General features: G+C 40.1%; 3 protein-coding genes across 3 annotated transcripts; 1 reads left to right on the top strand and 2 right to left on the bottom strand.

Moving 5' to 3' along the window:
• Positions 1-21,200: 21,200 nt before the first annotated feature.
• LOC144716419 (heavy metal-associated isoprenylated plant protein 19-like) lies at positions 21,201-23,412 on the bottom strand. Its single transcript, XM_078591524.1, has 3 exons — positions 23,212-23,412; positions 23,025-23,112; positions 21,201-21,496 (listed from the first exon to the last, which is right to left on the bottom strand). The coding sequence occupies exons 1-3, from the start codon at positions 23,410-23,412 to the stop codon at positions 21,201-21,203; spliced, it is 585 nt and encodes a 194-aa protein (XP_078447650.1).
• Positions 23,413-23,555: 143 nt separating this feature from the next.
• ABCB1 (ATP binding cassette subfamily B1) lies at positions 23,556-28,291 on the bottom strand. Its single transcript, XM_078571475.1, has 8 exons — positions 27,910-28,291; positions 27,775-27,829; positions 27,529-27,704; positions 27,261-27,461; positions 26,940-27,199; positions 26,528-26,844; positions 26,224-26,447; positions 23,556-25,880 (listed from the first exon to the last, which is right to left on the bottom strand). The coding sequence occupies exons 1-8, from the start codon at positions 28,210-28,212 to the stop codon at positions 23,646-23,648; spliced, it is 3,771 nt and encodes a 1,256-aa protein (XP_078427601.1). The 5' UTR covers positions 28,213-28,291; the 3' UTR covers positions 23,556-23,645.
• Positions 28,292-32,461: 4,170 nt separating this feature from the next.
• Positions 32,462-35,332, top strand: LOC144700081 (lactoylglutathione lyase family protein / glyoxalase I family protein). Its single transcript, XM_078571476.1, has 7 exons — positions 32,462-32,858; positions 33,100-33,161; positions 34,258-34,318; positions 34,399-34,478; positions 34,843-34,913; positions 34,988-35,077; positions 35,232-35,332. Exons 1-7 carry the CDS (start codon positions 32,682-32,684, stop codon positions 35,330-35,332), a joined length of 642 nt encoding a protein of 213 aa, XP_078427602.1. The 5' UTR covers positions 32,462-32,681.
• Positions 35,333-60,948: the final 25,616 nt, after the last annotated feature.

The raw sequence follows: 60,948 nt of genomic DNA, 5'->3' as shown, positions 1-60,948 counted from the left end.
TGGACGTCGGAAGATATGCTTAAGTTTTAGGGGTTTTCTGAAAAATACCCACTTAGTATAAATAGGGGAAGGCCCTGAACAAAATTCACCCACACCAAAATTGTTCAGGGGCCTTTCCCCTTCTTCTCCCTTCTCCCACACCCCTTCTCCTTGCTTGATGCGATCAAAATGACATAACGACAATGGTGGAGGTAGAACGGGGCTTGTCAACGAGAAGGAGGAGATTCAACTTGCCAAGGATCGCATTGATATATCTAGAGACTGCATACTTGAGCAGCTTGACTCGTCTCACTCCAGGATCCAAGAAATCACAGATGTGATCCGTGCAAAGGTGCTTCGTTTCAATAATTTTATCGATGCCATTTTGATTCTGTTATGTGTCTACCACTGCATGGAATCCTTGTTTTCATCCATGTCAAGGCCTCGAGAACCCAACATAAGGTTTATATGAAATCAAAGTATAAACTTAAAGTCTAAGTTTTAAGTAAAATACATATTATAAAATGATAATTAGTCTTGTCTAAATGCTCATGCAAGTTTTCAAGGACACTCCCTCCTCATATTCTCTTATTGTGCACCCTCTCCTTCATCGAGAGAGTGGAATGGTGAAGAAGTATTCATGGATTTCTTGTAGCACTGTTTGAGAAGACAGCAAGGAGATTCAACGCAGTGAATTGGGCTAAATGTGAACTGAAAATATGTGATAATGTAAGAGAATGTATAATGATATCAAGATGAGAGCAACATGAGAAGCAATATGGATGAGTGAAATGTGAGATGTGGAAGAGAGGTTGATGATGGTAAGGTTGAAACATTGAAGAGGAAGTGGGAACAAGAAAAGGACGAACACAGTATTAAAGAAATATAGAGAGGGCTGAAAGGGTTTGTTCATTGTAGAAGATAAGTAACCATTGTTGATACCGCTATGGTCACCTCTATTTCCATTTTTTCGTAGTATCAATCTTCTTCATGGGTAAAACAAAGCCGTTACAAAAAAATACAGATTTTGATGGTTAATACGGAGTGGCGGATAAAGGCACAAGACTAATAGGGTAAGTCAAAATGAGTGTGGATCCTGGGATGATTTGGAAGAGAGAGATTTTTGGTAGAGAAAGAAGAGTCAAATATAATGGTTGTAGTGGGAGAGAAAAATAAAGAAGAAAATAGATATAAAAGAATGATAGATTTGTCAAAGACATCAGTTATTGAGAGAATGAAAGCGCATACTGAGAAATAAGAGTAAGTGGAAGAAAAAAATTCAAGCATGGTGGCTGAGTGACCTTTAGAAAATACATTGAAAAAAGAGAGGGAGAAAAAGAACAAAGCTGAAGAGAAAATTGTCAACGAAAATAGTAAAAATTGGCCTCTAGCATTTCCCATCATAAGGTGTCGTTTAATATTACTTGGAATTATTTAAAAAACTGGAGAAAATAAAGTCCAAAACAAGTGGCCTGAAAACCTGGATGGTGACCAACAAAAAGAATATATTTTTAAAATCCCAAAATATAAATGAAACATGAGGCAGCCCCCATAAATCAATCAATCGAATTAAAAGGTTTTACAGTTGAAATATATTATGGTTCCAATTTTATGTATCATGATGATTCTTACATAATTTACATGACTCAGAATCAAATGGGGGAAGGGAAATCTATGGAAGTGCTTGATGAAGAAGATATAGATGCTAAAGGGGAGGCAATTCCGTCATTGTAACCACCATGACAAGTTCAATAATATAAAATTTAAAATGAGCTTAGTAATTATACAACCATAAATGTCATGAAAATTTTCACATCCCAAAAATCCTCTTTCTGGTTTTCAAGTCCTTAAAAGGGATGAGGTAATGACACAAAATTTTAAAAAATGTGTTATGGTACTAATGGACAGAAGATTAACTGGGAAGCAACAAACATAAAAATTATGGAGAGCGGTATAGAGGAAGTGGGTGGTGTCATACACTTTTCTCATTATAGGATAGTCGCGACCATCTGAAAAAGACATTAGTGAGGGTTTAGGAAAACAAGATAGGTGGGTAAACCGGGTGGATGTACATAGAATCTTTTTTTGCCATTTAGCAACAAGTGTTGAGAAGTAAATAGATATAGGGTTAACAATGACATCTCAATTAAAGCTATGCCACACACTGAGTATGGACGGATGGATCACGACCAAGTAAAAAAATTTCCATCTTAGTCTCCCCTCTTTGTTGTTGCTCCAATGATGGATCTCGATGATATGATTGATATAGAACCATCTCAGTTAGAAGTTCCACTCTTCAATGGATCTAGATAATACTCTTTCAATATAGAAGTTCCACTCTTCAATGAGAAAATATGTTTACATAACTTTGATACTGAAGGAGATACTACACTAGTAGACAAAAATTTGGGCTCTCACATCCACGATAGTCCTTGCCAGAAAAATGTTGCATAGGAGAAACAATAGAAAAAGGAAATAGTCTTCATCATCCAAGAGACCACAACTTCATCCTGAATGGACCGATATAAAGACTTGATATCTAGACAATTTCATGAAATGCTATGATTTAGAAAAAAATGGTCAAATACATAGATAATGATGAAAATGAAGAAGTAGATTAAATGAATGGAGATGATGGAGATATCATAGATCTAGGTTGCTCAGGTAATAATTCACTGACTTCAGCCCAAAGCTCCTTTTCCTAAGCTTGGATAATTATATTTTTCCAAGATCAGATATTTTTCTCTGTACAAAAGGAAGAGTGATAAGCCTAAAAATGCACGTAAAGATACGTGATTTTGGATTTAGACTTATACAATAAAATTTATAATTTTCCTTAATCACTAAATATAGAATACAGAGCAAGTAAGGGGTTGAACCACAGGGAGGCAACAAATGAGAATTTTTATCCAATTTCAATGAATTAACTCAAAGATGGTTTAATTTTGCAATTAATATTCTTTGATTAATCAAAATTACGTAAAACTTAATTTTGATTTTTAATATTTGGGTCAGAAAATTCAAGATATGAATATTTTAATTTTAATATCATATTAATTGAGATTATTAATTTCCCAATTATTAAAAAAAATTTAAAACAATTTTTATGAATTAAAATTGGGAATTAAATAATCAAGAAAGGGATTTTTAATTTGAACTTCAAGATAGATGAATTTTCGATTCAAATTTTATTTTGAGGTTTTTTATATATTAAATTAAATTCCTAAACAATAAAAATCAAAATCTAGAGAGAGAAACTAAACAAATTAACCTAGAGAGAGAAAGTGAAGAATTCAGGGAAAAGATGAAATCCAACCCTAAATAAAAAATCTAATGATGCAGAAATGTTCTAAATTAATTTAGAATTAAGTATCAAAAATCAGATCTTGAATCAGAATCAAAATGAAGTGCTAATTTCATTCAAAACAAACTTCTAGGCATGAACATTTTGCCCATGCTGTGGCGTTTTAGAATCGTTCAAGAAGATGATTGAAATACAAATCAGAGACTTACAAATTTAAGTTCAGAAGCAATATCTGTCGACTTCAAGAATCCCTCCTGTGTCCTTCCTGGCCAATTGCTTGGGTAGAGCCTCCAAAAGTGATTTTCGCCCATTTCCAGACCTCCATTTAAAGATCCAACCATCTGGATTGTAGAGGGAGAAAAGATGAACCTACCCTCAAAATTTCAGCCCAATCGGACGTCTAGATCTCAAGATATCAAGGTTTTAGTGAGGATTAATCTAGGCCGTTAGATTTATTTCTCTCTCCTCCAAGAAGTTTGGAAGTGGCATTTTTCTATTGGTCGCCATATTTTTTTCTCGTTTTCCGCCATCTCAGATCGCGCTCTTACACGTCATTTTGCGCGTCCGCCGCCCGCAATGATTGGAGAATATTCTCCCATTTAAGTGCTTAAAAGGACACCACGTCACCCTGTCTAAAAAAAAGTATAAAGATATAAATATATTTTTTCGTCAGCCGCAATGTTTGACTTATTCTTCTCTCTCTCTTCTTTTTTTTTTCACGTGTGTCGGTGGCCGCAATTTTTGACTTGTCCTATAATAAAAAAAAGGGTCGGTGAGCATACCATTTTAATTTTTTTATTGTTTACGGCATCGATTTCCACGTGTACGCAGAAAATCGACGCCGTAAAGCGTTGAATTCTAAAAAAATGTCAGTTGCCGCGTGCGTTAGATGCACGTGGCAACTGACGCCACATGCACGCGCTGCGCGCGTGCATGTCGGTGGCGTATCAAAAAAAATCTCTTTCCTCATTATTTATCAATAATCATCCAATCATTCGCCCGAATTTCGGGCGAATGATGTGGATGCCCTTAAGTATATATAAAAATGCCCAATAAATTAAATATGTATTATTTAAATATATAAAAATCATTTCTTGGCTATATATAGGTCGAAAAATTACATAAAAATATGAAAAAAATCCAGAAAAATTTGAATAGCCCTTACCAACCTTTAGCCAAATATTTAAGGCCCTGAAAAAAATATTTCTTCACTGAAATGAGGTTAAAGTCCATGTAAAAAATGATAAAAAATCAGAAATAATAGTAAAATGAAAGTGTAAGTGATTTATCTTTATTTTAATATTTTAACATGCAAATATAGTCGTCAAAACACATTAATATAATGCAATTGTCATTAATTAATCATGTTAATTTTCAGGTTATCAAAGAGCTAAGGATTATCAATGATAATTGATTGGTCAAGATGGGATTCTCTATCCGCGGTAAGAAGAGATTGAATCAAGGAAGATGATGCCATTAAATTCCTACCCACGGTAGTGAGGATATTGGAGAACACATTCTCCAATGATCCCCGTTATGCATTAGTACTAAACGAATGAATGATTAGGGTTTGACAATCAACCACAACATAAGTTATTTGGAAGTCTCGTACGAATGAAGGATTATACTTATATGATAACCGGTGATGATAAAGGTTCTATGAGAGAATTTAAACACTACTCAGTTTCTTCTAGAGCATGAGGTTAAATCTTCTACTCAGTATCTTCTAGAGCGTGAGGTTAAATCTTGTACTCGGTATCTTCTAGAGCATGAGGTTAAATCTTTTACTCGGTATCTTCTAGAGCATGAGGTTAAATCTTCTACTTGGTATCTTCTAGAGCTTGGCACCCCCACATATTGGACACTTAACCTCTAAACTGGGGTAAATCTATCATTAATTACATAATATATATGTTTATATGGTTAAGAATTGTTATTTGGCCACTAAAGTTATTAACCAGATTAATATATGGGTTTAGAGGGACACATGCATAATATCATTGGGGCCCAGATGAATATATTTTACCTAATGGGTTTTTATGAAAATCTTATATAAACTATAAACTGAAAAGGGGCACCCATTATAGGCACCTAGGATGTCCATCCCCTTCTTCCTTCTGATTTTTTTTTCCACTCATCCAAAAATAGATCATTCATGGTGAGGACTACAAGGATTTCGTGAAGAGTTGGAGAATAGAGAAGGTTGTGCGGTGCAGTATGAATTTTTGCACCGCCCGTGCAAATTTTTGATCGCACGAAAGGCTTCGTGATGTGCGGTGCAAATTGATGCCAAAATTTGCACCTCAAATCGCAGGAATTCACACAAATTTGAAAATACACCTGCAACGCCCTTAAATTTTTTTTGCGTTTTTACGCCTACAACGCCCCCAACTGGAAGCTGTTTTAAGGGCATATATGCAAGAAAAATTTAAGAAATGTCCCTCCGAATTTTGTAATGGTGTGAAAATCCTATTTTGCTTATATTTGTTCCCATTTTTTTCATGTATTTTTCTATGTAAAAAAATCATTTATTCCTCCAAGAAATTCCCAAAAAATTGATAAAATCCATAAAATTCTTAACTTCATCTCCATATTAATTACTATTATTAAACTAAGTATTTAAACCTGCCAGTTTTTTAAAACAGATTTATTACATGCTTAAATTAATTTTATAAAAGTTGTGAATTAACAGGAAATAGGGCAAAATCAGGCATTCACTTGGAATAATAATTGAAATGTAAATATATAAATACCCTATTTTAAACTATTGAAATGTATAAAACGTGGTAATTGTATAAAATAACAATAGACTATAACTTTATCAATTCCAGGTTTATTAAAAAAATTTGCTTGTTTATGATTCCATGACTAAAATATTTATTATTCTACAGTAAATTACAGTGAAGAATCTCTTCATCAATAATCATCTACTTCTGAAATAACTTCTGAAGAATAACTTAGATCCAAATTATCAATATCTTCACAGAAAATAGTCAATTGAGCAGGTTATTTTTGTCCAGGAGAATCATAAAAAGCTTCAATCTTTATTAATTTCATTGTCAATATCATAGACTTCTAAAAATCCAAATGTGGGATAGATCAAGAAAATGAAGATTCATTTGTCTGCTTGTGTAGTCAAGCCTGAGCTTGTTCATGCATCCTTGAGCTTTCATTATCAAGGAATAGAGAATTTATGTGTGGTTACAATTACTTACACTCTCAATGAGCTTATGATGTCACAGCAGTTGGATTTTTAGCTCATGTATATCATCTTATAATAAGACAGTATGGGGTTGATCAACCGGAGGAAGTATGTATAGAAGATTTAGTCCCATCTGTTTTCTAGGTTCAAAGGAGTGCAGATTTTGAAAAATGTGAATCCTATGTTAATGATTCCATGACTAAAATATTTATTATTATACAGTAAATATTTAATGGTTTAATTGCCCTCAATACTCTCATATTGTTATACATTAAATATTTAATGTTCAATGGAAATTAATTTATAACTATGAAATTGTCAAACTGAAAGTAGTTTATTAGGTACCTACTCAATAATTATTCAAAATAAAGGACTTCACCGTCCCCTCACCATGGCCATCTCTCAGGGAGAGAGACATGGACTGTCACAGGATGGCCCGAGCATGAAAGGAGAGAGAGATATGGTAAGGGACACATAAGGCATGAGAGAGAGATGGATAAAGGGAGGAGTTCACCATATCATCACTAAGCCATTTCCCAGGTAGAGAAATGGACATGCACAGGACGTCTTGAGCATGAAAGGAGAGATTGATACCAACGGATATTTAAAGAGTGAGAGAGATGGATGCAGGAAGGGCTTCAACATATCTTCACCATGGCCATCTCTCAGGGAGAAAGAAATGGAGTGGCATTGGAAGGCCTGATATTTAATAGAGAGAGAGATAGAAGCTAACAGATATATAATGCATGAGAGAGAGATGGATGCAGGAAGTACTTCTGCATGTCCATCTCTCAGGAAGAGAGAAATGGACTGGCACCGGAAGGCCTGAGCATGAATATATATATAGATATATATAGAGATAGAGAGAAACAGATACATAAAACATGAGGGAGAGATGGATGCAGGAAAGACTTACGCATGGCCATCTCTCAGGGAGAGATAAATGGACTGGCACAAAATGGTCAGATCATGGAAGAACAAAGATAGATGCTGACAGAGACTAAGAGAATGAGAGAGAGACGGATGCAAGAAAGAGATCAGCATATGTTCACCATGACCATCTCTCAGGGACAGAGAAAGAAAGAGGTGGAGAAAAATGAACTGCCACAGGACGGTCTAAGCATGAAAGAATAGAGATAGATGCAGATGGTGGGAAGAAGAAAAGAAGAAGAAGAGGACGAAGAAGAGGAAGAAGAAGAATAAAAAGAGAAAGAAGAAGAGGAAGAATAAGATGAAGAAGAAGGAGAAGAAGAAGAGGAAGAATAAGATGAAGAAGAAGGAGAAGAAGAAGAGGAAGAATAAGATGAAGAAGAAGGAGAAGAAGAAGAGGAAGAATAAGATGAAGAAGAAGGAGAAGAAGAAGAGGAAGAATGAGAGTAAGAATAAGGAGAAGAAGAAGAGGAAGAATAAGAGGAAGAAGAAGAATAAGTAGAGGAAGAAGAAGAAGAAAAAGATAGAGAAGAAAAGGAAGATGAAGAAGAAAAAAAATAGAAAGAAGAAGTGGTGTCAACTTTAAAATGTAAGATCAGGTCTAAGGGATGCAAGTGAACTGAATATTAGTGGAATCAACTCAAAATCAGTAGACCAAACCCTCCAGTTTAACAAATTGAGCATGCCGACCCACTTGCACTTAAAGTTGGTGGAAGTTGCAAGCAATCGTGTATGGCAAGTGATATAATTGGGCAGTTGTGTGCAATGGATGAAAATGTTGTACACTTTTTATGCAAGTTTTTGGGCATTCTTGGAGCGGTTAGAAAACTTTGGATCAAGGCTGTTCACATAGACAATAAACGGGCATAAAGAAAGAATTCATCTGAATGGAAAAGGCGGAATACCACACAAACCTTTGTTGAGGTGGCCCCTTGATAAGAATTTGGAGGTGGTCCCTTGATAAATTGTTACATCACAAGAAGAGGAAGAATAAAAGGAAGAAGAATGAGAGGGACAAGAAGAAGAACAAGAGGAAGAAAAAGAAGAAAAAGAAGAAGAGGAAGTACAAGAAGAAGAAGAAAAGGAGAAAGAAGAAGAAGAGTTCACTGATGTAACAATTGATAAACCATTGACCTTACTCCCCCTGTCCTGAAATATATTTGTCCATGTAACAATTGATAAACCAATTTATGCTGATGAAGATCTTGCATTTATTAATCTATGATGCTATAGAGGCAAATTCCATATAAGTCGAATAAACTGATTGGATTGTTAGATTGAGAGAAAGAGAACAGCCCTATAATAACTGACCGCAAACTGATACTCCACGATCGTGTCAATCATGCTTGATTAAATGTTATCAATAGGATTATATTATAAACCCATTAAGAGATCCGCCCTACAAATATCAGCTAAGAAGCTCAATAAACAATGTAAATTGCTAATTACCTTCACCTTCAGACTTGGCAGTGTCTTCTTCGAAGGAGAGTAGACTACAATCACTGCACAAATGCACAATACATCGTCTTCTTCAAAGGGGAGGGAAAGACAGAGAACAAGAGACAGAGAGCAAGAGAGACAGGAAGGGGGGACAGAAAATGAACAATACAATGACAGGGAGAGAGGAAGACGAGCAGAAAAGCAAGCTCTTGGAGTCACAGAGTCAGCAACTGTCGATCGAGACTCCAAGAGCGAGTGAGGAGGAGGGAGGGAGCCTTCATGAAAATTTCACATTCGCACTGATTCGCACTGCACAGAGGTCTGTGCGGTGTGCGGTGTGCTGTATGAATATGTTATGCGGTGCGGTGTGCAAAATTTGCACCCCACCACACAAACGCACAAAAAAAATTCGTTTGCACATTTAGACCTTCCCTATTGGAAAAGAGGAAATGGAGATCCATGAGCAACTTGACCCTGTTGACAATTCTAGAAGCTGGACACGTGGATGGCTTCAGAACAATTGGCACATGAGCAAGTCAAGGGTGGAACAAGTTCTCCACAGAATACATGTGATGTATTATTTTTTTTGAGATCGATTTGTAATCTCTAATTGCCTGCGTTCCGTAGAAAATATTTTCTATCATTCAATCAAATTACTGAAACCCAGCATAAACTTCATTGATTAGATGAAATAAATTATATATGACTTCACCTAATACAGGTTTTATTATTTTACGACATTCTATACTCTAGGATTTCGTCTTAAACTTGAATCTCTAACTGAATTTGAATTCGCCTAAAGATGAACTATGTGGATTTTTGTTATGGGACAAGGTTATGTAATATTATACATAGACCACCCAATCAACAGGTTATATGCGTTAAGATGTGAAATAATAACAAGGTTATTAATGAGTAAATGTTATAAACTAGCCCAACCTAGATAACGAATGGTCACCACAATTTCCACTTATGCGCTGGAAGAACCTGAATTTTTTTGAGTTTCTCTAGGTGTGGAACTTGGCCTACAATTCCACTTATGCGCTGGAGGAACCATTAATATTTTTTCAATGTGTTGGCCTTGATCTTTTTCACAATGTCAAGTGGCCTTCAGTGTCACAATGGAAGTTTTTTAGTAGATATGAAGTAGTTTTGGGGTCATCCTCGGAAGTAGAACATTATATTATATGTCCAATATAGTGCGGTCATGCTCATTGACATGTCGACGTTTCCATGTATTGTCCCTGAGCCTAACATCAGTTTGGGCTAGAATACACCACCATGTATCTCTCTACGTTTCTGATACAACTTTAAATCATGGCTTTTATTTATTTATTTTATTTTTTATTATAAAATTTCTCTTCAATGTATGGCTACCTAGTGATGAGTAAGGATAGTTTCCAAAGGGAACTTTGATTACGAATTTAATACGCTTTATATAGAGAATCAAGAGGTAAGGTTGGGTATAAAATACGAAGTAGTGCAATGAAAAAAATATTGAGGTAGGAATATGATACAAAATATATTACGAATATTAATTTGTGAAATAAAAAGTAGAAAATAGTGGTGTGGAGAGGGAGTACTGATTTTCTCTTCCTGATACTACCATTACCTCTTATCCCTAAAAAATAGGGATATGAGAGAAATGATGCAACAATGATGAGAGAGTGACGTGACAATGATGATATACAGAAATAGATAGCAATAGTACATCTTGGTCCATGTCACACTACAGTATCAATTTTGTTTTATTTATTACATCAAAAAATACAATAAGTGGTGATTATGGCACCAGGGTTTGTGGTGCCATAACCTTGGTTTGTCCCTCTTAGAGTGAACCAAATAGAGACACAGGGAAGGATGGAAAGCAATATTGAAAACCACAAAATAAATTATTATTCATAAAATTTTAGTAAATTATTTTCCAACTTAAAAAAAATATTCAAAATAATTTAATTTCAGAAAATTCTAAAAAATATACCCAGACTTATAAATTTATTTTAATTAATAATAAAAATGTTAGAAAATCTATAAATGCCCAGAAATTAATGTCTCTCTGAAAATAAATTTAATCATTTTATGATTCATATGCTTGCATCATGATTTTAATGAAAATAAATTTAGAAAAATTATGATATTAATCTAATAAGTTAGTGAATTATTAGTTAGCTTCCTTCAATGCATGGCTTCAGTAGTGATTCCACTACTTTTTACCCATAGCACTTGCACACCCATGGTTGATCACATTGTGGTACACAATGCGCTTGCAGATATTTCACACAGAATGCTGTTAACACGGTAAATATTTGGTTAAGAACATGAAAATTACATTTTTATATGCATTAAAGTAATTATATTTTGATTTCATTAAACCTGATATTAATGATTATTTTTTATAGCAATATTCTGACTTTTAAGGATTTATTGGTATTTTTATGACATGATATCCTGATAAAGTTGATTTTCCGAGTTGTTATATATTTTTATGTATTGTTTTACATTACATTAGTGGATGATATCCTTTCAAAAGACCTACAAGTGCAAGTCTTTTGCATAGAATGCTGTTAACATGCTAAAGTTAAGAGCATGAAAATTATAATTTTATAAGCATTAAAATAATTATATTTTGATTTCATTAAACCTGAAATTAGTGATTCTCTTTTATAGTGATGTTCTGACTTTTAAGGATTTATTGTATTTTTATGGAATTTTTATGACATGATATCTTGTGAAAATTACTTTCCTGAGTTATTATATGTTTTGTATGTATTGTTTTACACTAGATTAGTGGATGTATTATTTTCTAAGTCATAATCTATATATTTTATATTTAATGACTTAAATTTTGTGTTCTCCAATTTTTCTAAGATTTTGTATGGGTCTTCTTTCTTGACGCGCCACATGTTGTCATTTAACTTGCTAGAATGTTGACCTATGACCACTCTCCCTAATGGGTATGGAAACAAATAATTATGAAAGTATATCTTTATGGCATCAAAAATCATGATGTTATAACGGTCAATGATTAATTGTCAGAGTTTTATTTATTTAATCAGCAAGGTGATGTGGCCAAATAGAAAAATGACCAGATGAAAATCACAATAAATTTGGTCATAGAAAATGAAATTGGAAATTATTTTATGCATTAATCAATGATTGAAGAGCCAAAATAATGGTGCTCTATGTGGCATCAGTTGTGTATGAGAAGAAAAATGTGTAGATGTAGCATCGATCAGCTCATGTAGATGGTCATGTCACACATGTATTAATTCAATATTTGTAATGCTTTCTCTTTCAATCGACAGTGACATGGGCGTAATTGCATAATGTGTTGATGTGATGCACATTGACTCATTACCATGTCATGCATCCAATCCTTATTTTAAATTATTATGTCTTATTATAATGCAAGGCCATGCATTCAGCGTGATTTGAGAATGCAGGTAAGCTCATCCTCTTCTGTAATACCTGTCCTCAAACAATTAGGACATCAACAACATGCGTAGTGGATCTCTAAAACTTACTATCTTTGAAAACAATCTGTATCATCACATCATGTCCTTAATCTTTCTATCACATATTATGCCTTTCATATCTCCGTGCCCTCATCATCTTACCATCATACCCCCATACATAAATATTTCTGTCATCATATAATTATCTCTCTATTTATCTTCTTATATCATTATCATCACTTTATCTCTCTTTCTCATCATCTCGCTCTTATAACCGTCTCAATTATCTCCATAACCCATCATCAAACCCTAACCCATCATTTGATTAGTACTGATGCGTAGCGAGATCATTGGAGAACTCCTCCAATTATCCTCACTATTCTGGCCAGATATTTTTCTGCATCGTCTTCCTTGAGTAAATCTCCTCTTGTACCAATGGCAGAAAATCCTATCTTGACCACTCAATTATCTCCGTAAGCTTCTTACTACATTCGATCTATAACTTATTTGAATCCCATGATTAGAGGCTCGTAATTCATAATCAAAATGCAGTAGTCCACTCACGAGATGTCCTTGGTGTATCAGGTCAATGGATCACTTATACAACCGTGACTTGAATCAACCTGATTGACTTTTAGGTACAATACCATTCAGGGATTCGTACTGATCAATTCAATGAAATCTTTCTCCAAAGAGCACCCACTATCTGTCCTTAGTGTCGCCACACTAATAGCTACAAGAACAGCTATAATTATCATATAAGTAGGATCAGCTAGTGTTATTCTTTCTGGATAATTTGATGTTCGTCTCGACTATCCATCGAATAGGAATATTTAGAATGCATGTTTCAAGAATAGTGATAACTGTATTATGATCCCATCATAACTCACTAAGTCATCGCACGTATTCATGGACTTCATTATAAACATCATACGGAATAATAATGAAAGCAAATATTTTATTCAATGAACTTAAATAAACATGGTAGTGTGATTGGCTTGATGTCCACATAATATCCATGAAAAACATGATTCAGGTTGAGTTGGAGGTTGAGAATATTGTGGCCTTGGCTGGAAGGAAGGTCTAATTCCACGGATGTAATTAGAGCTACCTTGATTTCCCCTTATGTTCCACTGGTTTTGCCTTGGTTGAAGTCCATGACATTCAATTCTTCCATTGCTTGGCACTCTCCCTGAAAATGGTCATCACTAAATCAAACAGGGCAAGAAGAATTCTACATATTAGACTTGTTAGTTTGAAGTAAATTCTTTTCTAACATTTTTGTTATCTTTGCCAACTGTTTACCAAGTTCTCTATTTTCCCTATTTCTAACATCATTCTGAATTTCCTTTTCCATACCCATCACATTCAACACTCCTCGTTTAGGACCAGAAACCCTGTCCTTTCTTATAAGTCCAATGTTATGCATAGCATATTCAGCCAAATTTTCTATTGTTTCAAATAATTGGGTATCATATGTATCCAAAAACGTACCCCCAACAATCATGTCAAGTTTATTTCTAGAATGCTCATTTAAACCTCCATAAAATGTTTGAGCAAACTGATCATCTCCATATCCGTGATGAGGGCACTTTCTCAGTGAATCTTTGAATCATTCCCAATCTTTGCTAAATGACTCATCACCCTCCATAAAGTCAAGAATGGCTCCTTTCAAAGTATGGGTTTTGGAAATAGAATATAATTTCTTCAATTTTTTTTTTCAATTTCATCCCATGATTCAAATGTGACACCCAAATTCCTGAACCATTCTTTTGCTCTATCCTTCAAGGTTAGTGGAAAATATTTTTTCATCATAACTTCACTTGAAATCCCAAGAAGTAGATATAAAGAACACCATTCAAAAAATTCATCTAAATAAGCATATGAGTCTTTTGAAGGTAAACCATGAAAATCTTTTAAGGAATTTAGAAATGCATTATCCAGATTAAATACTACATTATCCCCTAAGGGTGCATGCACTGAAGTTATTTTTTTGGTTTCTAATTGGCTCATAGTGCTCTTTTAATCATCTATTCCTTTGAGGAAATTCCCATTCCTCCTGCCCCCTCATTTCACTCATAACTTACTGAGTTTGCTTCTTAAAAAAAATTTTGTTTTTTTAACTCGAGAAGTCAATTCAGGCTTTTTAGATCTTGTACCGTTCATAAACAACAAAAAAATAAAGGTAAACTGACAGTAAATATGAATACCTATGAATTCAACCTCTGATTTCAGTTCTTCAGTTAATCAATTGTCATAAAATATTTTAATTGAAAAATAAATTTACTACCTCAATGACATCTGCTCCTTGGCAACGACGGCAGTTGATAACCCAGAATTTGGATTAAATTATTCATTTAAGGCTCTGATTTATGCAACAATATTTATAATTTTTTCATACTTAGAATAGGGTAGGTAAGGGTCGAATCCTCAATGATCAGGTAATCAGAGAGTAAATTGTAATTTAAATATATTTTGAAATAAATTTCTTTGGTAATTTTATATATTTTTGGATTTTTAACAATTTTCTAGAGAGAAAATCAACTAAATGATAGAAAACTAGTCAAAACTATTTTGAATAAATAAAATGAGTATTTATTTTGTTCATTATAAGTTCTGATGCACTAGACCTCCAACAACAACTTGGAGCAGAAATCCAAGATGAGATACAATGAGAGGGAAGCAGAGAATGAATAGAAGTACCTAACTCTCCGAGCCATTGGATTAAATTCCAAGAGATTGGAGGGCTAAGATTTCTTGATTTCCAACCTAGACCCACATGCCCTCCTCAGATTTCAAAATACTCCATTCAAATTCAAATTGTAGGTTAGTTCCACTATTCTTGGTTTTGGTTGACCTGGTCTTTAAGGAGGTTTGAAAGGACTTCTAGAATTGGCTTCTTGTGTATTGGGCCTCCTCTCATTATCAATTTGATTCATAATTTCCTCCCATTTGTATCTTAAATTCACCATTATATTTACCGAAGTCCTGTCTATCAAATAAAATTCCAAGAAGATGTGAGAAATCCACTTGACTCTTTAGAGTCAAGTGGACTTAGTCACAAAAATCAATAAAACATATACAAATAGAGCTGAGGAAAATAAATCATAAATCCCTCATTTTATCCTTAATTGTTGAATAACGCTAGTGAAAATCTAAAAATATGAGGTAAAAATTATGTATAAAACCATTGTTTTTACTGATCTAATTTGGTGTTATCAATTACTCATTAACAATAATATATATTTAAGTGACTAAAGGTATATATACAATTTATAGATTGAACTCGAAAGCCAACAAGGACATAAATTAATAACTAAGTTTCAAGTCTAATATGTGTTGCATATAGAGGTTGGTCTACTACGCACATGTCCACTATGTGTGCAACGAAATGTGGGCCACTCCTGCCTTTAAGAGCCCATGCAGAACTGCTGCTCCTTGTAGATTGGTAGGGAGAAGAAGTCCCTATATGTAGGATGCTACATGGGGTGCATGATGGGGAACCATCCAACTTCAAAGACCTCATTGAACTAGTTCATCGAGCGAGGGTTCACGCACGAGACCTAGCCTTCGGAGTACAAGGCCAAGTCAAAGGGTGATAAGCCTAAAATAGGGGTGAAAATTACGCAAATTTTTTAGCCCTTGTCGTTGTGAATTTTTGGCTTATGCAATAAAATTTATAAAACTCTACTTAATATGTATAGTGATAAGTATGAGTGTCGTCCAAGGGAGGCAAGTAGGAATTTCAATTTGATTTTATTTTTGGTGTTTTAGATCCTAATTAGAGTGAATTTGATCTTCAATGAGGATCAAGTCACCCTAATTAGGTGAGAATTTAGAGAGGGGGATAGAAGAGATGAGAAGACTAGAAAAATTAAGGGCTCTAAATTTCCTTCTTTGATCCTAATTAAAGGATCCAAGAAGTCATTTAGAGAGGTTGAAAGAGGGTTCTTAAAAATGAGTTGGGTTGAGTTTTGCAGATTGATAATTCAGAACTAAAATGGGGAAATTGAGAATTCTAAGAATTAAAACTAATTTTTTTAGAATTTTCTTTTGTAATGCAATTGAATGCCCAGGTAAAATTTCTCAATTTCTCCTCTCAATCCTAATCAGGGCTTGTACATGCCGCTCAAGCCAAGCGATTTAGAAGTTCAGACTAGAATGGAGATGAAGAAACAAACAACTTAACCTATTTCATTCAAAATGCACAAAAGTTTGAATACAATGAAAGAAAAAAAATACCAAAACTGTTGATCTAGGCTGGGACTCCTCTCTGTCTTGCAGCTGTGATGAAGCACCCTCCAGAATGAGCTCCCCCTCTCGAAATTTAGCTTTTATACTTAGGTTATATGGTAAAAATCACCATTTTACCCCCGTTTAGTACTTAATATTTATCTATCAATGTAGGCTAGATCTGAATGATCCAACCGTATATATATAAAGAGGGGATCAAGACAAACAAATCCATAAAAAATCATCTCAATCGGACTTCAAGATCAAAAGTTATTAATAAATCAATTTTAAACCAATTTAATCCATTGGATTTAAAATTGATTTATTTATTAGTTTCGTTTTTAAACACGCAATGACGTGTCGCTCTCTCATTGGCTGGCGCATTTTGAATCCTCCTTTTTGCAGAAAAGTCCTTAAAAATCCTGGAATTGCTTTTGGACGCCGCCCAAAAGTAATTACGTATATGCCCCTGGCGCACTCTCTCTCCTCCGATTTCTCCTAAAACATTAAAAATATATATTAAAAATTGCAAGAAAACCCTGTAAAATTTTAAATTGGATCTTTACGCCTGCAGTGGCGACCGAGAGCTGTTTTCAGGGTCTTTTTGCAACGAAAGTTTGCAAAAAGGCCCTTGAAAGTTTGAAAATAATAAAAATACTTCTTTTTCTATTATAAATATGCCCTTTTTTAATAGAATAAATGCATTTCTTCTTGAAATAAATCCCAAAAAATTCCTAAAAAATTGTAAAAAATTCTTGAAAATTCTAGAAAATTCCCTGATTCATTCCCATGTTGATAAATGTCGAAATAAAATTTTTAATGTGCCATTTTCATCCAAAAATAATTATTTCGAGCTTCAAAAAATCCTTACAAATTCATATAATTAACAGAAAATTAGGGAAAAATCAGAAATTACTTGAAAGCATTATTTTCGTGTAAATATATGATAACAACCCAATTTTAAGTCTTTTAAATGCATAAATCATGCTAATAACATGAAATAAAGACCGAAATTAGGGTGTTATCAAAGGGCAACAAAGGTTTGACATTATCTTTCCTTACATTATTCTTGTATAGTATGCCATGTATATCGGTGGCGAATGTGTTTGTTTTTGTTTGTTCGCATGTGTTTGGACCAGTGTATAGACCTACACCTTTGCGCGTATGTGAGCCCATGTGTGGGTGTGTTAATGGTCTCTCTCTCCTTTTAAGGGGCCCTAATTACTTCAATTGGGCCTTCTCCCCTTTATTTCTAAGGGGACGGCCCATATTTGCCCCAATAAAAGGTGGGGCCGCCCATAGGAGAGAAGAAGAGAATAAAGACTGAAAACAATGAGTTTTAAGGATTTTTATCTTGATTTTTTAGTTTTCATAGTATCTACAAAAATGCCACTTGAAAAATAGAGAGAGAAAGAGAAAACCCTTGTTTCGCCAGAAACCGTCATTGCTGCCACGCCGTCGCTCGTGGACTATCCATGGCTACCCGCGTTGACATCAGGCTTCCCATACTGTCGCGGCTGCCGCAGCAGCCCATGGCCGCCACAACAGCCGCCCGTGGTGAGTGGCTGCTACCGTGCCTCTCTACTGTGCCGCGCCGCCGCACCTTGTCACCTCTGCGACATAGTGCTGCTGCAACCTGCTATTGCTGCACCATTACTATGCACATTGCTGCGTCCATTGTTACGCCCACCGTTGTGTCTACTCGCACAAGCGCACCTACTCACACCGCTTCATCTACCTGCGCCGTCAATAGGCCTACATGTGGTTCACCATCCATTGCTATCAAAATAGACATCGCCCTGCTGCTGCTACTGGTACGCTTATAACTTCCTCCTGACATTATATTATTTTTTCAGTGCCTCTTAATGTTTCTCCACTTCTAGAGTTAGATTAGTGATAGATAAGATTCACATTCTAACGATTGGGATTTCAATTGGTATGTCCTTGGTTGAGACTGTTTGATGACGTACGTCGTCCGATGGGTAATTCTCTAAAGAAATGTAACTACATGATGACGTGAATTCCTAGATAGATGTACATGCATGCCCCGACTCATGAGGAGATTTGCCGGGCTCGGAGGTTCGAGTGGACGGTCGATGACAATGACGGTGACCCTCTAAACTTTGACAGAGAGATGAATGTGACTACGGTGTCAAACGAAATACTTTCCATTAGCGCTCGCACGTAACAAACACTCTCGACTTGTACCCAAGAATTCACTCAATTCGTAATTTTTTCCTCGATAAATTTTCTCTCACCTAATCTTGCCCGAGTGTGGTTGAGTAGTGTCAAAAATATACTGAAGACGGTAATATAACGGGCGAGCAAGGGGACGGCATACCTCGTCGGTGGCATCCCCCGTCGTTGGGATCTTCGTTGGTGCAACAAGTGGCACGAGCAGATGTGGTGGTGAGGTTGTACCGGAGGGACACGGCAAGGCTCGGCAGACAGTGGGCATGGCACTAGAGCGTAGTGCTAGAGTAGATGAGAGCGAGGAGATGAGAGAAGTGCAATGGTGAAGCGGCTTGACGGACGACTAAGCTCGATGAACACGTACAAATGGTGGCTCGATGAGGGCGACAACAACCCACGGGGTAAGCAGAGATCAGCGACATGAACTCGGGGTGCATGTTAGTATACCATAAGGTGGCTGCATGACGGAGCAATGGCACAACTGAGCCGCAACGTTACGGCTCCAGAAAAATGCATGATCATACACGCGACGCATGTGGGCAGCTAGTCAACTATGGATGTGATAGGGACGTTGCAGAGCTTGGCGGTCAGCGGCCATTTCGTAGATGGTGAATGCACCGCTCGTGCATTAGGGTGGCAACCCTGAACTCGTTCTATTAGCACCGGAGGGGTTGTCGTCAATTGTTGAATCTGCTGGTCGGGGCATGCGGGGTCAAATGCTGGCGTGAGCCGCGTTGATCCGGCAGAAAATATCGCGGTGTAATTTTCATTTGCGTCACGCGATAGTGAATGCAAGCAGAACGTGCTCAATCAGGAATAGTCAACACTCGGCCTACTGGATCAGGAAAATCGGGCACCGTCGGAGCGCTGGCTGGGACGCGGACTTCGGTTAATCTTCGAACACGCGTACCTCACCGCGGCTGTCACTGCACTGATCAACCTTGGGGTCACATTGTCTTGGGATCGCGATGTTGCGCTCGACTAGCCAAGGTGCGCAGTTCGGCCAATGGGAACAAACGATATGATATCAACTTTGGCGAGTTGACTTGCATGCAATATCACCTAGGAGGGTGAGATGAAGAACCCGTGGTGCGAGAGCACGACTCCACCGACTCGAACATGGCGGTGTATCTTCGCACGCGGGGGTGGGGAACGTGGAAGTCGACTGCACCATACAAGCAACCGACGACAAGTTTTTTTTCTTCCTCTCTTTCTCCTTCCCCATCTTCTTCTTCCTCTCTTCTTCTTCTGCCCTCTTCTCCTCTCCTTTCTTCTTCCTCTCATGAGATCTAAACACAAAAAATAACTTCCACAAACTGCAAATTCCAGATCTGTCTCTGAACGTGCCCATCATGGCCTTACATAGGGCTAAAATGGGCCCATTACAAAGTTTACATAAGGGGCCCAATAAGGGATCCCTTTTACAACACTTAAAAATGAAAACATAGGGAAAAAACTTAAAACGATTCAAAATAAAATGACGGATAAAACACGATGATACGGACGCGTCACGACGAGTACGGTGGACTCGTCGTGATGAACACGAAACATAAAATTAGACGAACAAAAACATACAATTAAAACGTGAATACGTGCACGGATGTGCTCTATTCGGGGTATTCAAACCTGGGCATCTTCCCGGATGCTTTGTCGTGCAGGTCAGGCTGGACACGGACTGGTGATGATGCTGATGACGCCGAGGATGGCTCTGATGACGTTTCATCGATGTCGTTTGGGCGTGCTCCATCATTGTCGAGGGCGTGCGCAAAAGCTGCAATAGCCAAGATCACAATGTTGGCCTTCGACCCGACGTCCAGATCATTGGGAGCTTAGTGCCATTCCCAGGTCACGCTTATCGTAGCTGAATGATCGTTGGTGTACGTCGATGCCAAATTTATACTTCTCAGTGATTTCATCGTTGCGTCATCACTTGCATTATTTGCACATCAGTCATCTCCCCTACATGACATGACTGCCCTCACCCTCCCTGTATGTAACACAATCCATTCTATCCTGGCGTTCATCGTGTTACATCAGTGCACCTGGATGGCACCTTATTACCATGTTTAGCACTATCAAGATGTGCACCTACACATGCCCTGAGCCCCCTAGCAGCTGCAACACTGAGGTTGGGTTGGGCACAATTGTCATGGTGGAAAGCCTACAGACTAAGGGCCTCGCATCGAATGTTAGAAGCTCAACGCTTTATCATAGTGTGCCTATCCTTTAACAAGACTAGCTTCTCCTTGATTTGGGAAAACTACATGAGGAGTGCAATTTGCCTTTTGGCTGTAAGATAGAATAAACAAACTATTCTGATTTGAAACGTGGAAGTGAATTTATCCATCCAAGATTTTTGGTCATTTCTATCATTAAAATTTTCCATTATTCATCAAATTTATTTTGTTTGGATGTGAAAAGGATCACTTCCTACAATTATCCAAAATGCCAATTTCTACAAATTTTAGAAGACAGCACAAGAGTTAGGGTTCTCATCGCTGAATATTATGGGAGGTTGGACCAGCTCTATGGGGCACGCGTGTATCTGGCTCTTGTCACCATCACTAGGAAACTCTATCCGATCCATCAGGTTGATGATTTCATTGTCTTCCACCTCTTCATCATCGTCTTTGGCCTTGCTTGCAATGTCTACTTTGCGCCTCATCTTTCTCTTGAGCATGTTCAAAAGGGAGTCCACGTCCATGGTACCGTTGACTGTAACCTGCTCCTCACTCCAGTCAAAGGAAATTGATTCAACTCCTGCATAAGAAGTTTTTGACTTCAAATGTAGGCCCAACTATCATTCATGGACTTCAGCTATGCCAAATTAGTGTGTTTGGTCATCATTGACACTAAATTTTACTCAAAAACCAACAAAATTGATGAAGATATCAGTACCATTGACATTTTTCTGTCAAATCTAGGATAATGGAGATTAAGGGCTATGCTGAAGGGAAACTGTTATTGCCATAACTTTTAGTATAAATACTAATAATTAAGATTCATCTAGAGGCATCCATCCCATCATTGGACAGAATGATCTCAAATTTCGAAAGAAAAATAGGAAGCATCCAGATCCTGATAACTAAATCAGTGCAACTTCTATCACTATATCAGACATACCTCTAGATTAGTCTTCTCCCTTCCTGATCTCGATATCAGAAGACAATATCAGGACATATGCTGTACCAGATGTCAGAAATGGGAAGTCCAATATTTGTCTTTACCAAAATCCAAATATCGGTTACTACAACACATGTATCCGGTAATGTCATCCGTCCTGATATAGGCATCCATATTCGTCTCAAGGGTCGGATGATGATATCGGCTGTCAGCGTCAGTATTATTTTTCCCATATCTGACGTATAAATGTAAATATAATTTCAACATGAAGTTAGTCAAACTTGTCTTCACCATATTATTTATACACATAACAAAAATATACATAATAATATTACTAAATGATGAAATAATGTATTAGGTCGTTTCATGAAACTTCACAGCCTTATGGACAGACACACCCTTTTCTTGAACCGGATATCTGATGCCTCTCATCGGATATTGGTGTTAAAAAAATAGTTTGATTATAGGACTCGTTACAGTCAACATTAGCGATTAAACACACCAATCGAGAAAACAGAAATGTGATTAGAAAATTATCTTAGAATTTTTTTTTACTATTTGTGCAACTACGGATCAAGAAGCATCAGTATGAGCTGATCCTAAAACATGAAGACTATCCTGATTCTTAAAAATGAATCTGGAAGTGGCTTTTCGGTGTGACATTTTGCGCCAATCGGTTTGTCCCATAAAAAAAAACGCTTCGAATCATACATTAAAGCCAGGGTTCTCAACGAATAGTCGTCACCTAAAACTCAGCATCATCCGTAGGCTTGCTCGTTATGATGATTTCATCATCGCCATGCTTAAGGTTATGGGGACCAATGATGGGAGACCTACTTAAATGAACAGAAAACGACGAAGTCGCAATTTGATAACCACCACGATGGAGGAAGGTTATAAACTCGGAGTACATTAAAATGTACAGCGTCTATGACGATGAAAAGGAATATTGCGATGACGATTTCAAATCGTCATCGTCATCGCGTAAGCGACAGGTGCCGATACTTCGATTCGTCATCGTCATCTGTGACCCACAACCACTACGCCGGGTTACATGAAAATTAGGGACCGGAGTAAAACCGACGGCGATTGCAAGGAGTCAATTCGATTGATCAGCGGAGGAATTCGGACTACCGATGCAAAGACCAGTACAACGGAAGCTCACCTTCAATCTTAGCGATGCATCTCCTGATTCGGAGGACGCAGCCTCGGCAATGTAGTTGAATCTTGAGAACTACGGTCGACATAGCCGCCTGCACAAAATCCCGGAGGAATCAATTGAATCAACGAATTCCAGTTTGCTGCGAAAACGAAATTCTGGTGCGTATCGCCATCTTTGCAGCCTCATCGACCTTCGCATCGCGGTTAATTTGCTCCGCCGACGAACTGCTCACGCAGAGATCGTGGCAAACTAGACTAACCTTCCTGCAAGCCTCACTCTCCGCACGCAGTTGGAGCTCAAAGGGATCGATCTTTCCCGCCACGTTCAGCACATCGTCGAAGAACTCGTTCATCACGGCTTCCACGCCTGCCGCCATAAACGTCGATTCCATCGCTAAATCAAAGCCGGTAGAACACACGATCTGAGCAGAGGCGACAAACCGCGATCAAAGAGCAGATCGATCGAATCCCTGGACGGAGCGTTTGAATTCCACGGGCTCTCGAGCTTAAAAACAGAAAAAGGCGCGCAACGGAATGGGCAATTCGGTCTTTTTCGTAACTTGTGTTTAATACAGAATTTGTACGATTTAAAAAAAGGACTGGAAATAGAATTTGGGCCATTTTTTTAATCGGATTGGGGAGGCTGCTGGAGGCGGACCATGCGAGCGTAACGGCCGTCGGGGGAGTGGGAGAGGAGGTGGGCGTGGGAGCCCTTCTCCACGACGCGGCCGTCCTCGAGCACGGCGACGGAGTCGGCGGCGCGGGCGGCGGAGATGCGGTGCGCCGCCATGATGATGGTCCGCGTGCCGGCGCCGAGCCCGGCCAGGACCCGCCGCTCGGACTCGGGGTCCAGCGCGCCGGTCGCCTCGTCGAGCAGCAGAACCGCCGGGGCCCGGACCAGGGCTCGCGCGATGGCGAGCCGCTGTCGCTGCCCGCCGGACAACTGCACCCCTCTCTCGCCCACCACCGTCGCGTAGCCGCGCGGCAGCGCGGCGATGAACTTGTGGGCGTCGGCTCGCGCGGCGGCCTCCGCCACCTCCGCCGCGGTCGCGCCGTCGCGGCCGTACGCGATGTTGTCGAAGATGCTGGCGGCGAAGAGGCAGGGCTCCTGCGGCACCAGCCCCAGCCCGCGCCGGGCCGCGCTCAGGTTCAGGCTCCGGAGGTCCCTCCCGTCGAGCAGCACCCGGCCCGAGGAGGGGTCGTAGAAGCGGAGGATAAGGGCGAGGACCGAGCTCTTGCCGCAGCCGCTCGGCCCGACCAGCGCCAGGGTCCGGCCGGGGGGAGCCCGCAGGCTCAGGCCCCTCAGCACCGGCGCGTCCGGGCGGGCCGGGTACGCGAACTCCACGCGCCTGAGCTCCACCTCCCCGCGCAGCGGCGGCCCCGCGCCGGGCGGCTCGTCGGGGTCGATCTCCGTGCCGCGGTCCAGCAGCCGGAACACCGACCGCGCGGCGGCGCCCCCCTTGACCAGGTCCGGCGCCAGCGCCACCGTCTCCGCCGCGCCGTTGGCGGACACCATCAGCACCATGAACACGCGGATGCTCTCGGAGAAGTCGGAGAGCCCGCGCTGCACCAGCCACGCCGCGTACCACAGCCCGAGCGCATACGCCGCGTGGAGCAGCAGCTGCGCCGCGCCGAACCCGCCGCCGGCCATCTGCCCGCGCCAGAAGCTCCGCCGCAGCGGCGCCCGCAGGCTGGCGGCAAACAGCGCCGCGACCTGCGCCTCGGCGTTGAACGCCGCGACGGTGCGCACGTTGCCCGCGGCCTCCGCCGCGATCTGCGTGGCCCGCGCGTGGGCCTCCTCCAAGTCCCCCGCGAACCCCTGCATGAACATCTTCTGCAGCACCGAGGCGGCGACGACGACGGGGAGAACCGCGACCAGGACCAGCGCCAGCCGCCACTGCAGCAGGAGCCCGGCCGCGCAGGAGACGACCATGAGGGACGCGTTCTGGACGACGACGGAGACGCGGTCGCCGATCGCGGACCGGACGTTGTGCGCGTCCAGGGAGAGCCGGGCGGCGACGCGCGCGCTGCTGTTCTCCGCCATGTCGAACCAGGCGGGCTCGTTGCGGAGGACCGCGGCCAGCATCGCCTCCCGCACCCGCTTGGTCAGGTTCTCGCCCGCCGCGTCCCAGAAGGAGTGCTGCACCGCGTTGAAGAGGAGCGCGGCGGAGGAGACGCCGAGGAGGAGATAGCAGTACTTGGCGATCTCTCTCTTCATGAGGGCGCGGTCGTCGGCGTAGTAGGCGCTGAGGACGGCGCTGAGGACGTAGGCGAAGATGGCGCTCAGCGAGCCGCAGGCCACGGACCCGACCGAGCCGGCCAGGGCGAAGGCCCACTCGGGGGAGCTCATCTTGGCTAGCCGCCAGAAGGAGCTCGCCTGGTCACGTAACGCCACCTTCTCCGCCCGCGCCGACGCCGCCGGCCCGTCGTGGCCCGCGTCGGAGGCGAACCAGTCGGAGAGGCGGCGCGAGCGCGGGGACGAGTCCCGGCCCACGACCGGCGAGCTGGCCGAGTCCCTGGGTTCGTGGGTGGCCGCCTGCGTGCCGACGAGCTCGGCGTAGGCGCCGCCGTCGGCCCGGGCCATGAGCTCGTCATGGCTTCCGAGCTCGGAGACGGCGCCACGCTGGATGACGGCCACGAGATCGGCCTGGCGGACGGCCGACGGGCGGTGCGCGATGACGAGCGCGGTCCGGCCGACGGCGAACCGGTCGAGCGCCTCCTGAACCAGCTTCTCGGACTCGGCGTCGAGCGCGCTCGTCGCCTCGTCCAGGATAAGTATTGCCGGGTTCTTCAGCATCGCCCTCGCGATCGCTATCCTCTGTTTCTGCCCCCCGGAGAGCTGCAGCCCCCGCTCCCCCACCTGCGCGGTGACGGACGACGGATGACTGAACGGTGAACGAGTTAACGGGATGATAAACGTGAGGAACTAATCAAAGGGGAAGATTAAAAAAAAAAGGGGGGCCAGCGTTCCATGTGCGCATGGAAAGTCTGCGTGGGCAGAAGGAGACAGTCTCGTCCTACTCTAATGCTTGGCCCGCAAATAGTTAATGTGCACCGTCATCTGGCAGAATTTTGTCCCCCACCATCCCTGTGCGTTTGACCCGGAGAACGGATCCCCAGATGGGTTCGATCGTAGAGATTTTTTCTTAAATTTTTTTTTTTGGGTTTTGACTATTGAATCGAGAAAAGAACTGGAGATTTACCTGCGTGTCGTAGCCATTCGGAAGCTTGGCGATGAAGGAGTGGGCATTGGCCACTCTTGCGGCCTCTTCGATCTGCACCTGGGTAGCCTCCGGTCTGCCCAGAAGCAAATTCTCCTTAATGGAGGTGGCGAAGAGGACCGGTTCCTGGCTCACCAATCCAATCTGCTGCCTCAGCCACCTCAATTTCAGCCTTCTAATGTCATGCCCATCCAGCAATATCTGTCCTGCGATGGAAGAAGACCGGGCGGATTTAAATCCTCCGCTGTAAAGAACTGTCTTATTCATCTTCCTTGTTCTTTATTACCTGAGGTGGGGTCGTAGAACCTCTCCAATAGCGAGATGACGGTGCTCTTGCCAGAGCCGCTGCTACCCACCAAAGCCACAGTCTTTCCAGCGGCGACGCTAAGGGAGAAACGGCGAAGTACCGGGACGTCCGGCCTTGATGGGTACACGAAATCCACGTCCTTTAGCTCGATATGACCCGTGACGCGATCCAGCTCCTTTCCGGAATCCGCGCCGCTATCCAATCCTGGCGTGTGATCGATCGTACTGTAGATCTTCGATGCGGCAATCCTGGCCTTCGAAAAGGCCGCCAGGCTCGGCGCCGACTGCCCGAGGGCCCTTCAAAACAAGCAAGAACTGGTCATCTCCACTTCAAAAAAACCAAAAAAAAAAACAAAAAAAAAGACTGTGATGTTATCATGATAAGCGCTTACAGGCCGCCGATCATGACGGAGAAGATGGTGGCGATGGCGAGACCGCCGTTGGTCTGGCGGTGGCCGACGAGGTGGCCGCCGTACCAGAGTAAGAGCGCGTAGCAGCAGAAAACGGTGAAGTAAGTGGCGCCGAGGCCGACCCCCTTGGCGAGTCCGATCTTGTATCCGATCCGCTGGACCACGTTAAGCGCCGCCGAGTAAGCCTTCAGCGCGCGCTCCTCGCCGACGTATGACTGCACGGTCCTTATCTGGGCCAGCGTCTGTCGGTCGCCCGATATCAGAACAGCGAAGAAAGACCAGCAGAGTTGAGATTCAACCCACCTGCTCGGCCACGTTGCCCGCCTCGGCGAGCGCCGCTTGGCTTCTCGCGCTCAGCTTCGCCGTTGACGTCGTGTGGATGACGCCGATGACGGCTATCAGCGGCGCCGCCGCCAGCGTGACGAGAGCCATCTGCCATACCGCGGTGAACCCGACGACGAACCCGGCCACTAACGTCGCCATGTAATGAATGAAATTCCCGAGCTGCGAACGAATTCCCAAGGTTGAGGAAATAACCCATGATAGACGAAGGTTTGATGAAGAAATAAACCTTCTCGCTGATCGCTTCCTGGATTAGAATGGATTCCGCGTTAATGGCGTGAACAACGTCGGAGGTTCTTAGCTCGGTGTCGTAGTAGCGCACGTCTAGACTTAGAACAGATTTCAAATACTCGATCCTCATCTGGGTCGATTGCCGCTCCCCAGTCCACATCCAGCATGAAATCTCTAACACCCAAGAAACCATAACACTAATTGATTTCCAACAGGAAATTGATTTGATTGAGGTTTTGCTCACCCGCCCAAGACGAGGCCCAGATCGCCGCCCCCACCACCAGGAAGTAGAACGAGTACTGCAAGAGAAGAAGGCAAATTGCAAAACAACTTCAGATTAAACTAGAACAGAACAGGGGAGAGTTAGTATAAATGCTACCTTCGTGACTTGATGGACCATGAGCTGTGGATTATCAGCGTTGGATCCGAAGGAATTGACGAGATCAGCGAAGAAACGGAGGAAAATAGGGAGAGAGCAACCATGAACAACAGCTCCCAGCGTGCCCATCGACATGAGAGTGTAGTCCAAAGCGTCAGCGAATCGAAATAGCTCCCAAAATGCCAGAGGAGGAAGGGAAGAAATCTGCTTATCGACATTCCCTCTTCTCGTTCTTCCCAATTCTCCTCCATTCTCCGTCATCGTTCCTCTCTTTGCTTCTCTTTCAAGAGCTTCATCCTCCATTTATCAGACTGGTCCCTCTCGTTTCTAATCTGGAATTTCCCAGAGAAGAGGTCAGGGAGAAAAGGACACGAGGTAATAAGAAGATTTACCAGTCCTTTCGGGATACTGTCCCCACATTGCTGGTTCATCGTCTCTCCTTGTTCTGGGAAAACAAATAGTGAACGTAAATGGCAGAAGAACAGAAAGGTAGTAGCCTCAGATCAGCATCGAACGATGGTCGAAACTGTTTACTGATGAACTTACTTCTTGTCTCAAAGGAGACGCAAAAGTTAAAGAGTGACAGATCGGAGACGTCCATAGCCTACAGTGCCGCGTAAACCTAGGGCTTGAATAATCTCCTCGGGCGACAGTCAAGATCTTCGTCGAAATTTGAAAGGTAATGCAGAGCCGCACGGAGACAAGAGAATATAAGAACATTATTTTTTTGCCCTTTCCGCAGAATGACGCATTGTTTTTGCCGTTGTTCTTCCTCTTTCGCCTCTGCCGACGACGCAATAGTTAAACAATCCGGCGGAACAGTAAATTGTCATTGACGATGCGGAAATCCGAGGGTGAGGCAAGCAAACAATCATAAAATAAGGGCAGAATCAGAGGCGATTCGGTACGAGAATGACTTCCGAATAAACAAATCCGAGCAAATCTTAGAACCATGTCGCGAGATCCAGCGCGCAATTACTCCGTCGAACATCCGCTGTAGGCTGAAATTTTAGCTTGAATTGATGCGGGCATCCTCTTCTTGATGAATCCCTAACGGTTTAGCGCCATAATCACGAAAAAGAAAACACATCACGAATCAAATGCTTTCTCAACGCGAAGTTGAGGAATTTGAAATTTTCTAAGAGACAGGAGATCGCTAGTATGTGGAAGAACAAGGGCCATCATTAGCAATCGGACGGTCAGGATACTATCAAAATTTCCCCGCTGACACTCATCGCTACATGCTAAGATTAATGTAACGATAAACGTCCAATCATTGATGTGACCGCTAACGTTGACTTTGGATGCATAACACGTGTACGTGAATTAGTTAAAGAATTTAGTTTCTTTCGCGAAAATGTAGCACAAATTTTAAATTTAAATAAAACAAATTGGAAAGAGGACCACCCCACTGCCCATTTTATTCTATTTTATAGAAAAAATTGCCGTCAATTCGTTTTAAATCCTCGTCAGAGTAATCGAGAAGACCAAAGGACGATAACGATGACGTCTAGGATGACGAGTTGACGAAGTCAGAATTTTTTTTTACTTTATCAATAGCTGTCCGTGCACTGCGGCGGCAGGCAGTAGCGACGGTGGTAAACAGGAAGAGAGAGAGAGGGGGGAAGAAATGGAGAGAGAAAGAGATTGGAAGAAAGGGAGAGAGACAGATAGAGAGAGAGAGCCTGAAGAGAGAGAGCGAGAAAGAGAGAGATGGGAAGAAAGGGAGAGGTAAAGAGAGAGTGATGGGAAGAAAGGGAGAGAGAAAGAGAGAGAGAGTGAGAAAGAGAGAGATAGGAAGAAAGGGAGAGATAGAGATAGAGAGAGCAAGAAGAAAGAGAGAGATATGGAGAGAGGAATAAAGGGAGAGAGAAAGAGAGGGAGAGGGGGAGAGAGAGAAGAGAGAGAGGGGTAAAAAGAGATAGAGAGGGAGAGAGTGAGAAAGAGAGCGATAGGAAGAAAGGGAGAGATAAAGAGAGAGAGAGCGAGAAGAAAAATAAAGAGGGGATTAAAGGGAGAGAGAAAGAGAGAGAGGGATAAAAAGAGATATAGAAGTAGAGAGAGAGAGAGAGAACGGAGAGAGAGATATATATAAAGAGAGAGAGAAAGAGAGAGTCAGAGAGGGAAATTAGAGGGAGAGAGATAGAGAAACAGAGGGAGAAAAAAATAGAGAGAGAAAGAGAGAGGGAGGAAGAGAGGAAGAGAGAGGGAGAAAGAGACATAGAGAAAGAGAGAGGGAGAGAGACAGAGAAAGAGAGAGGGAGAAAGAGACAGAGAAAGAGACAGAGAAAGAGAGAGGGAGAAAGGGACATAGAGAAAGAGAGAGGGAGAAAGAGACAGAGAAAGAGAGAGGGAGAAAGGGACATAGAGAAAGAGAGAGGGAGAAAGAGACAGAGAAAGAGAGAGGGAGAAAGGGACATAGAGAAAGAGAGAAAGAGAAAGAGACATGGAGAAAGAGAGAGAGAGAGGGAGAAAGAGAGAGAGAAAAAAGAGAGATAGAGAGGGAGAAAGAGAGAGAGAAGTTTGAGCCCCTCGTCCCCCACAAAGCATGGTCATGTCATCAGCGTCCTCCTAATAAAGGTCAGTGGACGGATAACAAAGGGAATGAGACTGAAAAAAATTAAGTCTTATTTTCAATTGGCCTAACGTGTTCATTTTTTCCGATACACTGTCTGGGAAGAGGAAGACGCACTCAGATGACGATATCAGAACTCTAGCTCATATCAGGTATCTGGGTAGATACCAGAACTCCGGTCAATTTTGAATATGATATCATCATCATGAGGACAGTGCAGATATTATTATCCAAGAACTATACTGGCATATTTGGATCTGATACCCTAATATTGGATTCAAATGTCTGGACATCAGTAAGTTAATTAGCGTGTCCCTCAGACTTCAAGAAAGCTTTTTTGAAAAGAAATATGTCTGTATACTTTAGTGGCAGTTGGCTGGGCAAAAAATGCAACAGTGCTTTAAAAAAAAGGGAAATCGGAAAATTATTGGTACATTTCCTTTAAAAAAAACTCGTTTTGTCACCCACTCTACAATAATGGGGAAAAGACCTCATTTAAAAACCAACTACTTCTATTTATTAGATATATACTTAAAAATCTTACATCCCATTACTATTAGCACGTCATCGCTTGTTTAATCATGTAACATCGTTACAATCTGCTATTACATTTATTTATCTCACTTACATGAAAATGTTTTTAAAATATACAGAAAATAATATTTCGAATGTCAGAATATCGTATAGACAAAGTCATATGCTGCCGTTGGGATATTGGTGATAGAATTCGATGCCTCTGACTCAATAAGGAAGAGAGAAGTAGATTAAGGAGGAAACTGAAACAATATGAAATAGAAGGGAAAGGGCCAAAATGGCTTGCTGTGTTTTCGATACATCGAGAGTCTTTTATAGACTCTTTAGGTGAACGTTGGGTGTGTCCTTTATTAACGATATTTAACTTGTTGGCTGCGTCCACGACGTGTCGCCATGATCTTGAGAGATCTTCTGGCGGTGTGCGTGGCTCGAGGTGGCGGCGGTAGACTGTGGTGACTTCACTTGAGTCGTTCTAGAAGCTTCTGCTGACGTCGTCTGCTCCAGCTGTCTGGCGAGTGTGTCCTCGTCCTTAACAATTGGTTTCCCCTTTTCGGCATCCCCTACGGTTTCCAGAGTCTGTTCCGTCCAACCTCGTGGAAGGAAACAGAACGAGAAACCATAAGATGGATGACTGAAAGGAAGTCTGTTCAGTCCCATTCCGTCCATGCCTACTGTTGTCCATCGTCAACTACTCAGCATTGGATGACGACAACGATGCCGAAGATTAGCGACGGGGATGATTTTGTCATCGTCGTCAACATCCTACTAAGAAGGCAAGAACAGACATTAACTTCGTCATCATTATCTCATTATCGTCATCTGGACAGTGATCAGTGATTAGGGAATGGCACGTCCAGGACGTGAGGGGATGGATGAAGATCCGCGATGGACGGTGACTTGACGAAAGTTTCCTCATGTCACCGTCCCGTCACATGTCCGAGGATTTCAGAAAAATTCATCACGTCCGTGTCACTGTCATGGTTTGCGGCGTCCCCGTCACCGGACGGCGTCACCGTCACATGCGAGGGGAAAAATAACCATGCGGAGGAGAGAGAATTAGAGGGGCATATCTCCAATTATCTTTGGACGGCATCCTTCTGCGCCCACGAATTAATGCATGGACTTTTCTGCAAAATGCCAAGAAATTTAGTTAGCAACGCCGCGCGGCAAAATTTCGGCCGTCAAAAAGCTTAAATCTAATGATTTTTACGCTTTTTTGGTCATTTTTAAAAATTCGTCACGGTCGTCATCAGTGACGGCTGTCCCATCAAGTCACTCGTCTGAGGCACCTATCACCATCACGTCACCGTCACGCCCAGTTCGTCCTCCATCACCGTCACAGTCACGGGCCCCTAATTTCTTCACCGTCACCGTCACGTCATCCGTCACCGTGACGTGTGACATGATGGATGATGGCTGCCGTTCTTATTCTGGGCCATTGGTTTGAAGATCCTTGAGGAATCCGGCCCATATTATCAAAGCTCGATCCAAGAATCTTGGTTAATGACCAGTAGTCATCCATGGCCGCCGTTCACTTGAGCTCGGCATTCGCAGCCGGGATCTACACTCGGCTCTCGCGGAACGCATACTCTTCCAATTACTTCGCCGCTGGCGGTTTTTCCTGCGTTGGAAAGGTTCTTTCCGTGCTCAAAGTTCTAATTTGATGTTAGATGTCGCCGGGGTTAATTTAGATGTTTTTTTTGTTTTGAAGTTTCGCCTTCTCAGTTCTTCATCCTCCCCTCCGATGGCGTCTTTGGAGCCCAAGGAATCCCTTTCTAACAACCCTGGTCTTCACCCGGAGGCAGATGAGGCCACCAAGAGATACTTTTTACAGCAAACGGTCGGCCCTCTTCCTTTGAAGAACTAATGAATGATAAAATAGATTTGTGTTTTGATTTATCTCGGAACTTAGGTCCGACGGAATTAGTTTATGGAACAGGAAATCCTGACATTTTGGTGTTATTAATGAATTGAATGGATCACTGAAAATTTATCGAATTTGAATCGGAGTATTCACAATGCATTAACTGAAATTGTAATTCGGAATCGGATGCATGGGATTGACCAGTGTTCTTCTCCAGATGTTCCGGGTTAAAGATCCGAAAGTCAGCCTCGACTTCTACTCCCGGGTGTTAGGCATGAGGTAAATTAAAAATGGGGTCTTCTTGCGCTGTTCTGACTTCTCATATCTGTAATGCAACCTTCTTTATCCACGAAAATGTTGGAAATTCGGAAATACTTTCAAAATTGCTTAATTCGTGAATGTGCTTCCTCACCTTCGTATGCGTGCCGCCACTGAATGTACTCATATTTATGCTGCTGGAAAATTATTGATATTGGCATTGGATAGGCATATGAGAATTTATTTGAAGGAAAATCAGTGTTGATGAATTTTCATGCGTGGAGGACGAATCGCCCTCTTAAGATGAAATTTTGTGCATGATATGACCAAGGAATTTTCAAAAATAATTTAGCACAAAGCACTGGTTCCCTGAAACACACCTTCTTTTTATGGGGTTGTGAGGTACTCTCTTTACTTGCTTGTTCCTTGTGCAGTATAGTTCGTCCACATCTTCGTAGCAGATCCCTACTACGATAGCCGATTGGCTTTGATGAGAATAGAAGTTATACATGGAAAATTTTCATGATTACACTTGTTTTCCCTAAGACTTAGCTCAATTCGGATACAAAAAGACAATCCAAGAAGTCATTTTTTCTATCCCACCTTTACGATTCAACCCTATCATCTACTTTTTTTTCAAAGATAAAACCTATCATCTATCTAGAACTGACTTTTCTCTCTGACACCGTAAGGAGTGCCATATGACCAAACTCAAACTCATCTTCATTTCTTGTTCCATCACTTCAGCTCAATTATTTGACCCAATTATTTGCACCTCTTATCTAGAGATATCCAGATAAAGCTGATTTCTCGAGTTCCATTGTATTGTTTTGACTAATGCTGATTCGATTTTGTTAGAACCAAATATTCAGATGATCAACTTCTTTCATGGTGCTGAAATGGCCGTTACTTTTGATAACATGACCTTGACTTCACATAATTTATTTGTACTTGCATTTCTAGGAGTTTCTTTATCACCAATGATGCGCGCACCTATCCTTGTTATTTTATTGTAATTACCTTCGTAGTGAAATGCATTTGAATTTTGGCCCCCTATTCAAGTTTGGACAGACTTGACTAATTAAATACTTTTGTGATTTGACTGGCAATTTTCTAGGTTGTTAAAGAGGCTGGATTTCCCTGAAATGAAATTTAGCTTGTACTTTCTGGGATATGGGGTACTATAGACCATCACTTTCAGTTATATTGTATGATTATTCGAATATATGACTCACTTATTATATTTCTAATCTTCTAGGATCCTTCATCAGCTCCCGCTGATCCAACGGAGCGTACTGTTTGGACATTCAGTCAGCAGGCAACACTGGAGCTTACACAGTAAGAGTTTCAATGTTGTGTCGGGTTGGACATCTAGTTATAATCTTCTGATTTGTAGCCCAATCTTCTGTGGAAACCTCCAATCTTCTAGGGGCTTATGTGGAAACTGCATAAGAATTTAAAAAAACCACAAACTTCATTTATACTACCCATTTAGTGATCATGAATTCAACCTATTTAGGTCCGAGACCCAAGAGGGTAATGGATAATTTACATAGAGAAACCAAATGTTGGAGATAATGCACCATAAAACTTCAGGTCGCATCCCATGACATGATCCTCCGGTCCTTAGTTTCGTACATCTATGTTTTTCAAGTTTTTTCCTGGATAAAGTGCTAAGCTTTGGTTTTGAATGCATTCGCAGTAACTGGGGGACGGAGAGCGATCCTGAATTCAAAGGATACCACAATGGAAATTCTGAACCACGTGGATTTGGTATGCGCAATACAGCCACGTCTAAGACAGAAAATAAATTGTTAAAATAATACGTCTAAAAATATATTGTTCAGGACATATTGGCATAACTGTTGATGATACTTACAAGGCATGTGAAAGATTCGAACGCTTGGGGGTAGAATTTGTTAAGAAACCTGACGATGGTATGCTTGTTGCCCATGTTAAACTATCGTTCATTTTCAGTAGCTCATTCCCATCTTGTCTTTGGTTCAAGATACTCACACAATTGCTTCATATTGTGTTTGTTCCTATTGATATCGTGTGTCAACTAATATCATTTTACCCTTCCTTATGTAGGAAAAATGAAGGGGTTGGCTTTCATCAAGGACCCTGATGGCTACTGGATAGAGATTTTTGATCTTAAAAGAATCGGAGGAATAACTGTTAATGCTTCCTGAGATCAGCCCTAGCCTGTGGACCCCTCGTTTGTTTTTTCCCTTCTTTACTGGGATGTGGTTATATCAGTCGCATGAGTTTCCTTTTAACTTGACCCAACTTCATGTTCATCCTCAAGAATTTTCTTCTTTATGCGATGGACACAACTGGATATCTTATGATCTATGTCCTTTACCTCAGTTTTTGTTCATTGCAAGTAATAACTTAAAAGTTATCCTAGTTTTTTTATGAGGGTTAAGAGCATGAATTCCAATTCCGATTAGCGACTTTCTATGATTTATCTTCAAGTTTATAATATTCGCCAGAACCTGCTTAGCAGCAACTTTGTTTTCCTATAAGATCTCGCATATGAGACAGACAATACTTGACATTTAATTTTTTTGGAATTACATGTGGTTCTTCCTCCATTCTTGATATCACTATTATTGTCCAGCTATGAGTTTTTATTCATCGAAATTATAAGCCAACCCCCTGGATTTCTGCAGAAATAAATCTTAAACCATGTACAAGCTTCTTGTTTTACTTTGAAACTTTAATACATTGAAATTGAAATAACCAAGCATTGATGACATAACCATGTCTTATTCAACTTTTGTCAAATCATTTCATCATGAAGAAAGTCTTCTATTTTCATATGAAACATCCTCTTACCAATGATTTTAACATACATTACTGGCTTCTGTTTTGTATTGTTCTTTACAACATGCATATTATGCTCAAAACAAAAATTCAAGCCTTTGTCCATCAGTATTTCCATTCTTAATAAGTTATCAAAATGTGGAATTAAAAACATGTCTTCAAGCCTCTTCTTTCCTCCTGAAGTTGGGACTTAAATTGTACCTTTCTCTTCAATCTGAAACTTCTTACCGTCACCCAACTTAGCGTATCCTCCCTGAACAACTTAACAAATCTATCTACAAGAACAATTTTTATTCAAGCGGAATCAAAAAATACATATCGTCAAAAATAGAGTAAGGTTAAATATTAGACATAAATGACCATGTTCATCAGCTTCCGCAAAATTGGTTTGATTATTCTGTTTTGCACAACAATGTGTTTATGACCATGTTTTTTGCAATAATAGCTCTGAAGTCATTTTCTTCCTTTCGGATTTTCATCATACTCTCATGTAATCCTGGGTATCTAATTTTTTTCGTCAAAACAAATATATCTTACATTTACGGGGCATCTCCCCCTGCTTGAACCTCTGCCTCTAAAGCTTCTTCCTTGTCCTCTTCCAAATCATTTATCCCAATTGAAATAATATCCTTGTTGGTTTTATTTCCTGCCTCCTCTTGTGTACTTTTCTCTCTCTTACTGTGTTCAATTAATTTGAACGTGACATCATAGCTTGATCTTCTTAAGAAGACAGATAAATATTGACTTAAATGTTTCTTCAACTGATTTCTCCTTTGACCTGTTTATCCTTTCTTCATGATCAGTCAAATGACACAATATGTCAATAGAATTATTTGTATCAAAATAACAACATGATCTTTGGAGGCAAGCTTCATAGAGTCTTATCCTCTATCTTGCTTTATGGAAGATCTTCTCCAAATCTTATCATTGATTCACAATCAAGAAAAATCTGTCAAAATGATATTGGAGAGATTCTTTGACCTTTATAGACAAAGATTCAAACTCTCTACTAATCATAAATGTAATTTCGCTACTGACACTACATCACCTCCATGAACTTATTTATACATCATAGGATGAGCCTCATGCGCTGTAGTTGCCTCTGAATTATCTGTAAATAAATTTTTCGTAAAATGATTCCAGAATAATAAATACATTTGGATATGTTCTATTAAAATCCCAACACTCATTTCTCTTTGATTCAAGAGGCAAAAAATTATTTTCTTCACATAAATCTTGACTTCTCGATGAAGAATTCTTCTCAGCACTCCACATGGAATATTTTCTTGTCTTGAAAGGGCTTTCAACAGTAATATAACCTTCCCATGGTGCTTTAACAGCCATTTTTTTTATTTTAAACATACAAAACTTTACTCAGCCTCTTTTCATAAGTTTCACTAAACTTTGCCTCAGTCTCTTGGACTGTTGACTGTCTGCTCAAACTGGTCTGGGACTATATTATTAGGTTTCTTAGACTCAGATGCACATTCTCATGTCTCCTTGCACCTTTTCTCTGATTCTCTTTGTTATCTTAGCTTTGATTCACTACAACCAATCACTTATCTTTTTTTAAGTTACAATGCTCATGTTTATATTTCATTTTTGTTTAGGTGCCCTTGTCACTCTTAGATACATCCTCAAACTCTTTCCTCCAAAAACATTTTTTCTTCCCATCTGACATCTCAGTTTAAATTTCTCAATGATTGACTCCACACTGTTTGCTTTTGTTGAAGCTATCTATCATGAACCATGCACCATGGTTTTTACCCAATATGTATGGCTTTTTTCCTCTCGCACACTTATTCTAGATGGGTATACGCTCTTACTAATCCCTTCTCACCTGTTATGATTCAAAATTGGATCTCATGAAAATCATCTGCCATGGAACTGCATAACAGAAAATAAATATAGAGTTACTTTGTTCTATTACAATTTTCTTAGGTTTAGAGAGACTTGACTTATTTTGGTTGCACTACAAAAGAAAGGGATATACTGACAAAAGGGAGAAGAAGGATGGGGAACAAAACAAGTATTTCATAGATGATTTTTTTAGGCCTTTATATGTTTTATATTTAATGGGAATTTTCATAGAAGGCTACCTTCTAACGTTCAATAAAATATTTTTCCTATTACTGTCTAGGCCCATGTACTAGTCTAAATAATAACTCAAATACCTCAAGCTCTAAAATAAAAAAGGGGTTTATCAGCTCTTTCATGGAATTTTACTTATCATTTATCTTGTACATTTAATCCCTCATCTGCATAAAACTCCTAAGATAACTTTCAAACCCTAATTGGTCATCTTAGCAACTACGGACGCAATATGAAATCGTCAAAGAACTCTAATATTTCCGCTGCATTGGCCAAGGACTTTATTGCTTCATTTTTCCTGAGTTATCTTATATTATGTCAATGTATTTTGACATTGTAGAAATCGAGTATCAGAAGCCTGAACTCTCATTAGGGTTAATTAAAAAGTATTTATAGGGAAGAGGAGAGAGATTCTAGAATGGGCCTGTTAACATGGGCCATTACAATGACATAAAGAAATAATAGGACAAGCCCATTTCAACACTCCCCCTCAAGATGGTGAGTAGATATTATTCATTCCCAGCTTGACAGAGCTCTTGAAATCGTGCAGTAGAGAATCCTTTGGGAAGATATCTGCCTGATGTTGAGCCGAAGGCATGTACGATGTGCAGAATTATACCCGCTTGAGCTTCTCCTTGATGAAGTAACGATCAACGTCGACATGTTTAGTGCAGTCATGTTGCATTGGATCATGGGTGATGCTAATAGTAGATTGATTGTCTCAGAAAATTTGAGTAGGCTGATCACATGACAATTAAAGTTCGGCCAGAAGATTGGTGAGCCACAATGCCTCATAGATGCCTCGAGCAAGAGTACGAAACTCTACTTCAGCACTAGAATGAAAAACCACTAACTGCTGTTTGCTGAGCCATGTATAAAGATTGTCACCAAGAAAAGTACAATTTCCTATCATTTATCTTCGATCAACATGGGAACCAGCATAATCAACATCTGTATAAACATCTAAATTAAGGCCACCCTGGCGCTTGATTGAAGGCCAAGTCCAACAATTCCCTTGAGATATTGGAGTACACGATTGGCTGCATGTGTATGGTACATCTTTGAGTCATGCATGAATTGACTCAAAGTACTCTCTACATATGCAATGCCAGGGCTAGTGTGCGTGAGATATATCAGCTTGCCAACCAATCTTTGGTATCATCCCTGATCAATAAACTCATCATGCTTTGCTGTAGATAGACGATGATTGAGTTCAATAGGAGTGGCAATTCGAAAAAAAATTGCACCATTTGAACAAAATTCACACAGTTTGTAAAATTTGCACAAATTGCTACAAATTCGCACAATTTGAACAAAATTCACACAATTTGTAAAATTTTGCACAGATTGCTACAAATTCGCACATAATTTGCACAATTCGCACAAATTCTCGAAAAAAAATGTTTGGAGAATTTTTTTCTTACTAAGTGTGGATGTATTGTTAAAGAAATAGTCTTAGTTATTCAAATGACCCTAATAATAAGATTTTAATGGATCCATACCGACTATGTGGTAATGTTATGGTTGGCATATGTTCATGTTTATGAATACCTGCTATCAATTGTTGGGTATCCTGATGAGATTGCCATAACGAAGTCTTCATCAGCAGCAAGTTGTGATTCAGAGTTTTCTTGGAGGATTCGATGCTTGTTGGAGGATTTTGACAAAATAGAAAAGAAATTGCCTATCGTCACAGTAATTAGAGTTCGATGGATAGCAAGTAAAAGAGTACATCAGCAATTTGAGAGCCATCCTTTCTGATCAGCTGGTCCCTTTGATGCATTCAAGAGGAAAATATTCTTCGTACTATATTTTGCTTGGAAATTTATTTGCATTTTATTTTGTTTTGTTAGAGCTGTCATTCAAAATGTTCTGAGAGCTATTAGGTTGTGTGAAGGAATCAATGAATTGTGCCACCTAAATTATAATTAAAAATGTGAAAATTGAGCTGAATAATTCATTCCATAGCTGATATAGTAGCAGACATCTGGTTCCAGTGGAGATCACCGATGGATAAAATAAATTAGTACTAATACTAAATTGATTTTAGGATCAGGAATTTTTGCATCAGTAAATATCAATATTCAACCCTTAAAAAATGTTTATAAAAATAAAAGAGATTCTATATTAAGCAGTTGGAAAAGAATGAACAGATGACACAAGTAAACATGAGTTTTGGGAAAATGCACTTGAATCAAATGAAGAAGAAAAAATAAATCATGCAATTAGCTGCCAAATGAACAAAAGAACCGAAGAAATCACGCTACAACTCTTACAGTGTCTCACATAAGAAATGTTTATAAATTCAGATTCACAGCAATATCTGCAGTTTTGTTTTCAAGGATGTTCAGAGAGAAAACATCTTCATATGCGCGTACTTGTAAGAGGTATGTGCTTCTGCTCACTTCACGAAAGCTGTAAAAAAGAAAGGATAGACATTAAAAAACTAGATTTTAACTAGATTAATAATTGTATAATTGCACACTTGCCTTTCTAAGTTTCCCCCCAAAATTTTGATTCCAGAAGATCTGAAACTGAAACAGGCTTCCCAAACTTAAATAAAACTGGAAATAAATCCTCCGATGTTCTTACGCCAGTCCATGAGCTTAGGGTCACCGCCGGCGGAGGGAGAGAGCAAATTTCTGAGGGCTGCGACCGCCGAGGGAGAGCGCCGAGGGAGAGGGAAAATCGTATGTTTATTCTTTGAAAAATGATTAAAATATATTTGCACAAAGCGAACAATTCGAACTACACATGGGTGTGTACGATGATCTGTGCAAATTTGTTAATGTTCTGTTTGGAAAACTGAACATAACGAACAAAACGCACAGATTCGCACAAAACAAACTGAACAACCATGTCTACATGAGAGTCATTCCTGTGATAATAATGTTATCCACAAAGACAAGGAGGGTTACTCCCCCAAACATGGAATGACGATTTAAAAGGGTATGGTCATCGTTGCATTGAGAATAGCCAAATAATTTCATAGACCGCGTGAAGCGACCAAACCAAGCCTGAGGACATTGCTTTAAGCCATATCGGGACTTCTTAAGACGACATACCTAAGAGACGCCAGAGGAGAAGTATAACAAGGAGGCAAGGATAGATCTCCTCGTGAAGATCACCATGTAGAAAGTAGGGAACGACACGTTCGGGACAAGATACCACGGAGGTGACGGAACGGATGACGGAACGTGACGGACGGTGATGTGATGGAACTTTCGTCACATCACCATCCCATCACGCATCCCAGCATATGCCAAGAAAACCATCACATTCCTGTCACCGTCCCTCCATAGGTCGTCCCGTCACGTCCACATCACCGTAATGGCATCACCATCACCGATGACGTTAATGAAACCCTTAGTAGCGAGTTCTGCTTATCTCTAGTGTGTTCCTTTGATTCCTTGTTGTTGTAAACACTTCTATAATCTACTTGGCATCCACCAAGTCGATCAAGCCATCTTCCACAGGAAGAAACCCACAAGCAAAAGCAGCAACCATCCTGCAAAACTAAGCAAAAGAGAGATCATCTTCCTCTCCCGGATGATCCGACGAAGAACGACTGTAATCACTGGCAAGCTTCCTCCTTGCCGCCTCTCTTAATCACCCTGAACTCGTAAGTATTGCATTTTTTTTATTGTTCTGTGGTCTTCCGGCAACCTTATTTGGCATGATGTCTCTTTCTTGGTGTTTTGCCTGTGACCATGCAGGATGTAATTTCTGGGTTCTTCATTGAATGAATTTTTGTGGATGATTGGTTGTTTATTTTTCTTGTTGGTTGTTTATTTTTCCATCAACTTTATGATGTCACTTTCTAGGTATTTTGCGTATCATCATGCGGCGTATAATATATGGGTTCAGGATTGAATGAATTTTTGGGGTTGATCGGTTGTTTTTTTTCTTGTTCTGTGGTTTTTTACGTAGGGAGCTGAACCAATAAATTGAGACCTTGAGAATTCAACATTCAACAAGATCTATTTTTCCCACGACTCTTCTTACTCAAGTGGAGATTATGACTCTTTTTGCTGCATTATTTATTGCCAGACCCACATTGAATTTTTGCCACATTTTGAGGAAACAGTTTTATTACTTTTCATTGAAAAAAGTATTTGAAAATCACTATATTTTCAAAGTACTGAGAGCAATTACCCTTAAAATTTGCAAAGTACTCAAGATAAAAGGGATACTACATGATCTCAACTTGAAGAGCTAAATACTTCGCTTTCATTGGCATCGGCAATGCATGGTTATTATCGATGCCAAAAGCCCAAAAAGACTCCACCGTCAATGAACTCATTCATATAACACACTCCAAAATTAGAGTCAAACTTCATCTTTCTAATATTTGAACCAGAGTATCTGCTCCAACTACATTTCCCAATTGTAAATAAGAGCAGTAATATTTTCTTTTGCTTCAGCCCATCATTTTATTGGGAAGTCAACCTTTTAGTGCATACCAGAACTTAATTATTTTGATTTGTGAAAAACATATTGCATACTTATATCCTTCTAGTACACAAAAAATTAATGATTCAATCCCATATATGAGCCTATAATAGAATAAGTCACTACATAACGCTTTGAACGCATCCCCACTAACTGGTATTAGTTCATTGCTGATCAACCCAAGAAACAAAATCTAAAACAGAAGTAAACCTCTATGCTCTTACCTTTTTATAGTTTTCTCTTGGGTTACAGAAGAATATTTGGATACCAACATAGCAATACTCTTTTTACTCAGAATATTATTGTTTAAAAAAATTCGTGTTATTGAATAACCATCTGCTGTATGTTTATTGTAGGTTCTAAGATCATCTTTCGATTATTGAGGGCTCTATTTAGTTGGACGTCCGGAGCCGAGTATCACCCCCCCCCCTATTCTTACTGGTTGTCGTCGTCATTGTTGAGAAGTCATCATCGTCATCGGTGACGGAGTATCAATCGGGTAATTTTGGTTAGTATTTCCTCGTTTAATTAAAGGGAATGATTGATCATCTCGTTTCCTCGCCGTTTTTATTTTATAAGAAAATAACAATGCTCTTACCTTTTTAAGATTTATCATGCTCGACAAGAAATATGATTGGCTTGAATCCTCGTAATAGTCTCAACATGGTAGAAATGATGAAATCGAGTAGCGCCACCAAGTGGAGAAGAGAGAAGGTGATATCTACAATAGATGGTATAAAGTTGGTAATTATTCTTGAGAGAAAAGGGTCAATCATGTTCAGAAGTTGTAAATCATTCACCTTGATTTAGGCTTTATTAGAAAAAGTTTAAGCCATGAAGTAGAGAGGCATACCTTTTCCCTAGAAAATATTATGATGGTTAAAGGACTGAGAGTTTATAAGCATGGCAAGAAATATTTTCATCCTAGCTTTATAAAGTCTAGAGTTCTCATAAGCCTCCTACCTCAGATTTTATAACTATTGCATATGCAAAAGATAATTTTCGTTGTTACATCTAGATAAACATTACATTTATTATTTTTTCAAAAGGTAATGTGTTCAATATCCCTGAAAAGGTGCCAAGGTTCACCAGAAACTAGCCCATATGGTGACATCCACATATACGTTGTTTTTTAGGCCCACAAGGCATCAAATAACTTGCTAGGCCAATCTGTTAGAACGGGCCTCACACTCTTTTTAATAATATTTTTATCTCTCTATTGGATTCCAAAATTTTTTGATAGCTTGAGGATTATATGGGGTCCTAAACTGATGTTGCATCCCTTATCTCTGAAGCAAGGAAACTCACTAACAGTTCTCGCCGTTCATATCATTTATTCAAAAGATTCAGCTGGTTTATTGAATGTTTAAAAATGTTTATTGTAGCTTATTGTTTCTTTCATGGAGACTTATTCAATGTTTACTTTATGTTATGTGTCATAGGAACGTTTGAATGTAGATAAATGATTTAATTTGTGAATTTAACTAAATGAGCATTTTAGAATGAAGCTTAATGCACTGTTCTGAATTTTTCAATGAGCAGAGCAGAGTTTATCTCTTCTCTATGAACTAGTTGTCAATGGAAACTCCAAGTGGCGACGTCTGCGTTGACTTGGCGGTAGAGTCATCAATAGAAGATACTCGAGAAACCCCTATACCGTTGGTTGGGACTTCACGTACCAACCGCAAAGGGAAGGCAGAAATATTGAGATATTTCACGGAGGTTGGGTCAGGCATATGGCCGTGCCTATTATGCCGCAACCCAAAAAGTTGACCCACTGTAGAATAGGTTGAAGTGGCTGCAAGACGGGTCGAAAAACATATTATGGAGGCATTTAGACTATATATTAAGCTGAAGAACACTCATCCTGATCAACAGACGACAGTTGAGGCGTTTGGGCAGGGTGGTGTAGTCACGAAAACCCTAGAAAAGATGAAGGAGATCATAGCGCAAATTTTTTATCTCACGGAATCCCCATGGGCCATCGTGGGCAATGTGTGGTTCAAGATTATGTGTAATTACGTTGTTGAGATGACAATTGACCCACTAGGATCAAAGGCAATACAGGCTGTGACACGAAAGCTATACAGGGTCATGAAGGGGAGGCTCGTAGAGTTATTAGCAAATGTACCCCAAGGTCTCATTGACAGAGGATGCGTGGACTGCTGAGAATTCATGTGGTCTTCTCTGCATCACGGTTTATTGGGTGGACACCCAGTGGGAACTATGTGAATGTGTGCTAGCTATACGCGAGCTAGTGGGGAAACAGGATGGTGAGAATATGAGCACAATCGTGCTCCAAGCATTGAATGACTTTGGGTTGAAAATAGAGATGGTCGTGCAGTGCGGTGCAAAAATTCGCACTGAGTGTGCAAATTATTGCACGCACAAAATGGCTTGTGCGGTGTGCGGTGCGCTTTTGTGTGGAAAAGCGCACCGCACAACGCACTAAATTCGCACATTTAGAAGGATTTTAAAAACTTTTTAAAATACGATTTGGAAAATAAAATAACAATATTTAATTCTTAATATAAGTGGTATAATTACTATGTTTAATTATTAATATAATTAATAATTAATAATTAAAATTAATATGATGCGGCGGCATCGTTAGACGACGGGCCAGGGCGGCGCCGCCGTGTTGCCCAGATAGCGTCGCCGGAGAAGATGGTGCCGGCGAACGTGGCGGTGGGTGGACGGGGGGCCGCGGGGCGGAGGAGGTTGGAGAGAAGGTGGCCAGGGGGTGGAGGGCGGAAGAGGGGGGGGGAGGACGGGGGGTGGAGGGCGGCGGGGGGGGGGGCGGCCGGGGACGAGGGGTTGCGGCGGTGGGGGGAGGAGGGGGGGAGGGGGGAGAGGGGTGGGAGGGGGGACGACGGGAGGGCCTTGAAGGAGGGGATGACGGGAGGGCCGAAAGAGGGGGACGGTGGGAGGGCCGGGAAGGGGGATGGCGGGGAGGGCCGGAAAGAGGGGGGGACGGTGGGGAGGGCCGGGAAAGGGGGGGGTGGCGGGGAGGGCCGGAAAGAGGGGGTGACGACGGGGAGGGCCAGGAAGGGGGGGGATGGCGGGGAGGGCCGGAAAGAGGGGGGGACGGCAGGGAGGACCGGGAAGTGGGGGGGGGGGATTGCGGGGAGGGCCAGAAAGTGGGAGGGTCGGAAGGGGGGCGGGGACGACGGGGGCAGGGGAGGGGAGGGGAGGCGGAGCGGCAGGGCAAGGGGGGGGAGGGGGGAGGGGACGGCTAGAGCGGGGCTAGAGGGGGAACCCGGAGGGGGAGGCAGGGGGGCGGCTGGAGGGGGCGCGAGCTAGAGGGGGGCCAGGCAGCGGGGACGACCAGAGGGGGCCGACCGGCAGACTACGCACAACTACAAATTTTCACACCGCACTGACCCTTGTGCGATGTGTGTTGCGGTGTGCAAAAATCCCGTGTGATTTACCGCACAATCGCACCGCACATGCGCCCAACCGCACGAGCGGGATTCGCTCGCACGGTTTGGACCATGTCTAGGTGAAGACGAAGGTCGGTGACAGCCCATCAAGCTTCATTCTGCGTCGTATTACTTTATTGCTAGACAAGGATCAAGCATCAAGCAACGGGCAGATGATATCATTGCTAGACAAGGATCTCAAGTCAATGAATGACTGTTTCACAATGGACCGACATGTTCCATGTGCTGCCCATGTGCTGAACATCATTGTTCAAGCTGCAATTGAAGTCGTTACGTATATTAGTGAATACACCTATGATAGCTGACAGTTGCATAGCAGAAAAAGTATAGGATAATTCATATGGCGTTACATAGATGATTTGGATGCCATGCGCGAGGCCACGACAAGTCATGCAGAAATGGTGATTCATGACAGTGCCCCTCTGAGAGTCTTAGTGACAAGCATCCAAGCATCAACTCAACGACACCAACAGTACGTGAAGACGTGCAAAGATATGCAGAAGAATCACCACCAAGTCCCATTAGATTGCGCAACACGGTGGTACGGTACGCATGACATGTTACATGCCGCATTGGAGAAGCGAGATGTCATCAATTTTATGGCTTTACAAATCTTGTCTGTAATAGATAAGGACATGAGACTCTCATGTGAAGTGTGGAAAATGTTGGCCGACTTCTGCGACATACTAGGGCCATTTTACAGGATGACAAACTATGTTACTGGCCCAAAGACAGTGAGAATCGTGGAAGTCCTTCGCATTTTGAAGGCGTTGATGACACATATTGATACTGTCTTGCATAAGTTTGATATTTCTACAATCTTTACGCCGAGAAGAAAGATGACCACTGGTCAAATTGCATCTATTCAACAAGCTTGTGAGAGCATGAAGTGTAAGATGTTGAAGTATGAGTCAATTATTTCGAAGAACCGTGCAATGACAACATCAGCCATTCTTGAACCTTTCAACAATGGGTCATCACTCGATCCTAGCATCATTTATGATGCATTGGGATTTGTCTGCTGACTTATGCCCCTACATAGGGATCAAGATATAATTGCTAACGACCCTGAGGACGATGACTGGCTCACTAAACTCATCAAAGGTGTAGCACCGGCTAGGGCGGAGGAACGACGAGTACCAACTCCAATGGAGAAATTGGCAACAGAGAGAAAGGACATGGAGGCATCACTAGGATGGTGGACACACATAGGCGCACGAACTTACCCTCGACTATCTACCCTTGCGCAAGAGTTTCTTTCAGTATGTGCGACTAGTGCCCCAACATAGTGTTTATTCTACGTAGGATGTGCACCTGTCACTTTCAAGAGGGCACATCTTACTGCTGAGAGCATTGAGCTCCTAGTCACAGTGAAGTGTTGGTTATGTGCCGAGAATGCTCAATTGTGTGATGGAGATAGTGGGAATGAATTTTCTAATGATGATGACTAGTATATGGCATTACTCTTCTGTATTTGCGTCGTTATTTATTTGTATTGTTTCAATATTCTAAAGTTGGTCTCTCAATTTCAACTTGATTTGGCAATTTTTTGCAGGTATATCAGTGTTCTCCCGCAATCACAACTCTTGTTTTTCTCGCAATCTAAAACCTCATTGGAGATTTCTCATTATTTTCTGATCACCTTCATCTTGTGCTTTATGTCATTTCTGCTTCATTAAATGATTTATTTTGGATGTTTGATTTCTCTTATTTTTTATGTTTGATTTATTTTGGATGAACCCTTTTGCCAATCTCCTGTGTTATCGTCCTCCTGGTGACATCCATACTTTTGGACCTTCACCTCTCATCCTCGTTCACGATAAAAACCACACTGGTCTGTATCAATTACCTATTGGAATAAGGACTTAAAACAAATTTTATGTATAACTGGCTAAATGTTAATCTTTGAAAATGCGAATGTCATATATTTTATTATTTTTTAATTGTCAATTTATTCATTTCTACTATCAGTGGAGTGATTAACCGTTAAAGTTTCATTTGTTGTTATTTTCTTGATGACCTTTTTTTTAGATTTTGTGGTTTACTTCCTAGCTGATTGTTTCTAATTTTAGTATGTCTTTAAAAATTCAATGCCTTATGTTTTTTCTTTTTTTATTCTCTTACTTCATCTTTAGGATGTAAATATTGTGTCATGTAACCATAATAACTACTGATTCTCAAACTATTTATAATTTTCCTTAGGAACGTATTACTCGCGTATGGTTTTCATGGTCGTTATTGCAACTATTTTTGTCATTTTTAATGGTTTACATTACTTTCTAGTAACCCAATCAGTAACTTACTTTTTTTAAATTTTCCATAGTTGTCGTCCTTGTAGTTGGGTGGATAGTATTTTTGCAGCATTTCTCCCGGTGCATTTCTCTATGAGTGAACGTAGCATTTGAAGCATTTTTTAAAAATACTGGTGCTCCGGGCTGAAGTTAGTTGAGGAAAGTCTTTGGAGAAATGGCTAAAACTACTGAAAACAATTGCAAAAATTAGTGAAATTTTAATTATATGGTGCGCTCCATTTCATACATATTCTGGTAATCTTTGAAAAAATTCTAGGCATCCAACATATTACTACTAGTAAAATATGCGTCTTGACTTCTTGTTTCTTTATTCCCTTACTGCGGTCAATGGATCATCGAGCGGGTTTAATGATGCTCCTCCTGTTGTAGCAGAACTGTTTGTGTTCTAAATTTCTCTTTTAACCTAAAAAAAGTTATTTCTTGATCTTCACAAATTTTGTAATATTAGTTCCGATGATTGATGAAAACTCATCAAAAAGTCAGCCCAAGAGACTTAATCCGGTGGCTGATAGTCGGAAAAAGCTTGATCTGCACAAACTTTGAAATATTGCTTCTAATCCTTGGTAAGAACCTATCACTTAAATGAAGGAACAGTTTTTTGTATTCAAAAAAACATTTCTTGTTTGATATTCAATAAATTTTAATTATTATTTCTGATGATTGGCAAAAGCTCAACAAAAATTTGGCCCAAGAATGTGAGAAAGCTTATCAACCCAACAGGAAGACGACTTTTGATTGATCTGCACTAGTTTTGTAGTATTACTTTCGATGCTTGCTAATGAAACTTTTACCCTATAGAATTTTCAACCAAGCAAACAAAAAGTTATTGCTTGATTTAAAAAAAATAGTGCTTGGTTGATATTCAATATTGTAGAATTATTTCTGATGGTTGTAAAAGCACACCAAAAACTTGGTCCAAGAATGTGAGAAATCTTATCAACCCTACTGGAGAAGAGCTCTTGCCTGATCTGCACAAGTTTTGTAAGATTACTTTGGATGCCTGCTAGGAACCCATGATAAAAGTCAACCCAAGTGACTTTCAAGCAAACAAAGTAACACTTATCTTTCTTGATATTAAATATTTTTGAATTATTATATCTGATGATTGGTGAAAGCTCATTAGAAAGTAGATCCAATTGGGAAACAACTCCTGCTAGATCTGCATGAATTTATTATTATTACATTTAGTGATTGGCAAATACCTATCAAAAGTCAATTCAAGATACTTCATCTGCCGGCTGCAAGTCTGGAATGCCTATCAACCCACTAAAACACAGATCTTGCTTGATCTGCACAAGCTTTGTAATATATCTACCAATGATTGATAATAACCCATCAAAAAGTCAACCTCAGAGACTTATCAGAGAATATATAATGGCTCAACAAACAAAAACAGTTCTTAGCTTGATCTTCACAAAATTTTTAATTATACTTCGAATAATGCGTTAAAACCAATCAAAAGGTTGAACAGCTAAGCTTTATACCAACGAAGAGGTTAACCCAAAAACTGGACTCAGAAGGTCATTGAAGATCAATGACAGCTGAAATAAGAAAATACATCTCAGTGAATTTTTTGAAATTCTTACTGGAAAGTAATGATTTTAAAAATAGATTTGATCGAAATGACATCTCAATTTATAAATAGGGTATTAAAGATACAAATGAACCGTCACCTTGTCAGAGAAATCTATAGGTAGAGCTTGGTACCATTGCTTCTCTATTACGGAATTGAACTCCTACATAATTTCAAAATAATATCATTTTTTCATCAATTATTAATATTCAATGTCTTACAGAGTTTAGAAAGTAATATGAAGTCGACTAACCACCAGAGATTTCCTTTTTCCTTCTTAGAACTAGAGAGTTTTTTCCTTCTTAAAAGTGGACAGTACTTATATTTATCAATCATAGATAAAAACACTTCGAGGTAGAGACTTCAGAGAACAAATATTGAAAATTTCACAATAATCTTAATGAGTGATTATAAATAAGATACCCAATAATCGTAAATGAAAAGCACACCATTTCACTAAGAAGACGTGCTTCAACATTAAATAACTCTGTTTTACACTGTCCTCTATTTTATCACCATGATACTTTCTCAAAGAGTCAATTTGTCTGAGTAGACGAAGGTTTAGAGATAAAAACTCAGCAAACAAGTATACAGAACTTATCTTGCAGACATCTAGACAATAACATTTGAACCTCTTTAAAACACAGAAATAATAGACTTGTTGATTGGTCCTAACTAAGGGGTACAATTATATTGAGAGTCGTTTGTAAGGATAGTTAAGTACCAATCAACAATTTAATTTCCTTACTAGTAGTATTTTAGTAAGGGTCGATCCCTCAGGGAGCTAGGTAGTTAGTTAGAAAGATTTTCAATTAGTATTGCAAGTTCAAGATTCATATAACCTTTTTTGTAAAGCTTTTAGTGATTATGAAGGTAAATGTTCAATTAAGAAGGATGATATGAATTTTACCAAGTGTAAAAAAATTTCCGTAGAAAGTTTAGATTGAAAATGATTTTTGAGAATTTTTTCAGAATTTTTTTTTTCTCTAGAGAGAGATAAAAAATTCTGAATTAATTGAATGGAAAAAGAAGAGGAGGAGAGAGATAGCGCACAAGCCTGGGCGCTTCCGCCACTGCTTGTGCGCTGGGCTTCGCCGCTCCGCCGCGCGCGGAGGTCCTCTCACGTGCTATGGATCAAAACGACGATATCTGGAGTTCCAGATATCGGTTTGACACGTGTGAGTAGGCGTTGGAAAGCTTGAGATGTTGGCTATCTGCCTAAGTATATCCAAGAAGCTTAAGAGAATTCTAAAAGGAGATAGGGTAGAAAGAACAGCGTAACCTTTTTGTCACACCACAAATGGCCCAAGATTGTTGCTCCAACTCCCTACCAACTGGCTTCAAGATCCAGGACGCTTATAGAAGACTCCTTGCACCTTCTGAATGAAGATGGACCCAGGAACAAGCTCAAGAAAGACACAAAGTAAAGAAAACAATACACAATTCTTGGATGCTCTCAAAGAGGGTGAGGGGGGCCCTTTTATAGGGGTACATGTGTTTGTTTCAGTCATTCTTGGTGGTTGGATCATGGATAAACGTCCAGGATTGATTTCTTGAAGCTTCAATCCAGGTGAACAGACCCCAACCAACCAGTTTCTTTCCCTCCAGGTCGAATTTGGAGGGAACAGAACAAGTTGGTTAGAGTTGGTTAGAGTTTGTTACAAATCATCTGTAGCCCTTGGATTTGGGCTGGAATGGATGGATGGATGGATTCCACCTCATGGATCCTGGCCTGGATCTCAACCTTGGGCTCTCATCCAACCAGGATCTGCCATCTGGAGTCACCCCCATATGTCTTGATCAACCTGGAAGCCTCCAAGGACATTCTAGAAGGTCTCCTTCAAGCTCCTTTGCACCAAGCCTATCAATTGAGTCAGCTCCACTGGTCAGCGTGTATCTTTTTGATCTTTGCTCCTTTTGACTTGAATTTTTGTCCCAAGATTTCAGACTACTTTCTTGACTTTCCCATAAAATTTCGTAATTTTATGACCATGAAAAGTCAACCTTGACCTGAAAAGTCAACACACTAGGGAAATCGTTAGATTCATATCCCACTTGACTCAATGAGTCAAGTGGGGGTTAGAAATATCCCTCAAATCCAATTAAGAGTAAATCCAGAACTGTTTAACTTGTGAAATTCATGTCAAATCATTGATGGAAACACTAATTAAGTAGAAATGTAAGTTTTTTCATCTTTAGGGTAGTGAAAAGGCATGATCTCATTACTATGCAAAAACAAGCAGTTTTGGCAATGATGTACTTAATTTTAGAAGATATAAGATGATTAATGCATGGAAATAACTACCCTTATTTGAGTTTATCACTTGTTTAATGAGTAAAAAAAATCCAAATTTTTGGGCCTTCAAGTATTTATGAAAGAAATTTAGAAAAACAGACAGTTTTATCCGAGTTAATTTTTTAGTCTAAGAAATTAACTTTTTAGTGGAAAATAGATATACTTATCAAGAAAATAAGATATTACAGTGATTTGTAAAGTTAGTGGTATAATTGTTAAATTTTCCTATGGTTTTTACTATGGAAAATTTGAGGGATATATCTCCAATTATTTATAGGCTGTGTCAGTTTATGTGCGAAAAAAGGGACTTTTGTGCAAAATGTGTGGAAATTGAAATGTTTTAAAATAATGATTTTAAAATGTATTTTCTGTCCCTTAAAACTTTACAGAAATTCCGTCATGGCCGTCATCCGTGACGGTCGTTACGTTATCTCATGCATCCTGGGCACCAGGTCACCATCACGTCCCCGTCACGCCCACTTCACCATCCGTCAGTGTCACCGTCACAGACTCATAAAACCGTCACTGTCACGTTTCCGTCACTGTGACGTGTGACGTGATCGATGACGCTTGTCGATCCCTAGTAGAAAGGCATTCTTGACATCAAACTATTTTAAAGGCCAATCATGATGAGTGGCAAGGGCAATGAGCAAGCGTAAAATTTTGATCTTAACCACAAGCGTAAAATGTTTATCTCCAGATAATCATTACCGAATTACTGAGTATAACCCTTTTCCAGAAGCCATAACTTATAGTGTTCAAGAGAGCCATCTGACTTGTTCTTGATGGCATAAACCCAATGAAACCCAACAAACTGGTTGCCTACAGGTAAGGAAAAAATCTCCCAAGTCTGATTTCTATCCAAGGCATCAAGTTCTTCCTCCATGGCACGATGCCACTTAGGATGAGCTAACGCTGCATCAATTGTCTTGTGAATGACAATGGAATCAAGACTCGTGAGAAAGGCACGATAAGAAGGGGAAGACAGTGGAAGGAGACATAATTGGCCAAAGGATCTAGTGGCATTGCGAAGAGCAATGGGAAGATCATCGTGAGAGCGAGGAGGTGGTTCATCTTGAGCAGGAGAGGCAAGAGCGGGATTAGGTGTAGATTCAGGTGACGCGCTAGTGACAACCAATGGAGGGCATGGACACTGGGTATACGTGATCCCAATGAATTTCTGAGGAGGAGCGAGGCCAAAAGCAATGGGAACATGCGCAGGGGAGGAAGTCAAGGGACTTGTCAAGTATCGGAGGAGAAGTGGAGGTAGAAGATGGGGAAGAATAGAAAGGTGTGGACTCATCAAAGATGACATCCTCACTCACAAAGAAGCGAAGAGTAGACAGGTGATAGCATTTATACCCCTTCTGATGAGCAGAATAGCCCACAAATACATATTGGAGTGCTTGAGCATTGAGTTTGTCTTGCGAAGGGTGATGGTTGTTGACATCGCAAATGCATCCAAATATGTGTGGGATAAGGTTAGTTTTCAGTGACACTGATGGGTAGATTCATTGTAGGGCTTCAAGGGGAGAGAGATGAGAAAGGATACGAGCAGGAAGAAGATTGATGAGATGGACTGTAGTGAGAGAAGCCTCACCCCAAAAATACCTCAACATGTTCATGTTAAAAAGAAGGGTTCGGGTGGTATCAAAGCTGTGGCAAAACTTTCGTTAAGTAAGGCCGTTCTGTTGTGGAGTGTATGCACAAGATGTTTCATGAATAATGCCATGGGAACTAAAGAAAGTAGAAAGAGTGGAGTTAAGGTAATCACGGGCATTATCAGAGCAGAAGCATTTAGGGCATGGGGAAAACTGATTCTAGATGAGGGTTTGGAAGGAAATGACAATTTGGGTAAGGTCTGATTTAAGAGATAAGCCCGTGTTAAGCGAGTGTAGTCATCAATAAATATTACCAACCATCGTGCTTCTGAAGTGCTAGGGATAGGGGCAGGATCCCATATGTCAATGTGGATGAGAGAAAGGAGAAGAAGAGCATGAAGCCATATTAGGAGGGTACATTGTTCGAGTATGTTTTGCCAAACGACACGGTTCACAAAAAAACTCGTCCACAAGAAGTCCATGAAAAAAGAGAGGAAACATTGACTTCAAAGTAGAGAAGGAAGAATGGCCCAAGCAACAATGAAGAAGCCAAAGATGGTCATGCGTTGTAGAGGAGAGGGTCGCTCCTTCAGCAGAGGCTGAAGGACAATGAGAAAGGCTATAGAGAACCCCATGTTCCGCAACAAGTATAGTTTTTTGCCTCTACACCTTATCATGGTAGAAACATGTATCAGGTGTGAAAGATAGTACTTGACCCAAGTCTCGAACAAGGTGACAAAGAGAAAGAAGGTTAATTATGAGATGTGGCACATGGAGGACATGGGTAAGAGTGAGGCGGGATGAGAGTTGGAGATGCCCCACCCCGACAAAAGTAAGAAGATCACCCGACACAGTACTTACTTTATGGGAGCTGGGAGTGGGTTTCTAGGTGAGAAAACAACTAGGATCAGGGGACATATGGCCTGTGGCACTTGAGTCAATGATTCGTTGTATCCATGAAAACAGGGAAGAGGAAGTGGCAGGTCTCATAACTCCATGAGCATGTAGCAGGTGTCCTTCGTATGACCATGTTTGTTACAATAATCGCAGAAAAGGGAAGAATCTCCTTGAGTTCCCTGAACAGGCTGCACCGACTTAGGGACTGAGGGGAGTTTGATGCGATTACATCAATGTGTGAGATGGCATGTTGGACTGCCCTCCCCGAAGAGGTGGACGACGAGAACCCCCAAATTGTTGAAGAACCATTGCAAAGGCTAGCTTAGAGTGAACAAGGCGAAGCTGAGTCTCCTCAAATCGAATTAATATGCAAGGCTTCTTTATAATTCAGAATTTTCTCCCTATGGATGAGCTGGCTGTGGAGAGACTCATACTCTAAATTCAATCGCATGAGGAATTTGAAAACCCTGAGTTGAAGAACATAACCATCAACAGGGTGTGGATCAGGAGGCATATAGTGATATAACCCGGACGATAGAGAGGACAATTCAGTGCTATAATCAAGAACTGACCGCGGACCCTGCACCAAATTTGTGGAGCGAGTGACAAGACCATATATAAATGCCAAGTTGTTCTTCTTCGAATGAAACTCTTGAGTGGCATCCCAAATCTCTTTGCTGGAGTTGAGGGATAAGTATTCACTGGCAATGGATGGACTGATGTTGTCAAGAATCCAACGGTGAACAATATCCTTGACATCAAGCTAATGATCATAACCAAGATCAATAGGAAGTGGTGGATCTTCCAAAAGGTGTTTCATAAGCCTGCCTTTCAAGGAGATTTGCACGTACTTGCACCATTGAAGAATATTCAATCATGTAAAGCGAAATTCAGGAGAAACACAAGGTTGAGGAAGGTGCCAATCACTCAATTCAGGAGCCAATAGAGTAGACACCAATGGATGCAGGTTGGCAGCAGATGTGGTTGAGTTGTTGGTGGCCATGGTAGATACTCCTGAAACATTTGACGATGATCAGCTGTGTGGAAGGAGCAATGGTAGACTGGACAACGATCATGCCGGAGCGAGGGCCGGCAAAGCTGTAGTGAGCAGGGGCGGAGCCGGCCCGAGCGGAGGCGCTAAAATTTTATGGACGGCGGTGACGGACCAACCGAAAAGGAGCCGAATGTTCCACTGAATCAGTTGGAGGCAAGGCCAAAGGCGCCACAGAAGAGACCGAAATAAATTGATGCAAGCCCACGAGACCGTAGGTGCAGCCGGAGAGAGCGTTGGAGGAGCCGACACGATCGAGTGGCAAGCCAATAGGGGGAAATGGCAAAACCGACACCTAGATCAAATTTGTAGAGGCTCTGATACCATGTAGAAATCGAGTATCAAAAGCCTTAACTCTCATTAGGGTTAATTATAGAGTCTTTATATGGAAGAGGAGAGAGATTCTAGAGTGGGTCTGTTAACAATAAGACTTTTTTATCTCAAAAATAACAAACACTTATGCAAACGCATGTTGAATAAACCTAGTTTAAAATTAGTTATTAAACTACCGGGATTAGTTAAGATCAATTCAGAGAAACATCCTTCAAGAAGGGCTCAATATCCATCATTTATGTCTCTATTCTAATTTCTGGGGGATCTACCATGCCCATCATATGAGTGGGACTAGATTGTCTTATTTCATCCATATATTTAGATATCCTTCTCTATTATCGTATGAATATTGACAGGTATGGTTAGAGTTTATTGTATGCATCATGCATGCATTCTACACAGAAATATCCCCCACTGAATATGGAAAGAGAAATTGAATGTATTTGGATTGCATGCCTCATATAATCCATCATTCACATCATAACTATCTCATCCTGCCATATTTCACTCTAATTTTCACTTTGGATTTCTTCTATAATTATAGGATTTCAAAACTTTGGATATTCAGTTTTTAAACGCATCACAAATTTCCAAATGTTAATAGATAAATATATTATAATGCATTAACTTATGATTACAAAATTTTCATTTTAAAAATTATATTGGTGCCTTATGTATTCAATATTTGTATCAATAAATAAATATGAAAAATATAATTCATGTATTTATAATTTGAGTGACACCCTGAAACTATTTTTAATTCATTATAAAATATAATATGTAACCTAAATTAACAGGTAAAAAATCATAATTAAATGAAATGACTAATTTTAAAATATTTTCATAAATTTAAAATTTTAAATATAAAATAAAATTATCAAATAATTCCTCATACACGAACACATTTAAAAATAAATTAATTCAAATAATATATTGTGTAATTAATAAGTCAAAACAATCATGATTTAACTATTTATGATATTTTTTCAAACATCATAATGGAATTATAAATGATGTATGTAATTTAAAATTTTCTAATTGCCTCATGAATCAATATATTAATCATTGATTTTTTAAAATTACTGATGAAAAATATTTTATTAAACTGTAAATATGTAGATTAAATTTTCAAATATTATCTTTCAATAAACATTAAGTAAGTAATTCAAATTATAAAAGAATGACTCGCACATTAATATGTTGTGAATTTAAGTTGTTAAAGTGATTTCATGGTACTAATTTGTGATGAAATAATTAAATCATAAAAATAATTGACAATGTAAAAGCTTAACAAAACTTTAATTATTTTCAATTAGTTAAGTAAAAAAAATAAAAAAATAATTAAGTAAAATAATAAAAAATAGTTAACTAACTTACGCACCGCCATATTTGTAATCGGATTTCAGTATTTTTAGCCTTTAAAATTTAATAAGTTACCATTGAGTGTATGAGAAAAAATTTATGGCTTACCTAAAGGAGGGTGATGATATCAACTTTTGGGGTTTGATTTGTATTTCATAATTGAATTATTGGATAAAAGTTTCCTACATTAGTGGTTATTAATAATTTAATTAGATAGTGATGAGCAAGGGTTGTCTATACAGGGAACCGTGATCATGGAATTAATAAAATTATAAATGGTTATTGGGAAATGAGAAGGGGCCTTTAATAATATAAGAAATATATAGAAATGGGAAGGTGATAGGAGATTTCAAAGAATGATAATTATACATTATGAGTATATTTGAAAGATAGGGGATATAGATATAGTAGACGGATTGGGGGGTAAGTGCAGAAATGTGAACGTATGATAAGGATGATAAGTATATATATATATATATATTATATGATTCGTTAAAAAAAATATTATTTGTGCAATAGGGGGGGCATGGTGGACTAATGAGAATGGTGATGATGAAGGCTTTAGGATGTAATGATAGGGATGCAATGGGGAAATGAATGGGTTTTCAAAGAAGATGAGAATGTAAGTCAAAGGAACTTGCCTTAGATCCTTTTATTCTACTTATAGGGAGCGAATTTTCTGCTGCAAGAACCTCCAGTTCTCTGTTGTCTTCCAACTTTAAAAATTGCATCAATAAATTTGGTGGATCTCAAACTCACCTTTTCACTAAGCTTACCATTTTAATAAAATATTAAATATGGCTTTTACATGTATACGTGGGTATCATTTTATGTATAAGTGTATGAATGTGACTCTTCTCCAAAAGTATACCTGGATCTGAAGATGCATCCATATTGACACCATAATTTAAATTTGAAATCTTGAAATCTGAAATAATGCAGACATTTACTGTAATCTTAAAGCCACACATCATGACTCATTCATGGTGACCACAACGTCTTTCAGGACACCAATCTATCATTTCTTCTCCCTCCCACCTAAAAAAATCTCAAGAAAACATTTTTGGATCTGATTAAAATCAGAAACTCCTTTAACCCAAATTTCAACACTAGTAATGTCATGCTGTCTTCATGGTAACTCAAGTGGGAAAGCCATGTCGGGGTTGATCTTATGCACAGTTCAGAGGGCACTCATGTATTTCATGCAAGTGAAAGTTTACAAAAAAACTGTCTACAAGTTTCATTGTTCATTCTATAATTGCCCAAATTTATGTTCTACAATGAAGCCTGGTTCATGTTCATGTGCTGGAGCCATTATCAACTATGAAAATACCCTCAGTTGCTAAGCAGCAGACGACGAAATGATGTGTTTTTGTTTGTCTATACTTTATTTTTATGGTGCTATGTTATATGATATTTAGTTGAACGATATGGCATTTTAGTGCATGGTCTGAGGTAAGAGAATGGAGCAAGAAAAGTTCCACAAAATTTCATAGCAATAAATTTATTTTCACTTTACGAAATCAATTCATATTCACAATAATAAAAATCTAAGCAATCATAGTCAAGTCGACGTCAAAATTTCAGCCTCAAACTCATATGTCATTAATATAATATATTTTGAAATTGAGTAATATTGTCTCAGAAGAATCCCTGGATTCATCACACATTATGGATGGTGGCACTCCTCTCTCTCTCTCCCTCTCTCTCTCTCTCTGTATTAAAATGATAAAGTCCAAAATGAAATCCACCCATTTAAGTCTTCCTTAGAGAGCCACTCCACTCTCTCCGTGTGGTGCCCTCCCCTCATGCCATGACTGGAACAATGATATCTTTCCATAATCGATGCCGGCATGTATCAAGTAGAAGATAAGTAGATTAGACGTGCCAAGGACTGCATGGAAAAGTCTAGCTGCCAAACACTTTGTTGCTCATGGAAGCTCGTTCAAGGAGAAACATATTTGATTTTGCACAAAGTGATTTAATCATCGGCATTTTCGTTTTCATTTTTTAGTTTGGTATCAAATCATATTTCTTCTTCTGTATAAATCATATTCAGATTCTCAATCATGGACGACAAACCCAACAGTTGAGCCGTAAGGCATCTGCCACCCCCCTAGTACCAAAATCTAGTAATCGTGATTCGACCTAGACATTTACCTAAATAATGCAATATAAGTATAAGTATAACAAATAATACTATATTATATAAAATAAGACTATATTATATAAAAATAATATCAACCAAATTCTTACATCTCTCTCTCACACACACTAATATCATTGCCAACTAATATCTTTTGTGTAAATATGATACATAATATCTTTTGTTTGTAAAATCATCATTATGTAATAACTACATTAAATATATATTCGTTCTTATCAGTGTGTTCTTTATTTCTGTTATCTAGCTGTACTCCCAATATTTAGTATATAATACTTAAATAAGTAGCTGTACTCCCAATATTTAGTGTATGTATGCATACATGCATGCATCCATACATACATATGTACATACACTAAATATTGGGAGTACAGCTAGTTATTTAAGTATTATATACATGTATGCATGTATGCATGTATGCATGTATGTATGTATGCATGTATGCATGTATGCATGTATGCATGTATGCATGTATGCATGTATGCATGTATGCATGTATGCATGTATGCATGTATGCATGTATGCATGTATGCATGTATGTATGTATGCATGTATGTATGTATGTATGTATGTATGTATGAATGAATGCATGGTCATTCTATCTCGGAGTCCCCTTCTGTCTGTCATATTCCCTTTTCAGGTAAGGAAAGCACAGAACGGAGTGTTTATCCTCACCGGCAGCCGTGACAGGTGCTTTTGGGAGTTGACTATTCGACGATACTTTAAATAAAACCCAAGGAAGCTTCTGTGTTTCCTTGCGTGGCTAGGCGTGGAGAAGGAGCTGTGGCAGGGAAAGCGGCGGATTGGAGTAAATGCGGTGCACGAGCTTCACTCTTTCTTCCTCTCTGCATGGCCCAAATCAGGCAGGTTCTCTATCTCAGCGCGCTTCTCGCTAGCGCTGAGCTGTGAGCTTCACGGGTCAATTCAATACAAAGACGGAAATGCTGCCCCGGGCTTTATTAATAATACGCGGCTCCTCTTTTGCCCCATGCAGGCGACATGTCCCCGCTCATCTCCGTGGCTGTTTTGCTCTTTCTGCTGCTTCTTCCGCCGGAGCCCGCCGCTGGGAAGGTTGAGGGGGGGGCGGCGCCGCCGCAGAGAGAAGAAGGGATGGTGGGGTTCCGGCCGGGGGGGCGGCGGGGGGGCTCGTTTGGGCCGCGGGCGGCGGGGGGGTGCATGCCGAGAGGGTTTCGGCCCCCGCCCTCGGCGCCGAGCCGGTATGTAAACTACCACGTTCTCGGGGATGATGTTTGCTCTCCCGGGGGCGCGCGCTGAGCGGAGGAATGGCGAGCTTGGGCTTGATCTCTGTTGGTGGAGTATATATACACATACCCTTTTCCAATGTGTTTATTGATGAAGTAAGATTATGTATTTTTTTTCACCTTCCCCTTGCTGGGTGTGAAA

This window comes from Wolffia australiana, chromosome 2, assembly GCF_029677425.1.
Source record: "Wolffia australiana isolate 7733 chromosome 2, ASM2967742v1".
NCBI lineage: Eukaryota > Viridiplantae > Streptophyta > Magnoliopsida > Alismatales > Araceae > Wolffia > Wolffia australiana.
This window is presented reverse-complemented; position numbering and strand designations above follow the sequence as displayed.

Bases quoted from the DNA above. Each gene is read 5' to 3' on its own strand.
- LOC144716419 (XM_078591524.1), bottom strand. From the start codon at position 23,412: ATGGAATCGACGTTTATGGCGGCAGGCGTGGAAGCCGTGATGAACGAG. The intron at 23,113-23,211 runs GTCGATGAGGCT...GATTTTGTGCAG, and splicing joins AAATTAACCGCGATGCGAAG to GCGGCTATGTCGACCGTAGT. The intron at 21,497-23,024 runs GTGAGCTTCCGT...CTTCTTATGCAG, and splicing joins ATGCATCGCTAAGATTGAAG to GAGTTGAATCAATTTCCTTT.
- ABCB1 (XM_078571475.1), bottom strand. From the start codon at position 28,212: ATGGAGGATGAAGCTCTTGAAAGAGAAGCAAAGAGAGGAACGATGACG. The intron at 27,705-27,774 runs GTGAGCAAAACC...CTTGGGTGTTAG, and splicing joins CTGGGCCTCGTCTTGGGCGG to AGATTTCATGCTGGATGTGG. The intron at 25,881-26,223 runs GTAAATCTCCAG...GTCACCGCGCAG, and splicing joins CGAATGGCTACGACACGCAG to GTGGGGGAGCGGGGGCTGCA.
- LOC144700081 (XM_078571476.1), top strand. From the start codon at position 32,682: ATGTTAGATGTCGCCGGGGTTAATTTAGATGTTTTTTTTGTTTTGAAG. The intron at 32,859-33,099 runs GTCGGCCCTCTT...GTTCTTCTCCAG, and splicing joins GATACTTTTTACAGCAAACG to ATGTTCCGGGTTAAAGATCC. The intron at 34,479-34,842 runs GTAAGAGTTTCA...ATGCATTCGCAG, and splicing joins GCAACACTGGAGCTTACACA to TAACTGGGGGACGGAGAGCG.